We start from the raw sequence: 72089 nt of genomic DNA on the forward strand, positions 1-72089 counted from the left end.
TTAATTCATGTTATTTCGAATACGGTTAATTTTTTATGAGTGGTTTTAAGTTTAAGTCGGTTTTAGATTTAAATAATTTTGAGTTCGGGTCATTTTGAATTTAATTGTTGAATTTTTAAGTTATTTTATTTCGGATTAGATTTATTTATGCTTGATTTAATATAAAGATTATGTTGAGTTGGATAATTTTATATTTAAGATATTTAGATATTTTAAATTTAACTATTAAATCAATAGTTCAATTTCTTAATTTAGTTAAATAAATTATTTAACTAGTTTAAATTTATTATAAAATTAATAATAAACATACATAATTTTTGAAATAAATCGTCATAAATTCAAATTAATTAACCTATATTATAAAGCCTTTTGAATGACTAAATAGATGTTATTTAGGTTTTTATTTTTATTTTACAAAAGATAGTTATTTAGATTATTTTACTTTTCATTAAAAATATTTTATTTTTAATAATATTCTTAATCTAAAATTTCGATATTTTTATTGGGGTTAGTACTTGGTACATTAGTAGTATATTTTTTTATTCCACAAATAATCTTGAAGATTTTGATAAGTCTATTTTTTTAAGTATTTATTTTTTAATATTTTACTGTTCTCCATATGACACTTGTCAATCCCCTAACCCCACTTGTAGAATCTAAAACTCCATTTTCAATATACCAAAAGGAGGTCAATAAAAATCATTTTAGGATTTTGATTCAAAATTTTATAGATTTTGAAGTCAAATAAAAACAAAATCAAAAGTTTTTGAGATTTTAAAATATATTTCTTTTGAGATTTTGCATTCTACTTTACTTATTAAATTTATTTGCGAATAAAGAGATAAGATATATTATTAAGTGTATTCTTGTATTTGCAATTGGTATATCAAGATTTTATAACATAAGATGAAATTGCATATTTTATAACAATGGATAAATGATATTTACAATTTACAAGCTATAAAATAAAACAATTTAATAATTTAGGTTATAAGTATTGTTTTTAGTAAAAAAGTTATACTTAATTTAAGTTTGGGTTATATATTCAAATTATTTAGAATTTAGATCATTTTAGTTCTGGTCAATTTTTGAGTTTGATCAGTTTTGGATTCAAGCTATTAGTTTTTCATGATCAAATCAAGGTGGGTCAAGTTCAGGCCCGATTGGTCGAGTTATGTTTTTGGTTCGTGTCAAAATTGACATGTGTAATTTATGTATTTATCAATTACATCATTACAGCTTTAATTTAATTTATGAAAAATATGATTTTTTTATTACAATATTAGAGGAGGAGATGGGATAATAAAATTTGAATTCGCGTTGTCTAAGTGTAATAGGGAGTTTTAATCACGGCTTGAAATAAGTCTTGAGAAAAAAATATATAGATATTAACAAGTCTACAAATATTTACTTGAAGTTTTTATTTAGGCAGAATTTGGTAGGCAGAATTTGGTATGATAGAAAATGGTTACTTTCCAGGAAATTTAATCAAATGGTAAGCGATTCCAACATTTGGTATGTCAATTTTTATTTACTTCCCTTGAAATCTAATTTTCTTTTGGGAGTTACTTTTCTATGAACATGGCAATGTGTTCTCGTGATTAAAGGTGGGAAAGTTACTTTCCCATGTAGATTAGAAAGTTAAAAAAACATATAAGGACAAAATTAACCTTATTTTATATTAGTTTATAGTATTAATCTATTAATAAAGATAGAATAAGAAGAAGAAGCTATTACCTCCTTCCTCCTATTTCATTTTCTCAACTACTTCAATGGGTTCTTTGAATGTTTTTTTTCCTTTGATTTTAATTTTTTTATCCATATTTAATCATCTATATACTATATCGTTTACGTATTACATTTATTTTCTATCATTTTATTTCTTTACTTTATAATATTTATGAATCTTTACGAGTAAAAGAGAAAAAATTAGGGTTTAGGTTTAGCTTTGAAAGTGATTTGGTTATAACCTTTTGTATAATTTACCTTTGAATTATGGTTTGTTGTATGTAGTTGAGAATTCTAGTAGAATGATTTTTGAGAATGAGCAAATGTTTGTAGCCTATTTAGAAGTGGAATAGATAAGACAAGTGATCAATTAAATTTGAAAGCAATTTTGTATTATATTGAAGTAAATTATGTTTTTTTTCAATATCTAAAGCAAACTATGTTACATTGGGGTTTTGAAAAAATGAAAAAATTATCAATTAAATTTCAACATTAAATATTTAATCCAAATATTTGTTAAGAATAAAGTGTATTATAAAAATTAGGAATAAAATTTGAATTGTGGTTCATATGTATACATGAAGCTTTGATTTTGATTCAATTATACACATTTAAATAAATGAATACATACATTTATTTTCATATCGGATCAATATAATTGTTCGTATATAATATATTAACATAAAATAGTATTAATTCAATAATATTGTTAGTGATTTGTAACAATTAATAAGAAAAAGGTATAAGTTCAATTGTACTTATGCATATTTTTATTTTAATATAATGATTAAAGAGGGTTGTGAGTATTCATGTATCTAAATTCTATATTAATATTGGGTTGGTGTCACGAGTTAACTCTACTCTAACTTGATTATGAAAATGTCAAAAAGAAAATCAATTTAGATAGGTTTAAATCTATCAAAGGAACTTGTACTCTTTAGAAATTTAAAATTTAGTTCTTATACTTTAATTTTGAGACATTGAATCTCTGTATTTTTTCATTTAAAAATATTGGTCCCTCCATCTAATTTTGTCATTAGAGTTAACGATGTGAATGGTAAAATAACTTTTTTAGCCTCAACATTTACAACTTTTTGTCAATTTGGTCATTCTTGTTTAAAAGTACATAAAAATTATTCTTTTTTTCTTCATATTTTAAATAAAAATAAAAATGAATAATAATAACTCATAAAATAAATAAAATAAAAATGATTTTAAAAATATAAAAAATCTAAAATTCAATGTTATCTAAATCGGACCTGACCAGTTGGGGTATAAAAAACCAGTTGGCTCGAAAACAAACATGGACTGGTTGAATCGAGGTAAAAAATCGAGATAAAAAATTGATTGATCTGATTTCAAATTAGTTTGACCAATTGGTTCTTGGAATGAATGATCCAATTGGTTTAAAGCAAACAAATTATTAAAATAATTATAAAAACCGATTCAACTATCAATTCAACTAGTGTTTTAGCCTGGTTTAACCAATCTATACTAATTCGTAAATCAACCAAGTTTTTACCTCTTACTAGACTAAAAATATATATATTTTTAAAATTTTATGTTTTTTAAATATGAAAAAATTATTTTTAAAAATAATTTTATGTACTTTTAAAGGGTATAGACCAAATTGACAAAAAATATAAATATTGAGGGTTAAAAAGTTATTTTATCTTTAGCATCATTAACTCTAATGACAAAATGAGACAGAGAGACCAAGATTTTCAAATAGAAAAGTATAGGGCTCGATATCTCAAAATTAAAATATAGGACTAATTTTTAAATTTAAAAAGAGTATAAGGACCTTTGGTGTATATAAACCAATTGAATATATAAGATAAGATACAACTAAGGATATTTTTGTAATTTACTTAAAACGAACTTCCCATTTTATCTATATCTTCCTTAAAAAAACAAATAAATGTAAATTATAAATTATTTATAATTATCCTCGAATAAATTATCCTCTTTATATATGTATTTTGAGAAATTATTGTATGAAACATGAATATTATTTATTTTAATAGTTTAATGTTAAATCATTAATTTTATTTTGAATTTCAAAATTTTATTTAAATTTAATTTTTTAAAATAAAAATATTGATGTGATATTAAATTATTAAAAAATACAAATGAGGTTACGTAATTATTTATACAATTTTTGTGCGTATTTTATAGTTTTTCATGATGCATCATAAAAAAATTAAAATAAAATTTAGCACTTCTTTTTAATAACGTAAGCGCAATTGATTCACTAATAAAGATAGAAATGATAACTTAATTGTTTGTGGTTAGGTAAGTAAAATAGGAAGGGGCGGTGACTCCCACGCAATCAAAAGGAGAGTTAAGAAAGAGGTCCGCGTGTTCCGAAACGGAAAGCACCAAAAGAAAGTGTGTTTTTTATCAGAATATCAACGTGTCATCTTTCTATTGAGTAGGCGGTTTACAGTGTGGGACCCACCCAGCAGTTTAGAATCCAAACCCCAAAATGCAAAAGCCAAAATGCAAAGCAGCAGCCTTTTTTTTAATTATTTTTTATTTTTCCTTTTCGGATAACGACACGTTGGTCGCAGGATATCGGAGACAAGGACTTGCTTGGAATTCGGAAATTGGTGGGTCCATATCTCATAATTAAACTGTACCCACACTCACTCGATCTAACCCCCTTGCCCTTTGCGGCATTTGGCTTTTTCGTTTCCATTATCCTCTCTTTTTCCTCCTTTTAAAGTCATTCACGTTCAATTACAATTTAATTTGGTATAATCACAAATTTAATCTTCAATATTTATATTTTATCAATTTCATCATTATTTTCTAACTAAATTTAATAATTAATTTTTAAAATGGTTATATTACTTTTTTTAATGAAAATGTTGAATAAAATAATAATTTTTAGCAATATTAGTGTGCCGGACTACATTATAATCCACATATATTTTATACTAATATGATCTTGTTTGTCTTATATGTCACATTAATAAATAATTTAAAAATTAAAAAAATTAAAAAATTAAAAAATCAAAAAATCAAAATTAAAAATAATTATAAGAAGTTCATAATTTTTTTTTAAAAAAAAGCAACATGAACTACACATGAATTGTCATAAGAAGAATATATCTTAGATCCAAGTCGATCTGACAAATAGTGTTGGAGATCGAAGAAAAAGCTGTTTGGGTTTTGGTTCTCAGATTTGTGACATTTAAAGTTGTTTCATAAACAAAGTGAATTGTAAAAGAGAAGGAGAGGAGAACTTTCGATTGATGTAGGTGATGCAAACAAAGAAAACTATAGATCAATGATTTTAACAACACAGTGATTTAAATGAAAATTTTGAATAGTTTAATGACTATTTTGTAACTTTTTGAAATTGAGTGACCAAAATATAAACATACTAATAGTTAAATAACATTAAAGATTAGTTTACCATTAAATGTAAAAAAAATAAAATATTTACAAGACTAGGCCGATTAAATGAAAAATGACGGGAATAGGCCAATTTTGGAAAAACGCTTTCAGCTGAAAGCTTTTTCAGTTGTTATGCAAAAAAGTGCTTCTAGTTGAAAGTTCTTTCCACTAAGTCAGCAAAAGCGCTTCCAACAGGAAGCTCCTTTCCCCTAATTTTTCTAGCACCATTTTTTTTATTTTACACAATAGGACACATGTACAGAGAGTCCCGCACCAAGCTCTTATTTTACATAACTCCGTCCCTTGAGGCTCCAAGCTATTACTCCATGTTAGAGGGATACACATCATTATGGTAGCTCAAGAGGTCATGGCATTTCTCATTTAAAATTTTAATTACGCGATTCAAAATTTTGAAAATTTTCATTACATTTTATTTTTTTTTGAAATTTTTATTATCCTCTTTATTATTCTTTCTAAAATCTCGTAAAAATTAAAAATTTTAATTATACCCTCAAAATTTTCTTTTAAAAAAAAATTCATTAAACTTGTAAAATTTTTGAAAATTTAACTGGCAACCAAAACTTAATTCTAAGATGTGCGACAACTCCATTGTCAATACTCTATTCATATCTTGCCATAGCTCTTTAAATACTCTCAAACAACTTTTAACGACCCTAGCATATCCCACGTATTCTATCAATGAAAATAATTGAGAGGAGCCGGCCCTAACCTGAAAGATTAATCACCCTTAAGCTTAAAAATGGTAATGAAAGATTAAAGGTCATATCAAAATAATTAAAGATTAATCCATTAGTTAGAAGCCATAGCTAGAAAAGAAGAGTGAGAAATGTAATGTATGATGAAACAAGTTGCTTAATGATTAATTAATATTTAATGGCATCCAGCTAAACACAGCAATGCTGTTTTGATTGAACATTTTTTTGAACCCATTGGTGAATGGGGGATGTCTCAGTCTTTCTTTCAAACTACAATTCCAAGAATTTGGATTCAAATGCAAAATTTGTAAGTTTAATTATATTATATGGTGGTTGGATTAGGCAGCCTCCAATTTAGGATGTGAGGATTACTTTTGAAATCTAATTTTATAAAAAGAAAAAGAAAAAAACCCTAAGCGAAATTGAACTTGAATTCTTATAAAATCCAATGAACCCTAACTCATGAATCATACCAAAGTTGTTTGAGAAGAAGATGATATTATGATGGGGATGTGTGTTGGGGGGTCTTATGTCTTAATCACACCTTAACAAACTGGTCCACTCACTGCATATAGGAGCCAGACAGCACCTCTTTACTTTTTGTAAGACTTGCAACAACCATGTTCCATGGATCTCATATACTTCCAAATCCTCTACATCAAGCCTTTGTGACATGGGTCATAGTTTTGCATTTTCAATAACAGAAGGTTAAGGTATATTGGGAACAATTTAATGGAATATCCCAACCTCTTTTAACTTTCAATCCATACCATAAATGACATCCTTTAGGGTTAGCAAAGAGCAACGTGAAACATGGTGGAGAAAATGATTAAAGAAGACAAGAAAGTGGGATTATATGAACAAATCATCAAACACTTGAATGCCCATTTTGCTTTATTAAGAAAATTACAGATGAGGACACATTATTTTATTTTGTTTTAAGATTTCTGGTTATTATAGTTAATTATATTGGAGAAGTTTGGTGAGCATTAGGCGGAATCAAGTGATGGGCTTTTATAGTTTAAACAAAGGTTTGTGGAAGTGGAACTGCTCTCTCTATATGCCATTTTTAGTATTCCAAAAGGATTGCTCAATGGACAAAGAGTTGTTCATTTGAAGTCATAAGTGGTTTATTTTGATGACCGATATGAACACATCAACATGTTCACACGCAATTACTCTTTAATTAATAAAATGGACCATATTTTTTAAATGCACAATTTTGTCTTATGTGAGCCAGAGCCAGGGGGCTTTGCTCTCAAAATATTTGAAATTTTTTAATTAAATCCTTTAAAAGTTTAAAATTTTTAATTAGACCCTTTTTCTCATTAATCCTTCAATTCTTTTTTAAAAAATTAATTACTCCATCCAATTAGCTTAATGAAATGTTCCATTTTATAGATTAATTCCATAAAAAATTATGATGCTTCGTTTTTTTTTTCTTATTTTCTTTTTTTTAAATAAATTGCTAAAACTATCTTCTTAAAGTTGTAATTATATCACTAGTTGCAAGCATTGGAATGAATAATTAACTTAGCTCTAAGTAACTAACTAGAATAAATTAAAGAGAGAACCTAGGGCAATGTTTTTAGAACAAGACCGGTGACTGAACCGTTTAAGTCGTCGGTCCGATTAAAAAATCATTAAAATTAAAAAAAATTTAAAAATAATAAAAATTTGGTTCATCTTATTTGTACCAATTCTCAGTTTAATCGATTCAAAATTTTTCTCTAGACTGATAGCTTAATCGATTCTTGATCTAAACAACAAGTTCAATCCAATTCAAACATCATTGACTTAAAATCTCAAAATTCTAGAATCTCAACTGAAAATCCCGTTAGCAATTACTAATATTTTCATTATTTGTAATTCAACTTGTAGTTGTAATAATTTGAGACATAATTTTGGACTTCAAGTATTAGAAATGATTCAAATAACTTTATGTAAAAATCTAATTAGTTTATACATCACTCTTGACATAGGATAATTAATAATTTTGGAGATTATGTTGTACCATATATGAGTTATTTAATACTCTTAAAATGGCTATATTTGTTAAAAAAGGAATATGGGGTTTAAGGTTAACTTTGCTCAAAAATCTGAATGAATTTGAGTCAAATTTTATTGAGTTCTTAAATCGAGCTTGTTCTCTTACAAAATTACACGTACATGAGATCGTATAAACACGTGCTAGGTCTAAAGTAGGATACGTGTCTATATACATGAAACTTACTTAATATATCATATCAATAAACAATACACATATCATATAAATATGACAAACACCACCATCTTAGGTAAAGAGAAAAACACTCAACAAATTTAAAAAATTAATTTTAATTTTTTTTTACTACAAAATTTAAAAGACAGACAAACATATTTAATTTCTTTAAATTTTCTCTTGTGAAATTGTGGGCATGCATTTGACTTATAGTCTGCTGAGGATAAAGTTTAAGACACCCCCATAAAAAGCAAATTTTCAAAGGTTTACTCATAAATTTCATTAACTTTTTCACCATTTATGAAAATAAAATGAATTATTTTCATTATATCCTTAGCATGTAGTGGAAAACAACTTAGTCTAAATATAGCCTTGGTCCCCTACACCCCTAGAAAAAAAAAATCAAAACACAAAGGTGTTAATTATAAAGTTGTTAATAACAAATGAAAATAGAAAATACCTTTAAAATACTAACTAGCATATATGTATCTTTAGGATGTACATAAAGCAAATCTGGCTACAACCATGTATGTACATATATGGGTAATTATGCTATTAATTCTCGTATTATGCATCATTTATTGATTTAGTATTTATGTTTTAATTTGGTCATTTTTAATTTTTATATTTTTGAATTGTGAAATTTTAGTTCGATTGAATAGCAACCTTTAAGTTCATTAAATTAAGTTATGCTATTTTCCTATATAATAAATATTATCACATGTGTAATGCCTTCTTAGCTTACCATAGATTGAATAATTGTCATTTGCGTTAAGACTGAAATTTCAAAATTTGAAAACTAAAAGGATTAAGAATGATTAAATTGAAGAATATAGACTAAATTTATAACTTTATACATGGTGTACGATTAATAGCGAATTTAAACAAAATGATTTAATTTCTACTATTTGGGTCTGAACTGAAATTTTAAAATTTAGAAAGTATATGAACTAAAATTGTTTAAATTAAAGTATAAAGATTAAATCTACAATTTTATGCATATTGCATGGACAAATTAGTAGGGTTTTATTTAGTTTATGTCATTAGAAAAAGACTAAAATGCTAATTTTTTTGAAAAACCATAATTTTTATTATAACGATATTTATATATTTAAATAATTTTAAAAATTTTTATAATTTAAATAACTTAAATTACAACCTTAAAACAAATATCAAATTTTAGCCTAATAAAATTGAAAGATCTAAAAATTTTTGGTTTGAATTTTTAGTGTTGATATTGAGTTTATATTTTTTTATATAATTTTTCCCTTCACCGAGTGATACATAATCTAATACAGAAAAAATATTTGACATATCGTTGGTGTATATAATGTTTAATTATGTTCAAATAAAGTAATTAATATTTATTTATACGCTCTCCACTATTTTTTGCTTTATTTAATAATGAGATGTCCTATTATTATTCTTTGATGGTATATGAAACTTATGTATTGATAATGCATCAAATGCTCCTGTATATATAATGAGAAATTATTTACTACGATGACAATAGAGTTTTTAAACTTTACAAGTAGAATTAGAGGGTTGACACGTATCTATAAGGACATAAAAAATATTTAAAAAAAAAAAAAGACACATGTCAATTTTTAATGTTGCTTAGGAAATAAAAATTGTTAACTAACAAATACTTACCCATATTTTTTTTTCCTTTTTTAATGAACATATTCTTTTAGACAAAAGTGACCCAAGTTAATTTACAGCCACCAATCTCTTTTTAGTTTATAAATGGCAGATTTTTTGGCTTCATTTGATTGTGGGCGACAAGTATCGAATTTGCCATTTAATTTAGCTGAATTCCAGCCACAGTATCTTCACCATTGTTTAGCCAAAAATAAAACAAACAAAAATGAAGTTTGAAATCTTTAGCCATTGTAATGGGTTGGGTTAACCAGTGCAACTTTGGGACCTTTTCAATGGAGTTTGTGAACGAAAGTAATGCACATATTTTCCCTTTCTTCTGAATGTTTGAGAGTTTTTACATGGACCAACTTTGTAATATCATACATGAAGTTCTTGATCAAGAAGCATACATATGAATGAATTCGAAGAACCCCTTAACGATTCAATCGTTCAAAACCCGGATCCGGATCAAACAGAGACTACATATCTGTCATTACAAACCTGGGATGGGAGAAACAGATCATCAACCACCGGCTGCCACTCACTGGGTGATGCCAGCCAAGTACATCAAACATACTTGGACACAATGCAACTATCTGCCCCAACTCATGATTCTTCCTTTTCCTTCTTTGCCTTCAATCTCAAGCATTTACAGTGTTTATGTTCTGTAATACTTGGGGCAGAAGTAAGCTGTTTAGCCGGTTTCGAAATCGAAATCTTCTCTATCGTGCTTATGAATTTGCGTAGATGCTTAGTGTACTCTGGGAAAGTTTCGAGGTTGCAATGGCCGCCACCTTTCACCCATAATGGATCATATTTTTCCTTTGAAAGTTCCCATAATCTCTTCCCATGAGACCAATCAACAATCTCATCATCTGTTCCCTGCAAAGGGTTTATCAAACAAAATGAATGAACCATTGTTACATTTGGACGTAGATAGGGGACATAAGAGATGAGCATACTTACATGAATAACTAGAACCGGACATTGGACGCGCCGTATTTTGTCAATGTTCTGCAAACATAGTTCGAAAGAGCTTTTCGATTAATACGAAAGGGAATAATTTATTAAAGCTTGAAAACCGAATGGACGAGTTCATAAATGAAGCTTACTTTGAAGATATCGAACCAGAAAGTCATCTTGACGGGATACAAGACCCGAATGCCGGAAAGGATGGCACTGTGAAGAACAACTCCGCCTAGTTTCTTAACACGAGAAGCTAAGTGTAGAGTTGGTCCACTTCCAACAGATTGACCATACACTATCAAATCTTCCTGTTTAACTCCATATTCTTTCTTTAAACAATTGTACACTGCCTCTATGTCATAATATGTGTTGAATTCAGTTGGCTATTGCAATTGGAAGTGCAGAAGATTAGCAAATTTATCATGTTATGGGTCATTTTTAAAATAATTAAAAAAAACCCTTTTTTCATAAAACACATTTTCAAGCAATTTAACAGTGTGGTTGACCCTCAAAATAAAGACAACAATATGAAGGATTCCTTTACCTTGCCTGTAGATGCTCCATACCCTGAATAATCATAACTGCAAAATAAAGAACAAAACGTTAATATAATCACATCACTGAATGATCATGCCGTGGGAAAAAAACCAATTTCACATATCAAGGCAAAAAGGAAAACAAATTGAAAAAATAAAAATAAAGCAGGAGTTCCATATGACAAACACATCATGTTCTCCCTCAAGCTTTCTGACAAATAATACAGACAGAACACAAAAAAACAAAACATTAAACCTTAAAAAAAAAGTGAAGCCTTTCAACATAATAAAAAGGAAGGAGAAGGGATACCTCATAATATTGACACGAAGGTGGGCTCTGAGTTCATTGAAGAGTTCATGCATCTGGCCTAAATCAGCAGCATTGCCATGGGAATACAAGAGAGTTAAACGAGCAACAGGGTGTCTCCAAAAGGTGGCTATGATTTTATTCCCACCTTTGGTATCAAGCATATGAACATCTATGTTCTTGTCGGCTGTCATCCCTTGCAAAACAAGCTTCCCACTTTCATCCTTATGTACATCGTACGTTGGTGGGTCTGGTGGGAAAAATGCAAACCTTGCAGCCACATTCGACGTCACATTCCCCATTTCACAACCCAAAAATTCCCAACTTTTTTTTTCCCCTTTTTCTCTTTTCAGATATGAAACTGCATAATACATGCAATCAACATAAGGCCAAGGAGGAAAAAAAAAAGGGTTTTTTGGGTTTTTGTGGATCCGATCTAAATGTGTGAGCGCTGCAACTGTGTTCCTGAACAAGAACAAAGGCCTAGAAAATATTGATAGCTAATAGCTATAACAATTAACAACAACCCCTTTTTATTTATTTTTTAATTGCTTTCAAGGAGCTTAGAATCAATGGCTGTTTTCATCATCGTCTATCTGCCTTCTATTTTTCTTCTGTTTTGTGATTGACACCACCTAGTTTTGTGTTTGACGAAATGTCCGATTTACCCTTTTTACGCTGAAACTAATTATTTGCTAAATCTCCAAATAAATTCAAGTATACTTTTTTTGTTATCCAAATATATCGGACCGAAATTTTGTTTTACTTGAATCCCGCTTAATTTTCCATTTTTTTTTCTAATTTGATTTTGATTTATTTAACTAAAGATTACCATTTTTAATTTTAAATTTCTTTATTCAGATTACATCTAATCTATGTTCCAAATTTATATTTTATATTATTTTAAATATTATATTTTTAGGAAATTATTTTAAACTTTATTTTTAATTTTAGTGAAAGAAAAGAAAAGATACACGCAACCCTTCTTCCCTGTTAAAGGTTGTTTTAGTTATTCAATCTGTTTTTATGTTTCCTGTTCCAGTTATCGCACCTAATTACCGTTGATTTTGAGGGTGTTGATTCTGAAATTTGGATAGCTTCAATAGCTTCTAAGCTGTCTATTTGTATCAACATTTCGTTTCCTTATTTTTTCTGCACCAATAATAAATCATACAAGATACCCCATAATTCAGTATCAAGTATTGAGCATTTCCCTATCTATCGACAAACACCGATGATCCAATCTCCGTATATAAACTTCATATTCTTTATTGTATTAGTAGTGAAAATTTTTAATCTCATAAACCACCTTAAATAATTACCACGTGTTTCATTTATTTATTTTTATTTATTTAAATATCAAACTAGATCACACTTTCTTAATTTTACTTGTAAAGTTTTTAAAAATAAAATATCATCTGTATCGATAATTCATATTTCAGTAAATTTGTGATAAATACTATCATTGTTTACGTGAAAATAAAAATTCATGATTCCAACAATAATATGTGTTTCTTTAATTTAAGTTTTATTTATTTATTTTAAATATACCTTAAAAGACATGTATTTTATTCTAAAATAATATATCTGATAAGAATACTTTTTGTAAATTACATATTAATTATTTTAAAATTATATTAATTACTCTGATTAATATATAGTAATATAGAATTTTAAAAAAATAAATCATTTTAATCCTACATTATGGAGTTCTGGGTATTAATTTTTGTTATAAAAATAGATATTTGATTATAATAGAAAAAAATTGAAATAACGAAGAAAATTGGAGCATAATAATTTATTTGACCTCTAACTTTACAGAAAAATTATTTTAACCATTTATTAAATTTCGCCTCTTTTAACCCTTGAACTTGTATTGTTTTTCAAATCACCTAAAAGTGAATGAAAAAGTTAACTTTGCTGACATAACAGTTCACGTATATGTCCGCTAGTAATTTATCAAGTTTTTGAAATAAAAAATACTTTTAACAAATATTTTTATATTTTTTGAATTTTAAATTTAAAAATTAATTAATTGTTGATGTGGCATTAATGTGACAATCTCTATGTATACCACGTTAACAAAGTTAATATGTATTAATTTTTCATCTATTTTAAAAATAATTTGACAAATAACATAAATTTAAAAATAAAAATAAAAAAAGTAAATCAAAGGCTAAAGCATGTAATTTGTAGGGTTTGGATACAACTTTATAGAAGCTCAAAATGAAGGGTGCTTTTGACATTTAAATCTCTAGGCTGAATGTTCCCTTCTTCCAAAACAATGGGTCGTTCCTAAAATCTAGTGCCTTTAAAATATATAATTTTACCTCTACAAAGTACTAAAATTAAATTTGATAATTTCGAAAAATAATTATTTAAACATGATTAATAATATTTAATAAATAGTAAATTAAAGAGAAAAAAAGGAAGTTGTATAGAGATGGAGGGTTGAGATTTGGTCAAAGGTCTGGTTGTAGAAGAGGAAGGATGAGAGAAGATATCAGAAATATTGTCAGAAACAGATATTCCCCTGTTTCCATTGGTTAGATAGACTTCAGGTTTCAACCCATGTTTTTGTAACATGTGTCTATGCCTTTCTAACTCCTTGCAACTTAAACCATTTTAGCATAATTTTGTGTGTAAATTATTAAAATAGTCACTTTTATTTTACTTACGTTACATTTTAGTCTCTAATATTATCGTGTTATAACATCCTAGTCATTGAACTATTAATTGTTGTTAACGGTGTAACGGTAAGTTGACGTGGCACGTTAAATCATCATTTCAAATGAAAATTTTAGGTTAAATTATACTATTGGTCCTTATATTTTTTAGTTTTGAGCAATTTAATTCTTTTCTTTTATGTTCTTTTAACTTCTTTTTTTTCCCATTCTCTTCTACTTCTCCCTCTGTTTTCCTCCCTTCTCCATTTCATTTAACATAATTTTTCTATGTTTTCCATTTGTTAAAACATCCGTTCCAAGGTTTTTGTTGCTGATGGTGAAAAGGTTGAGTATGTTGTCAAGCCTTCTGAAGGACGCCCCAAAGCTGTTGAGGTTATTGGCCCCAACGAAAACCCTGTTTGTGGCTCCTATAGATCCAGGCGCAATGACCTTGGTGGCAGTGGAGGTTATGGCGGTGGTTATGGTGGAAGGGGAAAGAGAGGCGATTATGGTGGTGGTGGTAGTGGATGTTATAAGTGTGGTGAGGTGGGCCATTTAGCACGGGACTGTGGACAAGGTGGCAATGGTGGTGGAGGAAGATATGGTGGCAGTGGCGGCAGCAGTGCTTGTTACAAATGTGGAGGCTCTATGCATTTCGTTAGGGAGTGTCCCGACAATGGTCGCAAAGTTTGATGAGGGGTTTAATTGAGTCATTCACATTTCTCCGATCCATCCTTTTTTCCTTTTCCACTATTGTTTTTGTTAGTTTCGTTATTATCGTATGGTTTGCTTTTTATGTTTTCTTTTTCTGGTTTATGTAGAATGATTTCTCTTAGTCAGTTTGTTTTTATTTTGAAGTTGGCAAAAGGCTATTATAGGTGCTTTCGTAGTAGTCTTACAGTGAGTGTGTATATTAGTATTGATGGAAAAACAACAATGAAGAAGAAAATAATGTTAAAACTCACTGTCACCAAGTGTTTATATAGATATCATATAAATAAAAAGAAAAAGTTATATTGTTCAAAACATAAAAGTATAGGGACTAGTTTTAACAAATGAAAAACATAGAAAACTACGTTAAAAGAAATAGAGAAGGGAGTAAAACAGAAAGAGAAGTAGAAGAGAACGAAAAAAAAAAAAGAAAGTTAAAAAAACATAAAAGGAAAAAATTAAATTGCTCAAAACAAAAAAAATATAAGGATCAATTAAATAATTTAACCTAAAATTTTCGTTTAAAATGATGATTTAACGTTTCACATTAGCTTACTATTACATCGTTAATGACAATTAACAGCTTAGTGGCTAAAATGTTACAACACGATAACATAAATGACTAAAATGTAATATTTCAAACATAAGTGACCAAAATGTAATCTAAGACAAACAAAAGTGACTATTTTAATAGTTTACCCTAATTTTTTTAGGTTTAAATTTGCTACAGCAGAGGTTATACTTTAAAATTTAATATTTTCATTATTTTTATTTAAAAGTTTTTGGTCTTTTCCTAATTTTACCATTAATTTTATTTAAGTGATAATTAGAAAATAGATAGAATAATTTTTAATTACTTTTTAAAGTACACAAAAATTATTGAAAATTTATACAAGATTATTAAATTAATTGTAAAAATTATAAATTAAAAATAGTAAAAATATAAAAGTATTAAAACAATATTAAAAATTATGACTCATAACCTGCGAAAGTTTTTTTTTTTGGGAGGAGGTTATTTTTTATACGAAGGGATCAATTCAGCGTGATGCTTAGGTTTTGTAATGGATGTATCGAAAGAAGGTGAAAAAGGAGGATTAGAGTAGATCTAGTCATATCAACGTAGGTATTGTAAACAAGTGAACGAAATCCACCAAGGTAGAGAGTAAAACTAGAGTAGATTCAGTGACATTGAGTGCAATGGTAGATGGTGATTGGTAAGGTGGAAAAAGGAAAATGTGACTGACGATAAGGCTAAATAGAGAAAACAAGTTGAGAGAATTTTATTGATAGCTTTGAGAATTAAAATGTCATAGTGTCAAAAGCCACTTCACTAATTGTGGAGCTCTCCTATTTATAGTGTTTCAAGAATGGAGTTACAAAGTTGATAATTAATAGGAGTGAAAAATTAATTTTTAGTTACAATAACACTAAGTTAGAAAGGAATGGTGATAGTAAATAGTTAAGAAGAACTTACTATATTTCTAAAGGATGGGAGAAACACTTATAGTCTAGAAAAATGTTAAGAAAAAACCTCTTAACTAATTACTAGTACATAGAGAGAGAGGGGAAAGAGAGATGAATGAACATCATTCTTGCAAATTTTTCTTCCTAAACTGTAGCTAGAAGAAGAGAAAGAAGCTTGGATTTCCACGTTTGCTATTAATCAAGATACACTAGTTTTACACTTGAAATTTTTATGAATTTCTAGTCTAGAAAACATGATTTAGTTAACCCAACGTATTAGTTTTTTAATTTTGAAAGTTAAACTAAATTGTTATTAAAAGAATCGTAAGTTTTATTTTTTGAGTTTATATTTTTTTTTAAATTTTCTCATTTTTCGAATAATTCAACTCATAAATAGGTCTAACTAAAAAGCAAGTGAAGGAAATTAATTTTTAATGATTGAAGCTCATGTAATGTGTACCAACTTAAGCTTTCTACTTAATTTTTAGGAATCATAAATTTGGATATTTATAGATATTTTATTTTAATTAAATATGGATATTTGACCTATTCTTTGTAAATTTAAATATTATCGGTTCAATATTGATTGAGCGTTAACTTAGTTAGAATTGCTGTTATTAAAACAATTAGAATAATCGTGTTTGAGCCCATTTAAGTGTGTTTTTCATTTAATTTAAAGATTTAAAGTATGAGTAGTGAGAAAAATTGTATAAAACTGATATCATAGATTCGAATAATATTAGATTTGAATGTTCTATATACTATTTGTAATGGATATGGATATTAACCCTTGGATTTTCATTATTCTAATTCACTCTACTTTTGGAAATATTAAGATAATGAATATCTAGATTTGTTATCAACTTTATTTTTAAATTTTTTATTTGAAAAACTATTTTATAATATCTCAACGCGAAATTCAAGAGATAATTTAATTAATTCATATTCAATTTTGATAATAATACTCGCAAATAATAAATAAATTCATATTTTAAAACAAATTTATAAATTGGAAATAAGTACTACAAATATTTTGACTCCTTATATCAACCTTATTCGTACTAAATTGGACAATTGAAATTATGTATGCAATATAAAGAGAAGTTTTCTTTACATTTAAACAAGGTTTTCTTTACATTCCTATATAATATTGGAAATAAAAGGTGTGGAGAGATCTATCTAATAAACGAACAAAAGTTGAATCTGATCAAACATTCAATGCAAGAAAACAATTTGGGTTCCCATTTCCATATTTTAACACTGCAAAACCTTGAAGAAAAAAGGGAGTTGAGTGCTAATTAGGCCAAGCTTTGATTACCCACCCAATACCCACAAACCACTAGCATTCAATGTTTCTCAATGATTTTAAAGGCCCTGAAATCATTCACCAGAGCCACAAACCAATATTTTTATTCTTTAACTAAAAACAGTTGTAATCTTTAATGAGTTTTATTTATTATTTTCACAATTAACCAAAGAAAAAGAAACACATCAACAACACATATGGCCAAATCTAGCTGATTTGCTTCAGTCCAAAGGAAGAGAGCGAGTCAAAATGGCCCATAGAATGCTTGGGATTTGGTGCACTAAAGTCGCAAAGATTAGTTCTAAAAAAACGTTACGATCTGCAACTAAAGAAGGCAACTGATTAAAAGGTGTCTAGTAAAGCACAAAAGAGTCCCACATATTTATGTATTATTAAGATTAAGAATTGTTGATGTGGTATTCATAAGGGAGGAGACATGAACGAGAATATGTGGTATTATGGAAAGTCGGTTCATATTGTAAGGTGGAGAGCTGAAGGTGATAAGTAAACAAGGAGGTTGAGGATGTAAAGGAACAGACTAGAATTCTGGAGGGTCAATCCTTTCTTCATCAAGCTGTGAAGTATTTATAAGAGAGGTCCCGTGTTTAGTAGTGGTAATGTGATGATCTTTGTTATCAAACAATCATCGTGGGATGCACGAGAAGGATGTCTGTAATGGACACATTCTATCATTTCTTTTTGAGTTGTGGTACAAAATTAATAGCTTAAAGAATCATATTCTCAATAGAAGGGTGAACGTCGTGAAGGACAAGTGGACGAGAACCTTTCGGCAAGAATGGGTGGCTAGCTTGCGAGAATGATGGGAGGTTGTTTGGAATCAGACCTTTTGGGTTATTGCTCCTTTGGTGACTAGCCGGAAGGAGCTATATTGGGTAGCTTGCTGTGCTATCACGTCTCCCAAGCTGATGAGGTGGAATAAATCTAAACTTTAGTTTAATGTACATTTAACAACAGAAATCAACTTTCTTCCCTATAAGCCCACGTTCTATTATAAAATTAAACAACAAAAATATCATCCTTTTGATCATCAACACCAGCATTCTATTTAAGAATTTTTATAAAGCTCTTCAGTCATACCAACTTCAACAGGCCCAGGCTGAGAGGGGAAATTATACCTATCTTTAGATGCACTTACAATGGTAGGAATATTTGTTGTAGGGATTTCGACTGAACTAGGAGGACAACTGATATTTAAGGATGCTGGATTCTTAGACTTTTCCACTGAACTTCCTTCAGGATTTGAGTTACAACTGCGTCGTCTGTAACGCCTGGAATGCGATGATATTAGAGATACAGATTCATTATCCTTCTCAACATAAGGAGTGTTATTTTGATTACCAATTAATACAACCTAGAAAGGCGTGTTATGTTACAGAATCTCTGCAATCTTAAGGGAAGGAACCAAGACATGGATCTTTCCATGCTAAAACACCAGCCAAACCCTTCTACATATTATATTTTGCACAAGGACATTTATATATTAGTTCGATCACCCTTCTACATATGCTCACCATTTTCAGTCTACTACCAGTTTTTAGGCATTGGAAGGAGCCAAACCCTGAGAAGTTACCTCGATCACCATCGCTGAACACCCAATCATTTCCACAAATGTTATTCAACTCAAGGCCAAGACCTGCATAGACAAAAATGTTCATCATTAGAGAGAAAGAGTCCTTGCAGCCAGATCTTCTTTTTTTACTCAACTTTAGATAATGGACCACCATTTTTCCCAACAATTACATTGAGATCTACACAACAACCTGTTTAATCGAAGCATTCCTCAACTTTTCATGCTAAACATCTACCATGAAGAAAAGAGATAATATAAAAAAATTACTAAAGCACGCATTGAAGTCAGCGAAACTTACCATTTTCTAGCTGAAGTTGAACTCGGTCCTTTCTCCAAAGATAAGGTGGACTAGAAATTATTATCTAGGTGATATAAACATGCACAAAAACCGAAACATCCATATCTAAAAACATCTTTGACATTTCATTGTTGCCAATTAAATATTTTACAACCATTTTATTATTGTTATCTAAAAATTTAATATCTAAATTTACATTGTTTGCAACTGAAGTTGTTGAAAATAATTTTTTGTAACTGAAGTTGTTGAGTTATAAATTTCATAACCAATTTTATTATAACTAAAACATTTTCACACAAAAAAGTTAAATCATTGTTAAAAATGCATACTTCAAACAACGAATGTAAATGTAACTATCTCGTAACAACTTTTTATTGTTACAATAAAATTTTAACAACAACAATACATCATTTAATAAAATATTATTTTTCTTGTAGTGAAACTATCAAGTATTATTAGAAACTATCAATTTTATTTTACTTTTTTTATAGATCGTGATACTTATTTGTTATTGAATCCGAAAAGAAGGGAAAAGATAAAATTTGTGTAAGATACACCAAACTCCCACAACTGAGTCGATGTTACCATTAGTGAATATCATTAAATCATTCTGGTATTGTATTTCTAACTAGTGGATTCAATTGAGACTAAAATTGTGGTGAATTTTGATAATATATATTGAAAATATCAAGTTCAATTGTATAATGTATATTTAGGATCGAGTTTACAGCTGAATAAAAACTTATTAAATTTTAGATCTGAGTCGAGTTTGAGTCTTGTTTCCATTACATTGCTATCTCTAAATGGGCCTGACAAAGCCCTATTAAAAGTCAACTGATGAAATTTACTTGGAAAAGTCAATGATCAAGTTAATTAGGAAGCCTTTTAGACGTCTCATTCACGTTATTAGTTACTTATTTTAAAGGAATTCATTTGGGTGAATTGCCAAAATAGTCACTTTTGTTTCCTTCAAAGTTATATTTTAGTCACTTATGTTATTGTGTTATAACATTTTAGCCACTAAGTGTTAATTGTTGTTAGTAGTGTAACGGTAAGCTGACATGATACTTTAAATTATCATTTCAAACTAAAATTTTAGGTTAAATTATACAATTAGTCCCTATACTTTTTTTCGTTTTGAACAATTTAATTTTTTCCTTTTACGTTAAAAGAGATGAAGAATGAAGGAAAATAAAAGGAGAAGTAGAAGATAACGGAAAAAAAAAAAGAGATAAAGTTAAAAGAACATAAAATAAAAAATTTGCTCTAAACGAAAAATATGACGACAAATTATATAAACTAACTTAAAATTTTTATTTGAAATGATGATTTAACGTGCCACTTCAACTTACTGTTACGCCACTTACAACAATTTACAGCTTAATGACTAAAACATAATATTTCAAACAAAAGTGATTATTTTGGTAGTTTACCCAATTCATTTGGCTAGTTGAAAATATTAATTGGTTAACAATTACTTGTATACTTGAGTAATTTCTTGAAATATTATTATTTAATTAAAATCCAAATAGGATTATAGATATCAGATAATGGTCTAAAGTTCTGCTTCAATACATATACTTAGTAAATTCATAAAATAGTATTTACTTCTAATTTTAAAGGGATTTGACTTTTGGGATTATAGATATGGATTATTGTCTAGGGTTTGATTTTTCTTTTATTCCTAAAAGTGGCACATTGATATGGATTTGTTTAACAACAATACAGTCCTTCAAAAAAGAAATCCAATACAGATTTCATTGATTCTTGTGCCATACTAAACATGTAACCATACTTTGACCAATTAACTCAATAGTTGTAATTTTCTAAGGTTAATATTATGCCAAAGTCAACATTTGATGTATATTGATTTGGATAATTTAATTTAATTTAATTTAAAAATATCAAATTTTTAAATGATGGTATTAGGTATATATTGTTTTAGGTTAAATTATGGATATGGTCTTTTTACTATATTTATATTTAGGATTTAATATCTGTAGTTTGATTCTTGTGTATAATATTATTAGTTAGTCGATCGTAATAATCGACACCTTTTAATTATTCGGTTAAAATGTTGAGATAGTTTTTTCTTAAAAAGAAATACTTATTTTAACTTATCATATCAACATGATATGTACATATTGTATTAGAAAAGTGTTTTTAAGATAAATTTATGTTAACTATTTTAATTGAAATAATTAAAGATATTAACTATTTAGATTAATAATATTATTATAAAAGTAAATCACAGAATTATAGTAAAATTAAAATATAAAATTGAGAGATGAAAATTGAAATTTCACCATTATTTAGATAGGACATGTGTTATTAAGAGACATTTTTTAGGTAGTTAACAACATTTCTTTTATATATATAGTATAGATTTTAATTTTTTAATAAATTAAATTATGAAATATAATTTAAAATTAAGTTAAATAAATATAATTTAAATATTTTATCTAATTATAAATTGTATTCTTTTATTTTATAAAAATTGAGAAGTTAGTTCCATATTTTTTTTATCAAAAGGAAAGAGCACAATATAACATAAAACTATCAACTAGCTTCAAGCAATGAGCTAGAAAACTAGCCATCACAATGTCATGCAGCGTCTAGCAAAGTTCCTCAAGAACCCTTCATACAACAGCCATTCTCATAGCCAAATTTGCCATACCATCCGCTATTTGATTCTTCTGCCTCAAGACATGATTCACTCAAAAGTTCTTCATCGGCTGCAAATATTCCTTCACTCTTTTCCCTAACAAACTTTGATCTAGAGTTTAACCATATTCAAGAAACTGTCTCTATGCAATCCATTTGAAGGATAACATTTCTAACACTTTTCTCCCATGCTAGCTTAAGACCCTCGTAGGCCCCATAAAAATTGAGAAATTAGTCCAATAACTAATTAATAAATATATTTGAATTACAAAATTTTACTAATATATTGCATAAATTTATTGAATTGCTGAATTTTAACATTATTACCTAAATTATTTTTTCAATTTTTAATGAATACATGAATTAAATTTTGATAAATTAAAGTAGAATAACTATTTTTTCAATTAAACTTAAATATTTTGAATCAGACGTCATTATAGATTTACTTGGAATATAAAATATAAATTCCTCTGAATTAGTGTTTTTACACCCAAAATATCCAATTAAGTAGACGGTAACAGATATAGCCACATAAACCATTGATCTTCACAAGTTATCGCAATAAGACGCAACCACGTAACTCTAGGCATTGAAGTAATCCAAGAAGATTTCCAGGTTTGGCATTTGTTTAATCATAATAAATTCATTCAACCATCATCCTCTATGGCTCTATCTATATATATGTGGCGCTCCAAGCTATTTATTATACCATTCAAAGCTCCATTTGGAACTCAACAATGGCTGCAAAACTCCTTAGCTTCTTGTTTTTCAGTTTCCATTTTCTTGTTTTTCAGCTTCACTTCTCCGCCGGTCAGGATGTTGTTAGGGCTGCTTATTGGTCGGCAGGCAGTGAATTTCCCGTTTCCGATATAGACTCCACGCTTTTCACTCACCTTTTCTGCGCATTTGCTGATCTTGATTCTCAAACAAACCAAGTCACGGTTTCCTCGGCAAACCAGGCCCGATTCTCCACCTTCACTGAGACTGTCCAACTGAAAAATCCTTCCATTAAAACACTCCTTTCAATCGGTGGGGGAAGTTCATCGGCGTCAGATTTCGCTTCCATGGCTAGCCAAGCTAATACCAGGAAATCATTCATCGATTCCTCCATAAATATAGCTAGATCTTACGGCTTCCATGGCCTTGACCTTGATTGGGAGTACCCATCAACACCTACTGAAATGAACAACTTGGGTTTACTTCTAAACGAATGGAGAGTTGCTTTGGTTAATGAAGCCGCCAATACTGGCAACTCAAGATTACTTTTGTCGGCAGCATTTTTCCGCAACTCGGATTATTATACTCTGGATTATCCAATCCAGGCAATACAGAATAGCCTGGACTGGATCAACGTAATGGCTTATGATTTTTACGGCCCTGGATGGTCAACTGTAACCGGACCTCCTGCAGCGTTATACAATCCCGGAACTCAAGTTAGTGGTGATTATGGAATCACTTCATGGATACAATCAGGTATTCCATCGAATAAATTAGTTCTCGGCTTCCCTTTTTACGGCTATGCATGGCAGCTTGTGGATGCAAATAACCATGGGTTTTTTGCACCGACTAGTGGACCGGCTATAACGCCAAATGGAGACTTGGGTTACGGTCAGATCAAGGATTTTATTTCGGCTAACAGCGCCACGGAGGTATACAATGCAACTGTGGTTTCGAATTATTGCTACGCTGGGACGACCTGGATTGGTTTTGATGATACAGAAAGCATTACAGCCAAGGTTTCTTATTGTAAACAAAAAGGGTTGCTTGGTTACTTCGCATGGCATGTTGGCGCTGATGATGGTTGGACTCTTTCTCGAGCAGGTCAGTGAATGGTTTAATACCCATATATTCTCAATCTGAATGGTCTAAACCATTCTTTTTAGCCATAGCATTTGTTTGATTAACTTATAACATTTTAATGGGTTTCTTTTTCATTTTCATATTGCAGCATCGGAAACTTGGGGATCGTAGATGCCAATTGCGAGAAAATAAGATATTTATACAGTTATACTATTACAAGTCACGAAAAAATATGATCCTTGTCATTTAATTTTGAAGGTGGTCAATAAGAATGATGGTGAACTATTTAATAAATATAGTTGACAAGCTTAATCTCCTTTTATGATGATTTTCATTTTCCTTCTCTGTTTGTAATTTGTACCAAAAAAAATAAATGTGATATTATTTATTTTAATATTCAATTCATAAAAAATAGAAAAGTCTAAACCAGGAAACTACAACTAGTGAACACCTCAACTCAACCCACAAAGGCCAAACTCCCCTAAGAGACTAGTTCCCAACTCTTTCATAGGGATCAACCCTCATCAAACTTGGATCTTCTTTTGAAAAGAGTTTCCATCAAATTTGACAAATCATTCCGTAATTCGTGGGTATATTCAAAGGTTTCCGATCAATTATCTAGAAATTCTTCAATATTTTTTCAACTCTTCAAGATAAGATAGTTGGTATTGTATCGGTGAATATACCGTTTTTCTATTAGTACTAATATATGTTAGTATTGACCTGTTTTTATATACTGACAAGAATAGAATAATCCATTTTAATTTTATTGATAAACTTTAAGAGTATACATAATATTTATACAAAAATAGTCACAAAGGAATATGAGATATATATAATATACAATATATTTACAAATATCAAATAATGGGATTAACTAAATCTCTATGTAAAATACTCCTTAAAAATAAAACTTTTGCTGAAGTGGTAAAGAAAAAAATATTGGTGGCATGATTTCAAATATCACCATAGAAAATAAAAATAAAGTATTCATCAATTATATAAATTATTCTTGAATAAGTTTCACTAATACAATTTATCATTAAGTAAACTCAAAATAAATAAACAAAATAAACCTTATGAATTTTTTTAAAAATTGTTGAAAATTTAAATATTTTTATGAAAAAAGAAGAATTTCTAGGTATTCCACTAAAATCAAATCAAGACAAATAATATGTGAATTATAATTCAAATATATATATTATATAACAAAGAATAAATGGGATATCAATATCCTCATTTCATATAAAGAAAATAAATTTTCATGGAGTAGAAGAATGAAATTTGATGAGTGCTATATATAGTATACTTTGACCAATTAATAATGTATGATTAATTTCTAGTGTTGGATATTTAATTTTTACCGGCTACGCAAGTTGGTCAGTGCCATGTATTGGGCGCTTCTTCAACCAGTGTTGGTCATTGCTATATTTATTATACCATTCAAAGCTGCATTTGGAACTCAACAATGGCTGCAAAGCTTCTTAGCTTCTTGCTTTTCTGTTCGCACTTTCTGCTTCAGCTTCACTTCTCCGCCGGTCAGAGTGTTGTTAGAGCTGCCTATTGGTGCGCAGACAGTGGATTTCCAGTTCCCGACATATATTCCACACTTTTCACTCATCTTTTTTGTGCATTTGCTGATCTTGATTCTCAAACCAACCAAGTCACCATTTCCTCGGCAAACCAGGCCCGATTCTCCACCTTCACTGAGACTGTCCAACTGAAAAATCCTTCCATTAAAACACTCCTTTCAATCGGTGGGGGGAGTTCATCGGCGTCAGATTTCGCTTCCATGGCTAGCCAAGCAAATACCCGGAAATCATTCATTGATTCCTCCATAAAGCTAGCTAGATCTAATAGCTTTCATGGCCTTGACCTTGATTGAGAAAACTTATCAACGCTTCCTCAAAAGACCAACTTGGGTTTACTTCTCCAAGAATGGCGAGCAGCTGTGGATAAAGAATCCGCCACTACTGGCAACTCAAAATTACTTCTCTCAGCAGCACTACCTTTTCGCAACTTGGATTATCCAATCCAGGCTATACAAAATAGCCTGGACTGGATCAATGTGATGGCTTATGATTTTAACAGCCCTGGAAGGTCAACTGTAACCTGACCTCCTGCAGCATTATACAATCCTGGAACTCAATTGAGTGGGGATTATGGGATCAGATCATGGACACAATCAGGGTCAGGGATTCCGTCCAATAAATTAGTTCTTGGGCTTCCCTTTTACGGGTATGCCTGGCGGCTTGTGGCTGCAAATAATCATGGGTTTTCTGCACCGGCTAGTGGACCGGCTGTATCGCCAAAGGGAGAATTGGGTTACGGTCAGATCAAGAATTTTATTTCCGCTAACAGAGCCACGAAAGTTTACGACGCGGCGGTGGGTTCGAATTATTGTTACGCTGGGACGACATGGATTGGTTATGATGATACGGAAAGCATTAGAGCCAAGGTTTCTTATGTTAAACAAAATGGGTTGCTTGGTTACTTCGCATGGCACGTTGGCGCAGACGATGATGGTCGGACTCTCTCGAGAGCAGGTCAGTCAATGATTTCATACCTATACTTTCTCAATCCCCATACTCTAAATAATTCTTTCTCTAATAGTGCGTTCTCTTCGTTTTGTATTGCGATTACACCCAATATTTTATGTTCATGTGGTGTAGGTTTTAACCGAAATCGTCACATTTCTCAATTATTCATTTTAATTAATAGTTATGTATTATCATATGATTATTTTTTTAATTTGCTTCCTATATATATTTTTTATTTAAATTTATTAAAATTATGTTCGAAACAAACTTAGATAAATGATTATCTAAATACAAAAGAATAATAGTAATAAATTATCTATTTTGTTATATTATTAATTAATCATATTAGTAAAAAATAACGGTCAAATTTGGTCAACGTTAATCAAGAGCTTAATTGATTAATTTTTCAATTATAAAAGTTGAATTGAGTACAAATTTTTCATTAGCACTTAATTGATTTTTTTATCTTTTGCAATGGGTATTTTTACCATAAATTTTGATTTTTTATAAATTTCATATAATTTTTATAATATTTTATATATTTCCATAGGTTTTTCTTTTAATTTTGTAACTTTTTAAGATTTTCAAATACTTTTAAACAGTCTTTTTTAATGACACGGCACTCTGTCATAACTTCCTAATAGTGTAAAAAAGATAAAGTAAAATTTAGTCTTTGAATTTGATAGTTTTTATCAATTTAGTCCTTAAAATTTTTCATTCATATTAATATTAGAACTTGGCAATTTTTTCAATTTGGTCTCTAAAGTTGGATTTCATTAGGATGTGATGATGTGGCACACTATGATTATGTCATATCATCACTTGAAAAATTTTAAAATTATATAAAATCTAAAAAATTAAAAATATAAATAAGATATTAATTTTTTAACAAAAAAATCTTAAGTGAATATGTGGCACAATCACAAAGTGCCACATCATCATATTTTAACAGAATCCAAGTTCAATGACCAAATTAAGAAAAGTTGTCAAATTACAAGACTAATAAGAACAAAAAAAATTTCAAGGACTCAGGACTAAATATTGCTTTAAAGGATTAAACCGTTTAATGGAACCCAAGTTTGAGGACTAATATGAACAAAAAAAAGTTCAAGACCAATTAAAAATTTTTTTACCAAATTTAAAGACTAAATATTGTTTTATTCCTAAAATTAAGAAATTTTACTACCAATATATCAAATAACTAACTTTTATTTTATTTATATTTGTTTCAGCAGCATCGGAATTTTGAGGATCGTAAATGACAATTGCCTGAAATAACGAAGACACTGAATAAGAATGACTGCCAATTTTTTTAAAAAAATTTAGCTTGAAACTTGTTACTGACCGGATATACGTATAATAATACTAGTTTATGTTACACATACTTCTTGAATGGTATATATGCAATATTATTTACTTTAAATATACAAATGGTGACTAAATTAAAATTATGTTCTTTTTCATCTATCAAAGATTACATTACTATCACCAACTTTACTATTTTAGTTTCATGATTAAGTTATGTTGAACAATTGTAGAAGAAGGAAGGAAGGATAAGAGCAAACTGAGAAAAATGTCTACTTGCTTCATTAATCAAGATTTAAAATCTAAAAGAAAGAATGAACTATTTTTTAAACAAGCGGTGTAAGCTAGAAATTTCATCTAATTCTTTCACTTCACACCCACACCCACACCCACACCCACACCCACACCCACACCCACACCCACACCCACACCCACACCCACACATAAGCAACCAAAGCACAAATAGGATTCATTCTTTCTTTTTGCTCTTCATTGTTTTCACTTTTCTTAACAACGGAAGGTGATCAACATTTTCACCAAGTGTCATAAGTGGATCATACTAGCTAAAAAGCAAAATGAATTATAAAACTCATATCTTCTACTCGGGTTGTCACTTGATCAAAAAATTCTTAAATCCCTCGTATTTCTACAATGATTTAATAGTCAATTGTGGCCCTAAAATGATAAAACAAACAAAACCCAAATAATTAAATAAAAAGTCCAAATTTCAAGTCCATTTACAACATGTGTAGCCCAAAATTAATACCAGACCCATTACACATCAAATAACCCAATTACTAAACCCTAGCCCAAATAATAGCCCACTTGCTTAAGATTTTCAGCAGCAAATCCTTCCCCAAGATGCAGTCGCCGCAGGCTTTCAGCCACCGCCACTCGGGGCACCAACCACCGGCCTTCCAAACGTCACGTCACCTGCAAAGAGAGATCCACACGCAAAGCAATTGGAAACAACAAAGAAAACGACAAGAAATGACAGAAAACAAAACAAATATGGACAAAAACGGATCTTATATCCGGTTAAAAAGCTTCGAACTTTAGCCTTGTATTTTTTTTTACGCGCATTAAGCAATCAAAACAGCAAAAGAACCAAAGAGGTTGATTTTTTTTATCTCCATTTTCGTTTTAAATTCTGAGTTCATTTACTCTGTTTTCTTTTTTTTTTTTAAATTATTTTTATACGAAAATAGACAAAAGTAAAAAAAGGAAGAAAGGGAACTTACCAATCTACTCCGTGGTCGCGCCAACGGAGCCTCCTTCTCTTTCGCCGGACTCGAGTCCAAAAAGGGGGGAGAGGAGTCTTCTTTTCTCAACATTTTCGGGGCTAAAAGGGGGGGCCTTTAGGCGTGTTTAAACAGGGGCTAAAGAGCCCATTATCGCACCTCCGACCACCGCTTATGGCGGCCGGTGCGGAGGTGAATCGCACCTTCGGTGACCAAAGGAAAAGGGAAAGGGAGAGAGTAAAAAGAACTCTCTGTTTTTTTTTAAAAAGGGATTGCAAAAATAAAAAAAAATTTGGCCTTAATAAAAAACATGAAACGGCAGCATTGTTTTCAAGGCTAAAGTGGGTCATTTGCACTATGTGTCCTTCAGTTTTGCTACCCGTTTTCAATATCCCCCTTTGGTTCTTAATTTTGCGCTTTAATTTGGCCCCATAGATTTTACGCTAGTCGCATTTTGGTCTTGCATGATAAATAGCGCATAAGGGCTGGGATATTCTCCTAATAAGTCCCTCTTTCTCTGTATACGTTCCATTAGGACCCTCTTTCTTTTAAAATTCATCACTTTAGTTGTATTTTATTTTTAATTTAATCCTAACCTACAAATATCAAACTATTTTGTATATTTTACTTATTTATTTTTTAGAAGAACATGTATTCTGTTAAACAATTATATATTTTATTTATTTTGTTTATATATATATTAGTTCTTAAAAAGGTACATTCTATGTATCATTTATTTAAAATTGAGTTATGGTATTCTTTTCAAATTGTTTTATTGTACATTATTCTAGGTTATGAATATACATTTCTTAATTAGACACTTTAAACGGTCTTATTACATATAATTTTTAATTATCTTGTATATTATTTATTTTATGTTTTTATGTATATACCATGTATTTTAAAGTTTTTACATATTTAAAATTTTTATATATCATGTAGTTAAAATTATTTTATATGTTATTTATTCAAAGTTTTATATATAGTTTATTTCAAATTGTTTTACTATTATTTACTTTAAGTTTATCTATATTATTTATTTGAGATTTCTTTTTATTTATTCGTTTTGAATTATTCTTATACATTGTTTGAAACTATTATTTACTTGAAATTGCTCTATGTTATTTTATTTTATTTCATCTTTTGATTGTTAAGATTAGAATTTAAGTGACATATGTTATATGATTATTACCATTGTGTGTATTAGATTTAGTTTATTCGTATTTTCTTTATTGTCATTTGCTTGTATAATATGATATTCATGTTGTATTATTCCATGCTCTAGACTATATTTTGTTTCATCTAGTCTAAGTCATATCATAAATTAAACCCCAATACATTTATCCAACAAATCGTTTTATTTTAACCTAAATAAATAATACACGTCTTTTAAATATTGTATTCACTACCATTCAAAAACAAAAATTTCCAAATAAGGCAATGTTTTGCATTTTGAAATATCGAGGAATTGTGCCCTAACTTACGGGGTTTCGATTTTCTCGTTGTTTCTAAATAGTTAAATATCCTTTTCAAGTTTTAAAATACACGAGATTTCAATTTAAATTAAAGACGACCTTGCACTCGGGAATTCATGGTATTGTGTCCTAACTTACGAGATGTGGTACTCTGATATCTCGGGATAAGGAAATCTTTAAGCAATCGTTTTGAGCTAATTCAAGAATTTTAAAATCGATGTTATTAAAAAAGATTGTATTTCAAATCCATTCCCGATTTTTAATTTTCGACATTAAGACACTAACTAATCAATTCGGTACCAATTTTTGGGCGTGTCGAGGGTGCTAATCCTTCCTCACACGTAACCGACTCTCGAACTTGTTCTCTTGAATTTCGTGGACCAAAATGCCGTTTTAGTAAATAAAATTGTTTTATTAAAATAAAGGTGGTCCGATCACACCAAATAAAGATCGGTGGCGACTCCCGTTTTAATTTTCGTTTTCAAAATCAAGTCGATCCCCGTTTTTTCCAAAAAATGGTTTCGACAAATTATATTAGGTAACTCCATTTTCGTTTTTTTTTTCTTCTTTTCTTTCTTCCTTGTTTTAAAGCTTCTATATCTAGATGTAATAGGCCAATTTCGGTCTGACCTAATTTACAAAATAAAATAAAAAATAAACATAATAAATAAGCCTAATATCCCAGACCATTTACAACAAATTTAAACCAAAGTTGCCAAGCCCAACAAGCTCAAAATTCTAGAAACCCTAAAGCCCAACTAGCCCACAACCTTAACTAATTTTCAGCCAAAAAAGAAAAAGGGAAAACCCTAGCCTCCTTCAGCTTAACCAGCACCGCACGCCACCCTCGCCTCTGCCACTGTCACTCGGCTTGCCTCCACGTGCCTCTGACACCTGCAAAACAAAGCAAACACGCAAGTAAAAGAAAATAATGGACAAGAAGACAAAAAAATTAGCAAACAACATCAAAACGACAACAAAAATGAAGAAAACAAGACAAGCTTGTATTCGGCTATATAGCCAAAGAGCAAAATTTGTAATCGGGGGGGATTTTGAAAAAAAAAACTCATTTTATTCGAAATACAAAAAAATCCCATAGAAATCGAAATAAAAAAATAGCAAAAAGGTTGTTCCTTTTTCTTGATTACTTTGCTTTCATGCTTGTTTTTGTTAGAAGAAAAAAATAAAAGAAAAAGAGAGTTGAAACATTACCGTTGCTCTCGCGTTTCATCATCGTAGGTGGTCGAGGACCGCCCTCTCTGATGAAAGAGGGCATTTTTCGGGCTAGGGGGTCGAAAAGCAAAAAAAAATGATGACTTTTTATTTTCCCGGCCACCGTGGACAGCGGCGCCGTCGCCAGCGACCAGCGATCGTCACAGTGGGGCCGATCGGCTAGACCCTGGCCGGACCTTGGAAGTTTTGAGAAAAGAGAGGGGGGCCTTTTTGTTTTTTTTTTGGGAAAAGGATAAAAATGAAGGTTTTTTTGAAAATTTTTGGCTTTTATAGCTAGTGAAATGGCGCCGTTTCATTCCCTCCCTTCAGATGCCAAAACGTTGTCGTTTTGGGGAGGGGCGGTTTGACCCAAGCCGATTGGGAAGGATCTATGCGTTTTTAAAGCCAAATGGGCTATTTGCGCTTCGGGTCCGTCTGTTTTGCCTCTTGTTTTCAATTTGGCCCTTTTGTTCTTTCTTTTGCGTTTCTTAATTTGACCCCATGTTCTTTGCACTCGTCTCATTTTGGTCCCGTTTGAAATGGTGCGCATAAGGGCTGGGAATAGTTTCCCAATTAGTCCCCACTATTTAGGCGCGTCTCATTTCGGTCCTTGATGGCCATTTTTTCGTTATTTACAATTTGCACCTTAACTTTTAATTCAATTTCAGCCTAGTCTTAATCTATTTAATTTGTTTATTTATTTATTTATTATTTCAACTTTTTAAGAACTGTTTTGTTTTAAGTTTCTTTATCTTACATTATTTATGCTAAACCATTTTATTATTAGTTATTGTAATCCTTTTACGTTTTATGTATTGTGAATTGTTATAGGTTTTAAATATTTTACATATATTATTTTTATTAAGCTTATTTATTTTTAATATCTCATATATTATTTTTATTAAACTTGTTTATTTTATTACTTTAGGTCTTTTCATATGTTATTTATTTTTAAACTTATTTATTTCTTTTATTATAAATCTTTCATAGTATTTATTTGGAACAGTTTATTATTACCCTTTTTAAAGTCCATTTTCATATAGTGTTTGTTTTAAATTATTTTATCATATTATTTATTTTGATCTGTTTTAAACTATTATTTTCAAATTATTTTATATTATTTAAATTTCTTTATAAATTATTTACTTCAAATTGTTATATATTTTATTTATGTTGGAATTTATATATATATTTATTGTTTATTCTGAATCATTTCATTTATTATTTATTTTAAAATTTTCATATATTATTTATTTTAAACTTTTTATATATTTTTTACTTTAATTGGTTTCATTTATCATTTATTTTAAACCTTGTTATATTATTTATTTTTATATTATTTTAATTCATTTGTCTTCGATTATTTATGTTGATATTTAAATGATGTATGTCATATGTGTTTTTGTTTTCATATTATTTCATATATTATTATTTCATATTGTTCGTTAGTCTTTTGTGTTGCTATCCAATTTTATGTTTGATAATTTGTTGTAGTTTTATTCGATTTGTTTCTTTTAAGTAGCTATATTTTTAGTTTTCATATTTTTATTATTATTGTTTGGATGTGAACTTATTACTATTGTGTGTATGTTAATTTGTTTTTTTATCCTATTTCCATTCATTAATAGATTTCGTTATCCACGTATATTTTTCCATGTTTATTCGCCTTTCATTCGCAATTTTCGCATTGTAGTTTTCAACTTATTAATCCAAAATTAATGATTCCATTTTATTTCAAGTCAAATTAATGAATTTTGAACCGACCTTAAAACGAAGGCAATGTTTGATGTTTGGTAATTCGGAGAATTGTGCCCTATCATGCTGGGTTTAGATTTCCCGTGTGTTCAAAATAATCAAATATTCGTTTAGAATTTCACTTGTGTTTTCTAAATTCCAAGACAAGGCAATGTTCAATGTTTAGAAATTCGAGGAATCGTGCCCTACTGTGCTGGGCTGCGGGTTTTTTTATTGGACTAAATAATTGGGCATCCTTTTGTAATTTTTAACATATAAACTTGCAGAAGTCAAAAAATTATCGTGTTTTCAAAGGTATAAAGGATCGCGTCCTATCGTGCTGGATGTGATGCTGTATTCCTTTGAAACAAGAGAATTTTGACGACCAACTTTAGTTATTCAATTGTTTTTAAAAGGAATCACATTTCAAAAATAGTATTAAATCTTAGACATAAGGACAGTATTTAATCAATTTGGTACAAATTTTGGACGTAATGAGGGTGCTAATCCTTCCTCATACGTAATCGGCTCCCGAACCCGTTTTCTCAAATTTACGTAGACCAAAATTGATTTAAATGGTATAAAATGTTTTATTAGGTGATCCAATCATACCTAAACAAAAAGATTGGTGGCGACTCCACACTTTGTTTTAAAAGTCGATCCCCACCTTTTTTTTAAATCAAAAAATGGTTTCGACACTAGAAATAAAAAAATAAAAAAAAGGGTTGAAATTGAAAGTGTTAGGTTAGGATTTTTACTTTACATTAAAAGACCTAAAAGGAATAAAAATAAAGTTAATGTTTGTAGAAAATTAGGTAAAAAAGGGTAATATAGGTAGCAAATAAATCTTAACTTGCCACATCGGCATGTCGTTATCCCTTTAATGGCAATAAATGGACTGGTGATCAAAATATATACTCGAGAACATAGGTAATCATACTGTTACTTTTGATAGTTAAGTGACAAAAATATAAATTTAACATTAATTTGGTGACCATTTGTATAGTTTACCATTTATTTTAATATATAATTCATTATTAAATATTCTTTTATTTCTAGTGAGTTTATATTTTACATAATCATTTTGATATAAAATCACAATTTAATTATCAAAATTAGTTGAAATGCTAATGTTACTAAAATTAGATTAAAGAAGAGTAAACAAAATAAAATTAAAAGTGTCGTAACCATTTTTTTGAAAACGGGAATCGACTTAGATTTTGAAAATGAAAACGAAAAAATGGGAGTCGCTACCGATCCTTTTTGATGAGGTGTGATCGGGTCACCTCGTAAAAGTGGTTGTTTTTAATAAATAGTTTGATTTATTTAAACAGCGATTTTAGTCCACGCAAATCAAGAAAACAGGTTCGGGAGTCGGTTATGCACGAGGAAGGATTAGCACCCTCGATACGCCCAAAATTGGTACCTAGTTGATTAATTAGTGTCTTAGTGTCGAAGATTTGAAAACTTGAAAGAATTTAAAACACAATCCCTCTTTGTATGAATGCTAATTTAAAAATGATCGAATAAGTTAAAACGGATGTTAAGGACTCCCTCATCTCGAAGTAATAAAACGTCACGCCCAGTAAGTTAGGACACAACATTTCGAACTTTGAGAATGAGCTTTTATTTGAAAACAAATTTTTATTTCGAAGTGACAAAATGTCATACCCGGTAAGTTAGGGCACAACACCTCGTACCTCCGAGAATAGGCATTTTTCAAAACTTATATTGCGGTTTAAGAGGATTATGTCGTTATTTAGATTAAACGAGAAAAATCGAAACCCAGTAAGTTAGGGCACAATTTTCTCGAATTGTCTAAATACGGAGCTCGTTTTATTTTAGAAAACACAATTGTATGCATCGAGTAAAAGACTAATGTAATCATAATCGCATGGTGAAATGAGAAAACAAATCGCAGCATTACTATGCATAATAAGATAATAATAACAAATGTGATGATATAAACACAATAATAATGACGAATAACATAAACTTGCAGATATATAGATACATATATGAATAAACGAATAAATATAATGAAATAATGATAATGAGAACAAAACGAAATAAATATGAAATAAATATGATGATAAATGAAATAACAAAGCAAATTGTAGTGTAAAGTTGATTTTAAATCGGGATAAGCAAATAAACATATGAGTAAGTAAACAAACTTATAATAATAATAAAATGATAAAATAATAATAATGCTATAAATATAAATAAGTATTATATGAAACAAAATAATGATACAAAATAAAAAATTTTCAAAGTTCAAATTACATAAAAGTATAAACGAATAAATAATAAAATCAATGTATTATATAAAAAACGTAAGTGTATAAAAGAGAAACCATAATAATAATAGTAGTAGTCATAATGAAAGTAAAATAATACTAAATATAACAATAGTGATATCAGTAATAAAAAATAATAGCTATAAAAAATAAAAATATGAACCATGACAATAAAGAATAATAGTAATAATAATAATGATGAAAATAAGAGTAATATTAATAGTACATTAAAATACAATTGTAAAATAATGACAATAGTAGTAATACATAATAGAAAGAATACAAAAATATAGTAATAATAAAAAATATAGTAATAATAATAAATAATAACGATATGTATGAACAATAATGGTAGTACAAAAAGGAGTAATAATAATAATATAATGATAATAAACAATAATAAAAGGAACAAAAATAATAGTAATAATAAAAATATTTAGTAATAGTAATAATAACAATAATATAAATAATAATATATACATAAAAATAATAATAGTTAGAAATAAAAAATAATGGAAGTAGTAGTAATAATGGTATTAGAATAAAATAAATATAAATACAAGTATAATAAAAATAATGGTAATAATAAACGTAATAAATATTTTAAAGTTTGGAACGATATATACAAATGTATATATATATATATATATATATATGTACATGTAAATAAATAACATATAATGTAAGTGAGAAATAAAAATAAATGAGTGTATTTAAAGAATAATAGGTAAAAATAATATAATAATGATAATATGTTAGTATAATAATAATAATAATAATAATAATAATAATATATTTAATTAATTAATTTAATTAAAATATTGAAAATAATAAGAAAAATGACTAAATTAAACCTAAAGTAAACGTTCGGGGCCAATTCGAAATAAAAATACAAAGGAAATGACCAATTTGGGCGCGCGGATAACAAGGGAGGACCGAAATGGGCAATATCCCATCCTCCCAAAATGCACAGCACCAAGGGGGGTCGAATTGAAAGCCAAAATAACTTACAGGGCAAAATTAGGAATAATTAAAAGTTTAATTTCAAAATAATAAAAAGTGGAAGGGCTAAATGAGCTATTAGCCCTTCCATAACAAAGAGCGCGGATCCTCAACTGGAGCGGATCGGGTCGCGGGTCGGCCCCCCAAAACGACGCTGTTTTGGGCGTTTGGGGGGCCTAGCAAAACGGCATCGTTTATCAGCCCCTATTTAAACCCCAAAATTTTTAATTCCTTCGTTTTAACCCCCCCTTTCAAAAAAAAAAAAGATTTGCTCTCAACTCTCTCTCCCCCTTTGAATCCGGCCTAGCTCCGGTCAGTACCCAGGCGCCGGACCGACGCCATCCGCTGTCTTCGTCGCTGTCGCACGGTGGCTGGAATTTGAAAAGGTATTATTTTTTTTATATTTTTATATCTAAATATATATACTATTTTGAAAGAAAAGAAGAGAAAATATGTTTATATGTATAGAAAAAAATGAAAATAAAAAGGAAAAATAAATAAAAACCTTAAAGCGTTTGAATCTTTTCTTCTTCAATACTCCCTGTTTTTTTTATTCAGATTTGTTTAAAAACCTTTTGCTTTTACATTCTTCTCTTTTTTTTGTATCCAAAGAAAACCCCCTTTCAAAAATACAATCGTTTCCTCCCCCTTTCATTACATTGAGATTGTGGCTTCATATATCATTTTACAAATTATTTTTTTTTAATTTATTTGTCTTTTCCGTTGCAGGCAAGTGGGGCAAGTGGAGGTGCTGCCATGGCAGCTGGTGTCAGAGGTTAAGGGCGGCACTAGGGTCATGGGGCTAGTTTTTTTTTTGTGTAGATTTTTTTAATGTATTGGGCTAGGCTTTTTTTGGTTTTGGGTCTAATTGAATTTTGGGGTTATTTGGGTAGGTAGTTTTTTGGTTTAAGTTGGGCTAAAATTGGGCCTCAACAAAAAGTTTTTAAAATAATATAAAAAATATTCTCAAAATTATTGACTTTTGCAATAACTTCAATTTTGGTTTTACTAAAGCAAGTATTACAAATTATCCAATTATTTATAGAACGGGAAGAGTTTACATAAATAAAGTTCAAATTCTAAAACTAATGGGACTTGAAACTCACTAAGTCTTGCCACTAAGATAATAACTTGTTGGAAAATGTTTATAATTAACTTGTCAACAGTACTGATTGATTCAATCGAAAATTAATAAATCTAGTAGTTCAATTTTATATATTAAATTAAAATATTGACGAATTGAAAAGAACAAAAAAGAACTAGAAAAGAATTGTGAAACGAATTAAAAAAAAAAAGAGTCACTCATTATTTTTTCCAAAATTTCAATTTATTGAACTAGTTTTTTTTTTACCTAAAGATTGAGTGATCTAAGTAAGGATTTTTGAAAGGAAAAAAAGAGATAGATTGTGATCTTAATTCTTATTTGAAGATTTAGAGATAGGACTGTGCTAATACAAGGAGGAAATTGTGATGATTCATGACAGTTCATCTAAAGGGCAGAGAGCTGCAAGGATATTTGGATGGTTGAAATAAGAGTTATCAATAAGGATTAAAGAGAGGATCAAAAGAATTTCAAAAGACTGTATTCGTTTTCTTTTTTCAAAATAATATAAAAATTAATTAAGAAATTGATATAAATGGTAGATTATTTACAAAAGTAAAGTGATTTCTATAATATTTTTGGATGTGGTTAATGTGTCAAGCAATATTATTTTAAAATTTTTCTAAATCATTAGTTAATTATTTCGTTAAAAATAATAATTTTATTTAGTACCGTCAATGTATCCACAACACTCCTTAATTAAAAAAAACAATTTTAGCCTTAAAATAAGATTCCTCTCTTCTCCCTTATTTCACTCTTTCTGCCGGCTCCCACTCCATTCATGTTCTTCAAAAAAAGTTTTTAATACAAAAGCAATATTCGTCTTGTCTTAGTAAAAACACAAAACATCTCTCTTCTCTTTCATTACTTTAATCAAAACTAGCTTCTTCTTTTTTTATTTAATCAAAAAATATCATTTTGGTTGAATAAAATTTAGGGTGGTATTATCTGACACATTAATGATACTTAAAATACAAGAAAAAAAATTATATTTTCGTAAATTTTCATAATTAAATTGTTTTTATATTATTTTGATAAAAAAAATCCTCAATTTTCGTAATTAAATTTCTTCTTGACTTGTTGCCATCCTCTCCACGCGACTTTCATCCCGTACTGTTCAAGATGGAGTTTTATGAATTAATGGTGGGGGTCCATTGGTAGTACTAGATATTTTCTCATACGAAAAGTCTTTCGTATATTTGAACCACTCTTTACTTAATTCAACTCAGCTGGAATCCACAAACACCATAAATTCATAAAAATCCTGTCTTACGCTCTTTTTCCTCGTAATTTCATCACGTTTAATACTAAAAATATTCCTCCCTGCCAATAGTTTAATATTGCTGGAAGCACACTTTTTGTAGAGCTCAGGAATTTTGTGTTAAAAATCTAGGTAGAACTATAAATTTTAGAATTTAAAATTTAGCGTAAAAAAGAATATACTTATTAATTTTTAAAAGACAAAAATACAATTTAGATAAACCCTTATCTTTTAGGTTTTAAATGTTAAAAATTAAAAATATAGGGATTAATTATATAATTTAATTTAAAATTTTGTTTGAAATGATATTTAATGTGTTACGTCACTAATCGTTACATTATTAATGGCAATTAATGACTTAGTAATTAAAATATTACAACACGATAACGTAAGTGATTATAATATAATATTTTAAATATAAGTGACTATAACTCTTTTTCTTTTAGGTTGAGTTTGAGGTTTAAAGAGATTATTTGAGTTTATATATAATATATTTAAATTTAGATTTAAAATAAATATTTTAAATATATATAAATTTTGTAGGATAACACATTTAAACTAATTTCTAACCAGTTCAAAATCAAATTAACGGAAACAATTTAATCGAATTATATTAGTTGGATTATGTTGGTTTTAATAATTATTTCTCGGTTTAAGGTTTATAAATTAAAAATATTTTTTATATTGAAAATTTAAAAATAAAAAAATTCAAATGTAAATATATTATCTTTTCGACATTGATTCTTTAGGAGAAAATCTAAAAGATTAAGAAATAGAATCATCTTATTTGACTCGTTCTCAATAGTAATGAGATGATGATCTTAGGGTGATCCTTTTGTTGACGGATGCTCCTATTACACTCGTAATCTTTGAAAAATAACAACAATCTATATAGCATCTACATTGAGAATTCAAGTATTATATACGTAATTAGTCCAACCCTTTGTAGGAACTACCCGTAATAATAAACTTGAAAAATGCATCTATTTATCATAAAAAGAATTGTTATTCCTGACCCTGCTTCAACTTAATTATTATTTGAGCAAATCAAAGTCAAAAAGTTATGTCTTGTATGAGTGGGGACAGCATTACATTTGTCTGTTTTATTTTATGTATTCATTGCCAACCATTCTACATCTAATTATCAACTCTCGAAGAAATCATCACCCTGAAATTTTCCTCCATGGTTATGGTACCCAAGTTTATCATACTTCTCTATATTTTTCTCTCTTTAGGACTCAATCCATCACGAGCACAAACCTGGATTCAAGCTGGTTAATGGTATTCCGGCTCTGAATTCCCCATTGCCGATATAAATTCAGCTCTTTTCACACACCTTATTTGCGCTTTTGCTAACATCAATGCCTCATCCTATCAGCTCTCCGTTTCTTCTTCCGATGACCAACACTTCTCTACTTTCACAAACACAGTCAAACAAAAAAACCCATCAGTCACCACGCTTTTATCGATTGGAGGAGGAAGTGCAAACCATTCAGTCATAGTTTCAATGGCAATTCGTCCCATAGGAAATCTTTCATTGATTCCTCAATAAAAACAGCTAGGCTTTATGGCTTCCAAGGCCTAGACTTTAGCTGGGGTTCAGCCAACACAAGCTCCGATATGAGCAATATGGCTGCTCTCTTCCAAGAATGGCGAGCTGCAATAGATTCAGAGACGGGTCAGTCTAAGTTGATACTAACGGCTGCAGTTCCATACTCTCAATATTCAGAGTCGTCTACTTATCCAATAGACTCATTGAGGACGAACTTGAACTGGTTACACGTTAATGCCTTCGATTTGTACATGCCAAAATGGCAAAACTTCACGAGAGCTCATGCAGCACTATATGACCCAACCAGAAATCGCAATACAGATTTCGGTATAGAATCATGGATTAATGGAGGACTACCAGCGAATAAGTTGGTTTTGGGTTTGCCTTTGTATGGCTACGCGTGGACACTAGTCAACCCCAGGGATAACACGATTGGCGCACCAGCATCGGGGCCGGCTATATCAAAATCTGGGCAATCTCATACAAGGATATAAGGAATTATATTCAAAGTTATGGAGCCAATTTAGTGTATAATGCTACTTTTGTAGTGAATTACTGCACCGTAGGAACCACCTGGATTGGTTTCGATGATGTTGAGGTTGTCAAAGTCAAAGTTTCCTTTGCCAAGGAAAGGAAGCTGCTGGGCTACTTTGTGTGGCAAGTTCCCTATGATGACAACTGGTTGCTTTCGCAAACTGCAGGTATGCTTCACTTTTATCAACCAATTCAATTTCTTTCATCATAACTACTATATTTGAAAACTGGACAAGTACAAGAGTTTTCATGATACTTTTATCAAAATACAATGAAGGAGAAGCTCACCAAGCCCGCTTGAGAAGGACAAAAAAAAAAAAGAAAAGAAAGGGAATTAGTTAACTAAGAAAAACTATAAGCTAAAGAGGCCATAGAAATAAACATCAGATGGACGGGAGATAGCAGTAAAGAAACTTTCGAAAACATCTACACAAGGATTTGAGGAGTTTAAGAATGAGGTCATGCTAACAGCAAAACTGCAGCATGTAAACCTTGTTAGAGTTTTGGGATTCTGCATTGAGAGAGAAGAACGTATGCTGGTCTATGAGTTTATGCCAAATAAGAGTTTGGATTACTACCTTTATGGTAATTTATAGTTAATCGATAAGCAATTGAATTACTGGTTGAACAATAACTGGTTAAATCTTATCTTAATTTCATTTATGATGAATGTTTCATTGTCTACAGATCCAATAAAACGGTACATGTTGGATTGGGAAAAACGTGTTGAAATTATTGAAGGAGTTACTCAAGGGCTTCTATATCTTCAAGAATACTCAAGATTGAAAATTATTCATAGAGATTTAAAAGCTAGCAACATTTTACTAGATGAAGCAATGAAGCCCAAGATATCAGATTTCGGAATGGCTAGAATTTTCTTTAAAGATGAAGTTGAAGCCAACACAAACCGCCTTGTCGGCACATAGTAAGTTAATTCTGAGAATACGAAAACTGAGTGTGGACATTGACAATTTGTTTTGCTTTTGCAGTGGTTATGTTCCTCCTGAATATGTTAAAAAGGGTTTATACTCCATCAAATCAGATGTATATAGTTTCGGGGTCCTACTTCTTCAGATCATAAGTGGACAAAAGACTGCATGTTTATATGGATTACATGAAAATTTAAGTCTTCTTGAATTCGTAAGTCTCAACATGATCTCTATACCCTTTTTCAATCATTAAGTTGTGAAGATAATTGAATATAATGTTTGAATAAAACTCAGGCATATGAACTATGGATACAAGAGAAAGGCATGGAATTCATGGATCCCACACTGGATGACACAAATTCATCATGCACGTTATTGAGATGCATGCAAATAGCTTTGTTATGTGTGCAGGAAAATGCCAATGACAGGCCTACCATGTTGCAAGTGTCGTCGATGCTTAGAAATGAAACCACACCGATGGCCAACCCGAAAAGACCTGCTTTCTCAAAAAGAACCAATGAAAATGATGAACTAAAGAGATCGAATGTGAAACTTGAAATATGTTCAATCGATGATTCGACCATATCAGAAGTGGTTGGTCGATGACTTTGGTGGCTAAGAAAATTTGTTCTCATCAAATACGATTTCAACTTTACTATACTTTGAATATATGTCTATTAATTATGTCTATTTTATATATGTGTTTATTAAAAAAAAACACCTATAGAAAGTAATGTCTTTATATATGAGAATTCTTATAAATAGCAATAGGATTTCATTTGAAAAATATATCAAAAAAATTTAAAAGTTTTTTCTATTTGTCCTCAATCTTCTACTATTCTTAGATTGTTCTATAAAGAATTAAATTATTTATAAAAACTATTTTTTCGTTTTATGCTCTACTTAGTGCTTAGTGAATTATTTTCGTCAGTGTAAAATAGAAAAAATCATCGGGTTTCATTATATCCCTGAGATCCATTTACTTGAAACTCATTTGCACGCCAAATATAGGTGGGGGAGAATAAAACCTTAAAAATAATGGCTTTATACACGCCTTGAAGCTTTGTCCTATTGCTTCATTTTTCTATTCGAGTTGTTGTTCGTGTTTCATTCGTAAGTTTGAGATTTTTCTCTCCTAACTTCCACATTAACAAAAAATAGAGTTTTAATTGTTCACTTTCGTTGAAAATTTGTGTTATGGAAGTTGCCAAATTGCAATTTGCCATGAAAAATGTTTTATGGAATTATACGAATTGGGAAAATCATTGGATGGTTGTTTTTATACTATTTTAGAAATGTTTTATGGATTTTACTTACCTTACTCGAAAATAAATTTTAATATTAGTAAAGTTAGAATTTAGAGATCACCATTAAGCCATGAAAAGCTTAGTATTAGGGTTTTTAATTTCGTGTGCAGATTATAAATGATTCATAAGTTCATGATCAAACAGCATTATCAAATAATCTCTGCAAACCCTTATTTTTGAAATGATAGATTTGGTTCCATTTACTCATTGGCTATTTGATTGAGACGCGTTGAATAATTTTATTTTTATTTTTACTTTTATAAGTATATTTAAAAATTATATTTTAATGGTATAATAATTGATAACTAATCGACTAAATTACTTCGATAACTATTGTAACACTCTGAAATTCAATCGACTAAATTACATTTTCCTCCCTTAGACATCGCCTATGCACAGACACCTTCCCTAACGCATCAGTCAACTTAGGACAATCGTTAGTCATAACTTGACCATTAACTGTCACTTTATTCATTGACTTTAATTGTTCTTATTTGATTTGATTCGTTCTCTTAAGTCAATTCGATTCATGGGCGAAGTTAGAAATTTTTAGGGTCCAAAATTAAATTATAATTTTTACGATAGTAAAAATATAATTTCACTATTTTAATAGTCTATATCTTTATAACTTTTAAAGGATTAAATCGAAATATTATAATTTTTAAGAGAATAAAGTACAATTTTACTTTTACTAATTTAAAATTTTAAAAAAACTAAATAAAAATTTTTATTTTTAAAAGTGTCAAACCCTAACTACATCCTGATTCGATCCTCTTTAACTCATGTAATGACCAAACTTTTCTACCAGCAATACTAAACTAATCCAATCAAAAGAAAATTAATAGTGAGTCATAGTGAGTCCACGAATTATCACACTTCATTTGTTTTACAATAGTTTCCTTCTATTATCATATCTGGAAACAGTTATAAGCTTTACTAATAAACCATTAAATTTAATGAAAATTTTCAACATTTAATATTTTAAATTTGTAATATTAAATATATTTGATAGTTATTTTAATATTTTATTTAATATATAAATTTTCAACAAAAAGTATTGAATGAGGTAGATAGCTATTTATCACATAAATTATCATTTAAAAATGAGATATTAATCTAAAATATTATATTAATAAGATTAAAATTAAAATTAAATAATATTTTAAAATTAATATTTACTCTTATGAAACAACGTAATTATATCCAATACTCATATTTACTAATTTACCAAGCAATTTTCTAATATAAATGCAACACTTCAAAAATTAAGGATTAAATTAATATAAAGTCAAAAAATTAAAATAAAGTCAAAACATATAAAAATATTTTCAATAAGCCAAATGAAAATATTAGTTATATGTTTCATAAAATATTATCTATTTTTAAATTTTAAAGAATTAGCATTTAGTGCATTGTTAATGTATTTTTTATTCTCTTTAAAAAGTAGCTATATGCAGGGTGAGTCCTCATTATATTATGGCTTCGGAGGGTCTTGCCTTCTCAAAATTTTTGAAACTTTTAGTTATACTTTTAAAATTTTTGAAAATTTTAATTACATCCCAAAAGTTTTAAAATTAATATTAAACTTTTGAAAATTTTAAAATTTTAATTAGATTCTACAATTTTTTATTACAAATTTTCATAAAATATCTAATGTCACATGTGTTACATGTCATTTTACATATTTAATAATTAATATTTTTAAATATTATATTTTTATTTGGAGTAATAAACGTAAAATTATATTTCTTTGAATAAATGATTTTCACGAGGTTGAAAAATCAAATGGGTAAGCCGTACAATATATATTAAAAAGTTGAAAAATTATATGTTAACTGCATTGAAGAAGAGATATTGAATTTATGCACATTAAATAAGAGATTTTGATGAGAGGCAAGTTGTTGGTATGTGGCCGCCTTCTTTGGTTATGCTTTACCTAAATAAGAGTGCGATACCCACTTGTCTTTTCATTCATGTCCAGCCCACCACAAAACTCCATTATGTAAACCTCCAAACACACCATTATTGCTCATGTATATTTGTGTGTTGTTTTGAATGTCACCTAATACACTGTTTTTATTTATTTATATATTTACTTTGATGAATTTAATAATTAATTTTTATATTTTTATAAATCTATTAATAGGGTAGATGTTGATAATAAATTTTAAAATTTCTTCATATTTAAAATAAAAATCGGATCATCAATCACTAATTAAGGCAAAAAAAAAAAACTTTTACCATCACCTTACTTAATACTCAATGATTAATTTATTATCTTTTAACCTTCCTTAAAGCATACCCAATTTCTTTTCTAAAACAAAATTGTTCTTCTAGAGAGTTGACTTTCACCCAACCCACCATTTATAGAATGGTCCTAGTCAACCTCTTTGTATATCAAAATTTTGAATATTATAAAAAATATTATTATATTAACGATAGTATTTAAGATATTTATAAAAATATTTAAATTTAAATTATATTTTAATTTTTAGTTTAAAAAATTATAATATATTAAATATATTATTATTAATAAGAGAGATTTAGATTATATCATTAATAAAATTTAAAATGAAGTTATTCCATTTATTAAAAATCTTTTCGTTTAAAAATATAATTAATATATTTTTATATAAAATTTAAATATTTTATTAAAATAATATTTTTATTAAGATTTTTTTAATTCGCTTAGGAATATAATGAAATTTACTAAAATTTGAAATATGAAACTTTTATAGAACATTAATTTAGTAAAATATATACTTCATATTTTATGTACGTTACTATTATAGATGAAAATTATCATAAAGAGTGAAAAGTAAAACATAAAAAATCAATTCTATAACAAATTTTAGTGTTATATCCAAAGATTATTAGAAATGGTTTATGTTTCAACTTCTCTATATTATTGGCTAAAATTAAATTATTTTTCATTTTATATTATAATTATAATTATAAATTATTTTTATTATGTTTATTTCGAATTTTTAAATTCTACAAATATATTTGTTTTAATTCATTTTTTAATATTATTTAAGAATTTCTGTCAAAACACAGAAACAAAAAACTTAATCAAATTATCTTCTGACAGACTATTGGCTACCCACTGATTGCAATATATATGTGATTGGAGAATCTTGATAACAATCATATGACACCTTCCTCTTGCAATGATGGCAGGAGGCTCTATCACATATTTTCAGCACCTTGCCGTTCTCACTCTTTCCTTAACCATACCTATATCTACAAGAGTAGTAATGGCGTCGCCACCGGCTGTCAAAGCAGCTTATTGGCCTTCATGGACGACGTTCCCGCCATCAGCCATAGATACAACCTTGTTTACTCATATTTACTACGCTTTTCTCATGCCAACTGACACCTACAAATTCGAAATCTCAACTTCAACAGCTCTAGAGCTTTCGAATTTTACCACCACCCTCCGCCGCAAGAATCCACCGGTAAAAACCCTTTACTCCATCGGCGGCGGAGGTACTGATTCTCATCTCTTTGCTCGCATGGCTTCAAATGAAAAGTCACGTCAAACCTTTATAAATTCAGCTATAGAGACTGCCCGAAGACTTGATTTCGATGGGATGGATTTGGATTGGGAATTCCCTGAAAACCCAACAGATATGCAAAACTTGGGCGTTTTGTTTATGGACTGGCGACGAGCTATCAACTACGAGGCTAGAAAAACCCACCGTGCTCCGCTACTTCTCACGGCGGCGGTTTACTTCTCGGTAGACTTTTTCTTGGATGAAGTGTATAGAAAATTCCCAGTACGGTCGATTAATCAAAACTTGGATTGGATAAACGCAATGTGTTACGATTATCATGGAAGCTGGGACACATCAGCGACAGGGGCTCATGCAGCACTTTATGACCCAAACAGCAACATAAGCACTAGTTATGGGCTTAGGTCATGGGTCAAAGCTGGTCTGTTTAGGAGCAGGCTGGTGATGGGTTTGCCACTTTATGGGAAGACATGGGTGCTAAAGGATCCGAATTCGCATGAGATCGGGTCGGCTGCGGTTAGTGTGGGTCCAGGAGATGTTGGGGTGCTTACGAATGTGGAGATTGAGGAGTTCAACAAGAAGAATGGAGCCAAAATAGAACATGACATGGAAACTGTTTCCACATATTCATATGCGGGTTCAGTGTGGATTGGGTACGATGATTCTGTATCAGCAACCTTGAAGGTTGGGTTCGCCCAGGCACTTAGGATTCGTGGCTATTTCTTTTGGGCTATTGGCTACGATAGCGAGTGGAAAATCTCTAGATACGGTAACACTCACATTTTATTCTTTCTCTACTTAATTTGTCTGTAAGAATTAGATAGTGTGATTAAGTGCTTTAATTATACTTAATTTAATAGGATTGAAACCGTACTTATCTAAATATTAAGCACCTATATAATTACAAATAATTATAATCAAATTTAATTATTATTTAACTTTTTAAATTTATTTTTAATGTTTTTCACTTCACGCCTTGTGGTTCATAAGGGCCTTTGGATTCACTTATGAATCTATTAACAATTCATTTCGCTTAAACCTACGACATGATTTAATTAAGATTCAGTCTATGCTTTGATGTTTTTGCAGCTTCAAGAGCGTGGGCTGTTGGTGAATGAGCAATATGGGGCAAGTAGTAGTAGTGCTAAGTAGACCGCAGGCAGAGAGATCTATAAATGGCGATTGGAAGATTGATTTTAAGTTAATGCTGATTCAATGTGAAACCTGATCTCTTTTTATTTGTATCTTTCAAAATGGAAATAATAAAACACTAGCCAACAAGCTTGCAATCTTCGCATTTCTTGTATAAAACATCTTCGTATTTCTTGTACGAAACATCATAGCTCAGTATGATTTTCACATATGTTAAAATTAGTTAAAATGTTTTCAAATGAGACTTTATTGGACTTTGTATAGATCGACTCATCACACGTTAACTACATAAAAAATATCGAATCTTGTTAAAGTTAAGTAGATTATATTGTTGCATCTTCCAAATCCTTTCCTTTATGAACTGTCCTTTTTAGTATGTGGCTCCATTAGCATTGAAATTGGCTTGAACTTAAACATTCCAAGCTTCTTCAATAGATCTTTGAAATATTTTTGCTGATAGAGAAGATTCCTTTTTAAATACAATCAACCTCTAGATCAAAAAAAATACTTGTCTAAGTTGATTCATCTAAAAGTGAATTAATAATTTCTCATTTGGATATTTTTTTTTTCACAATCTCTTGTTGATTAAATCATCCATGTATACTAGAACAATAGCAAGATACCCTTCATTAGTTTTGTCAATGTCAAGCAAACTAAAATTTGCAAGTGTCACCGAATAATCACTATAAGTAAGACATTTAGCAATCTTAACATACCAAGCTCTCATTTTTTACTTTAACATATAAAGCGCCTCCCATAACTCGCATACTCATTCAGAGTGATCTTAGTTTAAAAGCCCATGGGTTGATTCATGTGGGTTTCTTGATCTAATTGTCGATGTGAAAGTGCATTATTCACGTCCATCTACCATAAGTTCCAATCTTTTCTACTTGTAGGTGCTATAAGACTCTCATTGTCATAAGCTTTACCATTAGACTAAACATTTCATCGTAGTTTAGTTCATATTGTTGAAAGAATTCTCAAGCTACCAAACAAACTTTACACCTCTTAAACGGTCCATCTATGCAACACTTTTATCTTTGTATATCCATTTGTAAGAAATAGGCTCACATCTCTTGGATTTGGCACAAGTTCTTTTGATTTTGTTCAAGTATAGTAATTTTTTTAAGTGGAGTCAACACTTCTGCTTCACAATGTTCACCTTTTTCGCTTTGTTACTGATACACGTCAATTTGCCATAGACTTTGAGCTATACCACATCTCCACTATCATTTGTGATCTCAACTTCATCTAAGCTTAATTAGATTTAAGAAGACTGTAATTAATCTATGCAAGCATACGAATCTGATAATACCTATTAGTTTAAGGACCACCATGAAGACATTTTACCAAATACCACATTTCGAGCTTCACCTAAACACCTCTTTTGATTCCACTATTTATAAATTTTTAAAAATAATTTATGCTATATTTAGTTTAATTTTAATTTATGGTTTTTAAGAAAACGTATATTTTTTTGGGTGAAATTATATTATAATATTATATATATTATTATAAAATCTAATTTTTATGTGACTTAATATATAAAAATAAAATAATATATTACCAATATTGATATTTTAAGATTTAAGATTCAAGTCCGTCCTCCTTAAATTATAATGTAAACTTTAATTATACACAAAATATATATTATAATATTAAAAATAAGCCGAGCTTAATCCCAACTTATATTATTAACTCATATTTTTTTGAATTTAAAATTTTTGTCTAAACTTTTTGATCAAACTTGCAATTTGAAGTGCTTCAAGTGGAGAAGACCTAAAGAATGAATATAAGTGGCCCATATATATGGCAAAAGTAGCTTAAATTGGGCCGGAATTCATTAATAAATGTCCACAAAAGGCTAAACCCTGAAATTCCCAGAGCTGTGTCTCCGAAACGCTCGTAACTCTGCAACATCAAGACCTAGCGCCGCATCCCCAACCTTTCAAACATGGTAAATCTCCTTCCTCTTTTTGTTTTCCCTTCTTTATAATCTTCATTTATTTGAAGCTTGAATTTCTTTATTTCTTTTTCATCTGGAAAAATGGTCGGTTTTTATCTCTTTTTATATGCAAAGAATGTTAAAGAGTTCTGAAAGATAGGTATCTGAAATTTTTGTTTTTGAATGGTTTATTTTGATATGACAGCCTTCACACAAAACCTTCATGATCAAGAAGAAGCTGGCCAAGAAGATGAGGCAAAACAGGCCCATCCCTTATTGGATTCGTATGCGCACAGATAACACCATCAGGTCAATATATTTTTCTTCATTTTCTTGGATATGTTTACAAATCCGTTGTTTTTCTTTCGTTTTATTGGTATTTTTGGAGCATTTATTAATGGGTTGTTTCGATTTTTGGTTTTGGTGTGCAGGTACAACGCCAAGCGACGGCACTGGCGCCGTACCAAGCTAGGGTTCTAAGCTCGATGGGGTTCTTTAGATTAAAGAGTTTAATTTTGTTTTTCCCAAGTAATTTTGCTGAATTTTATTTATGTGGGATTAATATTATTAGGAAGAGATATTGATGAAATTATTGGCAGTATTTGAATTCATGATTTTGGTTTAGCTAATGTTTGCTTTTTGAGTTATCTTGATTTGAGTGCTTTTCTGGTTGCTATGTTAAGCTATTGCATTCTCTGTTGGATGATCTGTATGTGATTGAGATTTGAGAGTATTGACAATTTTTGCAGTATTATCCATGAATGAATGAAGTAAATTTGAAATGATTAGAGCTTAGTTTCTCAAGTGATGTATGCATTAAATTTGTGTAGTGTCATTGGAGAACTAAAATATCAATTTATTTTTATTAATTAGATCAAATAGAAAAGTCAATTTTCTTATTAAAAATAAAATTGATTTGGTCTGACAAATACATATAAATATTAAATTTTAGTAGTTGAAATCAATGAAAATTTTAATGAAAATATTAATTTTTTTAATTTATGTAAAAGGATTAGTTTATCATATTTTGTATAAAAAAATAAAATACAATTTAATTATTGATATAAAATTTTTACGATATTTTTACCGATTAGAATCGGTAATGGGTTAGTAATAAAGGAGCGGCTGCTCTCCTCTGCTGTCTAATTAATTTGTATCTGATGAAATGAAAAAGTCAAGCACGTTTGCCAAGTGAACATCTCTTCTTTCTTAACAATCATCTATATCTTTTGCATGGACAATGCATGTCTACTTTTAGTATGTTAAAATTTAATAAATTTAGTATTATGAATCTTTATGATAAAAATATTAGATTAATTTATATGCATGAAAATTGAATTGATTATCAAAATAGATTAATTTATAAAAATATCTTTATGATAAAAATATTAGATTAATTTATATTCATAAAAATTGAATTGATTATTAAAAATAGTAGTTGAATTGAATCAAATTGGTTAAAAATATTTTTATATGTTTTCTAATTATTTTTATAGATATGTTTTTTTACTAATTTATATATAAATTGTTTTTATATTATAAAAATTGTAGAAAACAATAAACTAATTATAAATTTTGGATGATGTTGGAATAGAGACAAGTAATAATCAAACCGAAACTAAATTGAATGCTACAGTTCAGTGTTATGGCAAATACAAATTGACTGCTACAATTCAGTGCTAACAGTAAATACAAATTTAACGGAAAGTAAATTCTATTAATAATTTTAAATTTTTGTTTAACTTTATTTTTTAATCACCCAATTTTCTAAATTTACTTAATAGTCACTAATATTTTCAATTTGTTTCATTTTGGTCAGTCTTTTATTAACATGTCATGTCATTTCTTAACATAAATTAAGATTAGTGACTATTAGGTAACTATTTAAAGTCAAGCAATTGAAACATAATTTTAAACAAAGTTTAGAGGCTGTTGATTTAGTTATACCCAAATATTAATCTATCTATAATATATATATATATATATATATTACAACTCGATGAGAAAAAGGATAACTCTTGTCGTTCCAAAAAAAAAAAAAAAGGAAAGGGTAATAAGGCAGGAGAAAGCATGAGAGTTAGTAACTAAAGAACCTAAACAATGAAATTAAATGGAAAGATGCAGAGAAAACTCGACAAATTCTTTATGGAAAAAAGGAATTCATTAAAACAGACTATCCATCAAAACAAGTCCCAAGAGACGGATCGAATATGACCCAAATTCTGTGGTAAAAATTTAAGTACAAAGTACACCATTTGTTTCTTCCATCTATAAGATGATCAGGTACCAAGTATATAAAGAGGCCATTTGGTTCTTCAACCTATATGATCTTGTACCAAGCATATAAAGAGGCAATTATATTCAGCACAAGATCAACCCCCAATTCGAAGATCAACTATGAACCCAACGCTAGTCTTCTCAAATCGTAAACTGAAACAATTGAAAAACTGGGTGCAAATCCAACCTAACTCATCCATCATTTAATACCATTATCAAATAAAACTTTTAAACTTGGAGCCTACTCATATTCATACCAACCAGTACAAGATGGTTAAGGACCGGCTTAGCCACAGTGGTTAACTTCAAGCGTTCAGTGGTACAGCAGATTCAGGCTTCACTCGGTTCAGTCGGACAGTGCCCAATATGTACTCTGGCAATTCTGCCTCTTCCTTTGCCTGCAGAAGGAGCAAGTGTCAATACATGTGCTTCAGACGTGTAACTTTAAACCTAAAATCTAGGAACAATTTGATCTTACACAGCACTTTAGAAACACTTTCATCATTGTGAATAAAACATGGTACAGTTTCAAAATGCCAACAGAGGATATTGCTTAAAGAATAAGTGGTTGACAGAAGGAAAATGTCGAAATTTTGTCAATAGTGAGAATAGGGATTTCCAAAACCCATTCATATTTCTAATTAGCAGCCAAAACTTTGAGAGTTTGCTTCTAACTAAAACAATATGTACTAAAATTGTTTATTTCATGCATGTTGCAGCTGCAAAAAGAGACCAACGGGGAAAAATAGTTTGGGCATTTTAAAACTTGTAGCAAAGAAAAGCAACAGATATGCTGCAATACAAAAAACCAGACAACCCAGAGAAAATATGCTTAACTCCGACAATCTTGAGTTAGACAAGCAAAAAGTACAAAAGGAAAAGTGCTGCTAGAGTTGCTGTTTGTTTTCTGATTTTGTTCTCAAAACAAATTGCAAAAGTTTCCCTTTGATAACTGTCAGATTTCAGTTTCCTAATTAAGGAATATTTGAGTGTATCGAATAGGATTCTGTAAATATTTTATCCCTAACTTTAAGGCTGTTTTTAGGTACAGCATCCCTAGAATTAGTATGTTTCCTAGTGTAAAGTTTCCTAAGTTAGGCTCACTATGTCTATAAATATTTATGTAATTTCTTGTAAAAAATATAATTGAAATAGCCTGTTTTTAACATGGTATCAGAGCTTTTTTAGCCCGATTTCTGGGATTTTTTTCTCTGTCTGGCGATTTTTTTCCTGATTCCAACCAGCCCTCAAGCCTGTAAAATTTGTTCAAACGAAACATGACTGAAACTGTCAAGATCAGTAACACTGGGGATGTCTCAGAAGTTTCTGTAAACAACTCAAACCCAACAAGTGAGTTTCAGAACATCCAAGTAGCCTACAGGCTGAATGGGAAAAATTACCTGAAATGGTCTCAACTGGTTCGTACGTTCTTAAAGGGAAGAGGAAAACTGAGTCACTTACTCGGAACTGGACCTAAAGAAGGAGATCCTAAGTTTGATGCTTGGGATGAACAAGACTTTATGGTAATGTCTTGGTTATGGAACTCTATGATGCCAGAAATCAGTGATACATGCATGTTTCTTAACACATCCAAAGAAATATGGGAAGTTGTGAAACAGACTTATTCTAAAGTTCGAGATGCTGCTCAAATCTATGAAATCAAGACCAAGATTTCATCTACCAAGCAAGGAAGTTGATCAATCACGGAGTATTCCAATCTGTTGCAAAGTTTATGGCAAGAGATGGATCATTACCAGTGCATTCAGATGAAGTGCAGTGAAGATGCAGCACTCCTGAAAAGGTTCGTTGAAAAGAATCGAATTTATGATTTTCTTGCTGGACTAAATGTTGAGTTTGATGCGGAAAGAGTTCAAGTACTTGGAAAAGAGGAACTACCATCACTAAATGAGACAATTGCAATTGTTCGTGCTGAGGAAGGAAAAAGAGGAGTTATGGTTGAGAACAGTCAAGTGGATAGTTCAGCCTTGGTTACAAAAGCTGTAAGTGAGAGGAGATTTGGCCTGGAGCAGCCAAATAGTGAAGATAATAGACAGACAGAACGTACAAAGCCTATTAACAGGGATTCCGTATGGTGCACCTACTGTAAAAAGGCCCGTCACACTAAAGAAAGATGCTGGAAACTCCATGGGAAGCCACAAACAACAAATAAGTATTTTTCAAAAAAAGGTGGACAACCAAGCATATACAGCAAGACAGCTGGATGGAAAAAATAATTCACAGGAATCACCTGTTGAATTCAATAAAGAAGAAATTGAGAAGTTAAAAATTTGTTGGGATCATTGGAAAAACTTCTTCAACAGTACTTGTAGTCCGGCTTTTTCGGTATATCCTCTTCTCAAGATTCTAAAGTCTCGAGATCTGATCACAAAAGTTCTTGGGTCATTGACTCAGAGCTACGGACCACATGACCCACTCCTCACAAAAATTTGTTTCATATACACCTTGCCCTAGTAGTAGAAAAATAACAAGAACCGATGGTTCTGTGATCAAAGTGGCTGGTCGGGTGATATTGTTATAAACAAAACCCTTACTCTTAAAAATGTCCTTCATGTTCCAAAACTATTTACCAATCTTTTATCCATTCAAAGAATTACCAAAGACTCTAACTGTACAAAGGTTTTCTATCACAATCGATGTCTTTTTCAGAATGAATACGAGGAGGATGATTGGACATGCTAAGGAAGTAAATGGCCTATACTATCTTGAAGAATCCAATGGAGAAGTTAGTGCTCTGAATTCCTCACCTTCATCTTTCATATCCGAATCTATTAAAACCAATAAAGACCAAATTTAGCTCTATCACCTTTGCCTTGGTCATCTATCGTTTAGAGTCCTTAAAATTATGTTTCCATCATTGTTCAAAGGATTGGCTGTTGAAAAATTTCATTGTGATATCTGTGAACTTGCAAAACATAAACGTACCTCTTTTCCAGTAAGCAATAAAAGAACCTTCACTCCTTTTACTCTTATTCATAGTGATGTTTGGGGGCCATCCACTATTTCAAATATTTCTGGGGCTCGGTGGTTTGTATCCTTTATTGATGATTGTACTCGTGTGTCTTGGATATTTCTTTTAAAACAAAAATCTGATGTAAGGTCTGTCTTTCCAACCTTTTACAACATGATCAAAACACAATTTGGAGCTGAAATAAAAAGGTTTAGGTCAGACAATGCCAAGGATTATTTCAATCAATTTCTCTCAACATATTTCCAGGAAAGAGGCATTATACATGAGCCATCTTGTGTTAGTACACCCCAACAAAATGGTGTTGCCGAAAGAAAGAATGGTCATATTTTAGCTATTACAAGAGCCCTTTTGTTCCAAAAAAATGTCCCTAAACAATATTGGGGGAGGCTATTTTAACTGCTACTCATTTGATAAATAGATTGCCTACAAAAGTCCTTGAATCTCAAAGTCCTATGCAAGTTCTAGCAAAATTCTTTCCTGATTTCAATACTTCAAGTAACCTTACTCCAAAATATTTGGTCATGTTGCTTTTGTACATGTTCATTCTCAAAATAGAGGAAAATTTGATCCACGAGCTATCAAGTGTGTCTTTCTTGGTTATTCTTCCACTCAAAAGGGGTACAAATGCTATCATCCAGCCACAAAATTTTTTTTTGTAACAGCAGATGTTACTTTTACAAAACAAGAGAATTTCTTTACTCGTCCTTATCTTCAGGGGGAGATCTTATTCACAGAAGATAAGGACAAAGAATTCTTTCTTCTTGACATTCTAGCTCCTGTCCAGCAACCAAACACTCCCACTCAATCCTTGCCTACTAACCAACCTGCCCGACTTGAAACAATGGCCTCTATACAACCTGAAACAGAGCCTAATACACCCAAATCACCAAGAGGAATTCAGGACACTACTCGTCCTTTACTGGTTTACTCAAGGAAGAAGGCACCGGTGCAAGTTCAATCATCTTCTTCTCCTATACGACCTGAGGTAATTGCTGAACCTACTTTGAATTCTAATCTGTAAATTTAGATGATTTTCCCATTGCTATTAGAAAGGGACTAGAACACTGTACAAAACATCCCTTGTACCTATTCATGTCTTACAAAAACTTGTCCCATAACCACAAAACCTTTCTTACCACCTAAATTCTATCTCCATTCCCAAAAGCGTATCCGAGGCATTAGAAGATGAGAATTGGAAAAATGCCATGAAAGTTGAAATGGAAGCTCTTGAAAAAATAAGACATGGGACTTAGTGCAATTCTTGAGAGGAAAGAAACCAGTGGGATGTCATTGGGTGTACACATGAAATATAAGTCGATGGTTCTTTGGAGAGGTACAAAGCAAGATTGGTTGCTAAAGGGTACACTCAAATGTATGGAATAGACTACCTTGAGACATTTGCCCCTGTAGCAAAGATGAACACTGTAAGAGTGTTGTTGTCACTAGCTGCCAACTGAGGCTGGAAATTACAGCAATTTGACATTAAAAATGCCTTTTTACACGGTGATCTTGAGGAGGAAGTCTATATGGATGTTCCTCCAGGATTCGGTCCAAATACAGGAAAGGTAGTTTGCAGACTAAAAAAGGCTTTGTACGGACTAAAACAGTCCCCGAGGGCTTGGTTTGGAAGATTTACCAAAGTAATGCTCAAGTTGGGGTATAAACAGAGTCAAGGAGATCACACTCCATTTGTAAAACACTCATCTTCAGGGGGAGTGACTGCTTTATTAGTCTATGTTGATGACATTATAGTGACTGGTGATGATCTAGAAGGAATGGAGAATTTAAAGAAATGCCTAGTAAAAGAATTTGAAATCAAAAAGCTCGGTAAGTTAAAATATTTCCTTGGTATTGAAGTGGCACACTCTCGGGAAGGAATATTCATATCTCAGCAAAAATACATAGTTGATTTGTTGACAGAGACGGGCAAGTTGGGCTGTAAACTAGCAGAGACACCCATAGAGGTGAACCACAGACTTGGAAATGCACTAGAAGATGCAGCAGTTGATAAAAGGTCATATCAAAGACTTGTGGGGAAGCTCATTTACTTGTCTCATACCAGACCAGATATTGCCTATGCAGTAGGTGTTGTAAGTCAGTTTATGCACAATCCCAAAGAATCACATCTTAGAGCCGTATATCAGATTCTACAGTACTTAAAGGGCACACCACACAAAGGAATCCTATTTAAAAAGGGGCAGAATTTAACCCTTGAAGCCTATACTGATGCAAATTATGCAGGATCTATGTTGATAGAAGATCAACCTCAGGCTATTGTACTTTCCTAGGAGGCAACCTTGTGACTTGGAGGAGTAAAAAACAAAATGTTGTGGCTAGATCTAGTGCAGAAGCTGAATTTAGGGCGATGGCTCTTGGAGTTTGTGAGTTGTTATGGCTAAAAATTATTTTGGAAGATTTGAAGATCGAGTGGGAAGGTCCAATGAAGTTGTATTGCAATAATAAGTCTGCTATCAATATTGCACATAATCCAGTTCAACATGATCGAACGAAGCACGTTGAGGTTGACAGACATTTTATAAAGGAAAAACTGGACAGTGGCTTAATTTGCACTCCATTTGTGTCCACTGATGGTCAACTAGCAGACATACTTACCAAAGGATTGTCTGGGAAGTTGTTTCAGAAATTAGTAAGCAAGCTGAGAATGGATGATATCCACTTCCCAGCTTGAGGGGGAGTGTCAGATTTCAGTTTCCTAATTAAGGAATATTTGAGCGTATCAAATAGGATTCTGTAAATATTTTATCCCTAACTTTAAGGCTGTTTTTTAGGTACAGCATCCCTAGAATTAGTATGTTTCCTAGTGTAAAGTTTCCTAAGTTAGGCTCACTATGTCTATAAATATTTATGTAATTTCTTGTGAAAAATATAATTGAAATAGCCTGTTTTTAACAATAACAGAATTTTTCAGTACATAGTTCTAAAGCATGCCCCAAAGTTTCAAAGATGATTCAAACAGCAAATGCACAACATTCACTTGACATTGCATGAGAATTAACCATAAAACATCCCAACCATTAATAAAGCTCCAGTCTAGGCCAAAAAAAAAAAAAAAAAAAAAGGCTGCGTCAGAAGACAATAGCTCGAAAATCAACAGCAGAAAAACACAGACCTCTATTAATATTGCAAGATCTACTACTAAGCTTGTGACGTATCCAAGGACAAGGCCAATAACACTTCTTGCTACAGATGATGACCCAATATCCACGTCAATCTGCATAAGAATAGATTCAGCAACAGTATCATCAAGATCAGAACATCCTCATCTAACGACTTTGATACCAGGTAGGCATTAATTCTCAATATAGAAATAGAGATAATCGCAGTATATATCTCTGCAGTAGAACTTCTTAGATTTATAGACAAATCGAAATAATTTTGGCTCCCGATACAACCTACACTTTAAGATTATAAGAACATCTGCAGATTTCGTCTACCAGTATAAGGCAGAAGATATGAGATTCCAAAGTTTCCACTTGATATCATGCAGTTAGTTAATTCATGTTATGAACACAATATATGTTTTTCATATTATCTGTAGTTTCAGGATGAAGTACATCAACTTCATACCTAAAACAAAATGTAGATTCCAAAGTTCCCGCTTGATCCCATGCAATTGATTCATGTTTTTCATGTTATTTGTAGTTTTTAGATGAAGTGCATTAACTTCATACCTAAAAATAAAATTAGATGCATATATCACTAGCATGCCTATTGAGGCAAGCAAATTAGCAAAACTGGGGTTGCATTACCTCAAGAAAGTTGTCTTGTCTGAAATACTTGCAGGTAACAGCTTTCCCAAGTAGGCAAGCTTTTGTTCCAACCGCACGCTTGACCATCCAATAGCCCTGTGCATATGAGAGCAAATAAATAAGCCTTTCAATAGCATTACAATAAAATAAATAAGTGCACTAGAGATGTCTACAATATAGCATTTCATACCTCAACAATGCTTGGTATCAGTTTAAATCTGGCATCACGAAACATATCTGTTCCATCCACAAATCTTCCCAATAAAGAATTTTTATTCACAGGCCTTTCAGCAGCATAGTAAAGGACCAAACTATAGTTTGGTTTTGCAGGGACCTGAAAGAGAGACAGCAAAGCATATAATATCCTCTTTGAAAGACCAAAATCAAACTAGTGGCAACCGAAAAAAGAATTCAATTAAAATTCTTCGCATGCTACAATTCTTCCCATTTTCATCCTCCAGAGTCCACATTCCTTGGAGAAAATGGAAATTAGAAGTGAATATAAAAATTGTTCAAAATTTTCTACTTTAGCCTTCATATCATTCACTATGTACAAACATGCCTATTTATGGATCAGCATTTCTCTAAATGAACTCATCATATTCTTTTCTGAAACTATGGCCTAAGCATTATCACCAATAATGATCCTACAATAGGGCAGAGACTTAAAGGTCAGAATGCCAAAATTATATGTCCCAAGCATTTAACGATTAGTTTTCTGCAGTAGTAGTCTTTTAACATGGAATGCCACCGAAGGAAAGAGTTCAATAAAAAATCCCAGTATATGACAGGTAGTTCGTTCAAGAGCATGCACCAGTAAAAGAGGTTGGAATGCATACCTCGAGATTAATCACAAGGATAAATGGAAGCTTTTTTCCAGCATCTGACTGAAAATGAAAAAGAGCAGTAAGGTTAACATCAAAAAGCTGTCTTTCAATCATACAAAACCACATATGATAGCTCAAATATTTGCAAAATTAGCTTGTTATATCAGGAAAGGAAATTTTTCTGTCCCGTGTGATAGATAGTATTACAAAGGTGTTATTTATCTGTAAAACAGAGATGCTCCAATACACTAGAATACAAAGATGCAAGAATAGGTAGTTTGACAGTTCCAAAACAAATTTATAGTCTCTAACTGCTTGGAGTAGCAAACTATTTGCTGATGGATATAATGCAAGTATAAACAGTCAGTTCAATAATTCTCAAAATAGAAAATCTCCAAACTGAAGCAAAAATCTTAAACAACTGCAAATCGACCTGGCATTTTGATAGTTACTTACCTAAGTCTCATAATACATAAAAATGAGTCCAGCTAGGATGAGGATGCTACAAAGGCAGACTGGGTGTACAAGAAAAGATATGACAATAAATATATGATCTGGAAAAGATTGGGTTAGTGAAACCATTGAAGTGGGAAAGGCCTTCGCTTATTATTGTTAGACAAAATTATTAACAGAAGAAACTAAGAATGGTTTCATTTCATCCGATCTACTTTCTCAAGCTCCCACATATCCATGCCTAGCCCAAAAAGAGTCAAAGACACAACATCAGCCAACCTCCTTAATCTTTATTCCTTAACTTCAGTCAGCAAACTTCATCTAAAAGTAAGGTTTTAAATATTTCTCTGGTATTTTTATTTTCATTCAGTCATTTTTAATTCCACCCTTTTTTTTTAAAGGAATCCAGAAAAAAAATGTTATTATCTATTATTTTTGTTACTTTTTATGATAAGGGACGGGTATGCTTGTGGTTGGAATTCTTAGAAATTAAATGATGAGAATACTTGTCAGGTCCCTCTATTATAAGTACTGGTTTAAATCAATCCCTCTTCTATTAAATTATCAATTTAATCCTTGTACTAGTAAAAAAATCAAATAAAGTTAAAAATTTTAAACAGTAAATATTGACTCTGTTAAAATCTGAACTGATTTGGTTCCCTTTACTAGTATAGGGACTAAATTGGGACTAGTTTAAACCAATCCCAATAATAAAAAGACCTGCCAATTACATTCACTGAAATTAAACTATCATCTATATTATTCTTTGTAATGCTTTTCAAATGGAATGCTTTTTATCTAGTTCCTTTTTCTTTTCTTTTCTTTTTTTTTTTTTCAAAAATTGTATGATCTTAGATTTAATTATAATGTTCTTTCAAGGCAAAAGGTTAATTCAAGCTTGAGTATGGAAATTTAGTAAACAAGCCTAACCAAGTCAGGCTCAAATAGTTCAAATTTATCTCGAGCTGAGCTCGAGCTTAGCAAATGATACTTGATAAAACCGAGTATCGAGCCACAAGTTCCAAATCAAGCTCAAGCTTACCACTATTCATGCTCAGTTTAACTATATCACAGCCCCACTTAGAACTGTCAAACTAAACGTAATAAATAGTAACAAGCATACTAAATACGACTTTCTGCTAGATGAATGCTGGTCCATTTATTTAATTATCTACAGAAGTAAGGCTAAATGTATCCTATAAGAAAAACCTACAAAATATATACAATTTTGCTCAGAATAAAAAGTATTCCTTTAGCATAGGAATAGCTAACCCATAGCAGTAAAAATTATGAATACAGAAAGCTACTGTTTACTTTATACATTTTACCATTAAATTTTGAGAATGTAAAATGAAAGATCTAGAAGGATAACACTGAATTGTAGTAGTAAGGCTTTTGTGCACAATGAGTCAAAGTAAATGAAAAAATAAAAACCAAAAATCACAAATGCAGCAAAATTGCTAAAAGCGAATCAATTTCACACAATGTTAAAACACAGTTGCAAAGAAAGGGAAGCAAAATACAAACCCTAATATAATACCTGAACTAGAGACCTTGGATGCAATGCAATTTTATCTGTGGCTGTATCAACTTTGAACCAGTCAACAGCTAGTAGTTTGAGAAGGGGATCTGAACCCATTATCTGTGAAAAAGGTTTACACCATTAATTGATTCTCAACAGAATAACCAGTATCTCAGCAGGAACAAGGAATGATAGGCCAATATCACATATATACTAAAACCAAAGCAGAAAGACTGTCCCTCTGTCAGATGTGAGACAAAAAGATTTTTTTTTTCCATCATAAGAAAAGCCATAATTTCTTATTTGCATTTAAAGTTGCACATTATTTCACAAAGAATTCATTACGCCAAGATAACAACAGTTTCAAAGCAATCAAAGAACTCATACAATAAGAAAGCTAAAATTAAGAAACGAATCAAAATGTGATAATAGTTCAAACAAAGCATGTGAAACGACTGAACTAAATCAGAGGGTCTCAAATTTTACACCAAACAAAGACTACAACAGTGAGACAGCAAATACCACTAGCACATACACATGTAAAGCCAATTTCAGTTCAAAATTTAAAGGAAACTAAATCCCACTGGTGACCCATCATAAACAGAATTAATGACAACTGGCAAACAAAGCAAACTTATCAACTCAGGAGAACAGACAGAATGTGTAGCACTTCAGTCAAGCAGACACTGACTGTCATTCCAATGTCCATCTCATTTGCCATAATCATATACTAGAAAATTAAGCTTCAATCTTTTGCCAACAAGCATATGGTTTGTTCGTAGATTGTTGGACTCTTAGTTCCAATGACCAAGGATCAAACTCTAGCAATCCATATATATTCATACTTTGATTATATAAAATAAATAGATGAATGCACCCAAAACAAGTAAAACAAGGCAAATGGATGTAAAATGATTTAGAAGAAAAGAAACACTCACTTTGGCATTATCTTTTAAGTAAGTCTTTCCTCTTATCATAAATCCTGTACCACTAGGACAAGTCCAACAATTTGAGTCAGTCTCATCCCTTCCTTTATGGAGGGAACCACTGAATTGGCTTGCATCAACATGGACAGGAGGTACAGTAGGATCCAATTCCTTATTTACATCAGGAGCTGCATACGCAGTGATCTTATACTTAGCATAAGGTAATAACTCACAAATGTATTAAGGATAAGACATTGTTTAAGCTATAAGCTATAATTATTTGTTACCGACAACCAAAAATGAAAACAGAGTGCAAGTCAATAGTGACAGATTTCCTCCATAAAATTTTCCGTTTCAAATAAGAATGAAAGGTAAAAGCAAATTGATCTTTTGCAATACAAATTTTAAGAAAAGAAAGAACCTGAAGCTCGCTTCAAAGCTAAGCTTGAGATGGCCCATGATACATTCTTCAGCTTAATTTTCTGCTCATGATAAAGTTGAGAGCAATCTATCAATGACAGAGGTTTTTAAGAAAACAATTAAGATATCTGTTAGACCAAATAGTACAACAAATTTTAACTCTTCTTTGGGAGAAAGGTGAGGCACTTGTGATTTTCATTGAGGCAAAATGGAATTACCTTGTTCTCTGTATCATCCTCACTCTCTTCATCTTCTGAAGATGAAGTAGAATCACCAGCAATTGCATCATAGAATTCATCCTGCACTTCTAAATCCTCAAACTCACTGCTGGAAGTTGAAACATCAGAAAGTTTTGACTGGACAACCGTGGCGGAAGATTCAAAACTCAGTGATGGATTTGCTCCAATATATTCCTTTAACCCTGAAACATATTTAGAAGGAAATATAACTGCAATACAGTGGCAGAGGCATAAATGATATCTGTGGCAAAATCCTGCAGGTTTTGACCCAGCATTTAGATGCATTTTTACAGTAACTCTTAAAAATTGTCACTTATGTTCTCGGTGTAGCCAGCAATCAACATCTGCGTGCAGTGTTAGGAAAGAAAGGTATTCCTTTATGGCCACACTGTTAGAAAGTCTAGCAATATATACTCATCATAAACCTATAAAATGGTTCAGTCAAACATCAATCCTGTTCAATAGATTTTACCACTGAAGATAGTCCATCATGGCCAGATCATGAAAGCCCTAGGGATAGGAAAAAATAGTTGGGTATTTGAAGATCAGTGTAGTTAGGTTGTCTTAGCTGATCACGTCTCTAAAATGCATAAGAAATCTGAAGCCCGGCAGTCTAATAGAGAGAGAAGATATGAATTCCTGAGACAACATAACTAGATGTCTCTGAGTCATTACTTGTTAATATCAGATCATAAGTCAGATGATAAGAACTTGATCAGATAACTAAACCTGCCACTTGTGATAATAAAGCATATGGGATGGTCTGTTCAAACTTCGAGCTGCTATTTTTCTTCCATCGAAGCCATCCAGAAGAACGAATCTCCAACATATGTGTTACAAGACATTTTGTGGTGTTTGAACCCATGGGCGAATTTAAACTTCTAACCTCCCACGTAGATGCTGCCATCAACAAACATAGAGATATATATTGTGAACAGAGATAAAGCAACATGAGGTCTGCTTACTAATGAAACCTATAAAAGGCTTATCTCATAGTGCTCCAATGCCCCCTAGCACTACCTTATGAACAGTTGAATTGCCACATAAAGGAAATAGACCTCTAAAACTAGCATTTGCAGCTACCAATAGAACATACAAAAATAATCACATTTACATGGATCAATCAATCCCTTCAAAATTTTAAGTATCTAGAGGAAGTAGAGATGCAAATAAGAAAGATAGCATTTCCTCTTATTTTAGATGCACTGTGCATTCAAGCAATAGAGATCAATACACACTTCAGATAGAAAACAATTTTCCAACTAAGAACACAGATTCTTACGGCTAATTGATGTACGACGGTATCCAGATCTTGAAGGCCGCTTCTTATGTGCAGCTGGAAGTTGCAAAATTGCTGCCAAAACAAACATATATCATATGTGAGCAAAAAGGAGGCAAGTTAATAAACTAAAATATTATCAGCATATTATCTCTTACTGTATGCTCCATCTTGCCCTCGAAACCACTGCCTAGTGAAGACAAAATCTCTCTTGGATTGCCATCTAGAAAACATGCAATATGACAAATAAATGCAAGCCAATGACAGAAGAGACAAGATTCATGCGAATTTGATTAGTTGATGATTAAATGAGGAAGTTAATATTGTTCAACCTCTAATTACCACTGACTGTTATAAAAAGAAAACTAAATATCATTTAAATCTTAATTATCACTATCTGTTTTAGAGGAAAAGAAAAAAATTGAGGATACATCAAATCAATCATATGTACAAACTCTGGATTTGCTTGATAAAGTACAGTTGATATGGTTACTACATGTGCACTACACATTGTGGGAAAATGGTGCTTCAGAAAGTAGTAGTCCCTTCTGCAAAACTTACCGAGTAAGATATTTTGGATCATATGTTCCATAGACAACATCATAGTGTCCATCATAAGAATCTATCAGCTCCAAGTCAGCAGTCAACATATCCCACCTGTGAAGATCATTAGTTGAGAAACCAAACTTGCATACTGGGAATATAAAATCAAGGAACATAGAAGGAACAACTTACTCATATCTCTTACGGCGTTCCAAATTTAAGATTACATCAAAAGCTGTATCTGCGCTTGCATCTACAAGACCAACAGCCTTTACAAGGGCACCTTTTCCACGCTATAAATATTCAAAGATAATTTAAAGAAAAGAATGACTCGTTCATCTGATGAAGAGTAATTGTAAACTTTTGATATTGTTTAGGAATATAAGAACAAGCGACCAATGATTATTTGAACACAAAAGAAAGCTGCAGCAACAATCATAAGCACTGAAAAATTTTAATTCTACAACTTCAATTAGCAATATCTGTAAACTGCATGTTTGGCACTGAGTTAAGTTTTAACTGCTAAGTTAATAATTAAAGTTGCTTTATCATCAATGTTCCTGTACATATTTTCTCAACATGAATGGAGTAAGGTTAAAGTTCCAAACTTCCAAAAAGTATGTGGGAAAGCCTATCACGACACTTGTCCTAAATAAAAAAGGAAATAATAAGTATGATCCCATAAGTACCTTAGAATCAGCCACATCCTCGAAGATTCTAATACCTGAAACCAAGCAGAAACCAAGCAGAAACCAAACTATTAAATGGTTATACAAAAATTGTTTCTCTATTAGGACACCACCATTTTCTCAGCATATTGAGCGACCCAAAGTAAATTACAGAGTCAAAATTTTCATCCTCCACATCTTAAGGAGCAGAAAATTTTAATTGCAGTAAAACATTAACAGTGACAGTATAAGAAATACGTCATTACAGGTTTTCCAGTTCAGTATGGATTATTGTCTACAGTGCTTTTATATAGATCATTGCTCCAATCCAAAAGTTTGATCCTATTGGTACTATTTACACTTCAATATCTTGACATTTTTTTTTTTTTGGATTAATGCATTTTGTTTTAACCAAAAGAAAAATGTGTAAGCATACCATTGACTGTACGAACACATTTCCATTCATGTGCTTCAATTGCATCTCCAAACTCCCCTTCAAAGTATCTATTTGACGTACCACTACCACCCAAGTTTGAGGTTTGCCTCAAAAGCATTTCTGGACCTATGACAGCCAAAATAAAAGAAAACTACAAATTTAACTCGGCGCTATAAAATAATTATATTAAGTAGAAAAATCATTAAAACATACATATTGGAAACATAAAAAGCTAGTATTAAAATTTTAAAATAAATAAAAAGAAGCCCTTCATATCAACTAATTCCTAAATTAAACTTCTCACTTCCTCACACAGGTTTTTGCATGGATATGACGCAGTAATTCTTTTTCAATCTCTCCAAATCACAAATATTCTACAGAACATTTATTCAAGGATTTCTGTGCTTCACATGACAAAAATGCACACCTAAAAGGCTGAAATTTCTAACACCAACATGTTTTCAATTTTAAGAATCCATTATCTTGATTGTCAATATCCCAAAGTCAACTATTTTGGAACTGTCTGACTGAACTAACATGCATACTTAACTTTTATCACCTTAATTTAAGATTGGAAAAATCCAGCAAGAAAGTAACCAAATAATGCTTTGTAGAATGCAGAATATGAGATGCAGCATTTTCTTTAACTGAAGTTTGAAGCATAAAGCATTAGTTTACCATGATCCGACTGTAATTTTATTGGTAATATCTAAAAGCTGCACATAAAACTGCACTTGAAATAGTTTTCCATAATAATTTACATGAGGAAGCATACTGACTATGATACACTAAGAGGTCATTTTATACAACAAAGTGGACATAGCAGAATCCTTTTTTAATGCAAAAGATGCAATGGCCCAAAACCATAATGATGAACACTACCAACTCACCTTTTCCAATTCTTATAAGATTTTTTAATCCATGTGCATACCGCCTTACTCGTGGTCGATGCCCATCCAAATCAATACTTCAAAAGAAAACAGGCAGAGTAATTTATGTTTCTTCCAAAATAGAATATAGGCAAAACAAAGTATAATATGTAGAACAGTTGAAGAAAGTAGAAAACAATTTGACTTTGTTACAGGTGCCTACTAGCTATTATACCTTATAGTTCAGCTACATGGTCAAAATAAACATATATATTGAAATTAAATCACCAGTCAAAATACCAAAACCAAAATTTTAGCCTCAGCTTAAGATAACACCAAAGAACTATGTAGTTATACAGCATTTTATTCTATTATTAGTCTCTTCTGAACCTATAATTGGAATCTATTAATGGAAATTCCCCCCCCCCCCCAACCCCAAATCTTCACCATACAGTCAGGATCCATAAATTTTGTCTAAAATCAGTCTTTAATTATTAGCAAACTCAAGTAAGGCTACTACAGTAAGATGGTCAAGGAAAAATGGCTTACTCAGCCTCCATGTTTAATTTGTTTCTGGTACTACCTCCTCTTGAAAGCTCATATTCAGCCTGTCAAAATAGGTGGCAAGTTAAGTGAATGCATAAGAAAAATCATGAGGAAAATAAATTCTTCTCTTCTAAGAAAGCAACCACATATATGAATCAAATCATTTTAACCGACTTCCTTGTACCTGTTGCTTGGCATGATCAAATGCTTCCATCCATTTTCGAGCTTCTCCAGCTGTTGGACAAGCAATCTTGAAGCAGAAAAATGCTAAGTTAGTCATTAGACACTTCAGCACACAAGACTATCTAACCATTAATAAGAAAAGTAACTTAAAGAGCTAATTTTCTGTAGAGAAAAAGTAAAAGTTGCCATTCCCCTATCCTATGCCAAGAAGTTACATCACCAGAGGAACCAACAAAATGTAATATGGACTCACCATAAGACATGAAGGACTTGCAGACAAAATTCTAAAGGGAAAAAAATATGGTTATGATTACTGAAACGATCACATTTATGGGAGCAATATAATCAAAACTCAAGAGAAAATTATATTCTCAGAGAGGTACAAGAGGTTTTCCTTCTAGTTGCTGTAGGAGAATGGGGATCCATTATCTCTTTCCAAACAGCTTGGTTCAAAGATGGATTATTGTCGCACTCAATGGCAGTTTGAAGTTGAACAAGAACAAAGTGGTTCAGCTAGTCAGCTTTAACCAGGAATGACAAGCTGTCCTAGTGATTCAGTTGCACTTATAAAAAGAACTAAAAATAAAGCCAGCCAAAAAGCTAAATGACAAGTCAATAAGGTTAATATATTGCCAGGATGCCCATAGAAACAGTAGTCCTCATAAGCCAACCAGGTATATTCTAGTCAATAATTGCATCTTCCCTTTTATATTACATGCTAGGCAAGAGGAAATACTTATAAAGCTTCTCAATCAGTTACTGATCCCAACCACAGGATTTAATATCTTTTGACATCTTTCAAAATTAATTGAAGGGAGAGGTTAAAAATATGAGCCAAGGCAAGCATGCTATCACCCAAACCATTTGTATAATAACTTGTAAACTTACAATTTCCAACAACTCGACAAACTCAAAGATTATACATACCAACAGAATGCCATATGTCAAGCACAATAAAAGCCAAAATCTAGCAACCATTATCAGTTCAATTGTTTGAAACAAACTTACTTCTCCTTTCTTCGACTCATCCAATCGATTGTAGAACTGTATAACATATAGATCCTACAAATAGTTAACAAAAGAAAACTGTCAAGTCCGACATGAAGATTGATTGACCATAAAAACATTAAAATAGCCAATCGAAAAGCAAATCACGAAGCAATGAAAAAAAGATTAGACAACCAACCACCCAAAAGAGCAAGTGGGAAAAATAAAACTGGAAAAAGAAGAATGAGAATCACAATATCCTATCTAAGAGCCAAGTTTTGAAAGAAAAATGATAGTGAATAATATCAATGAACTAAGCAAACAATGATTACTACACACTTACCCCGTCATTGACTTTTCGCCGTCCTAACTCCTCCACCATCAATGTAGGTCCTATGACACCCTTTCTAATAGGTTTCTGGACAAGATAACATATCAGAAACCAATAATTCATAAACAATTAAATTGGAAGAATGGTCTGACCCACGTAAATTAAGTAATTGCTTCTTCAAGCACATTGGCAAGAGATAATAAAAAACAAGCAAGAGAGTTGAAAACAATTTCCTCATATAATATTGTATTTGAAGGTTTTTCATGCATACCATCATGATAAGTAAATAAATAAAGGTCTCCTTTCAAATGTAAATAAATAAAGGTCTCCTTTCAAATGTGATTACAAAGAAGACAACCTTGAATTTGAACTTTGTAATTGGATGCCTACATGAGTTGTCACTTTCTCGTAACAGAAGACAGTTCTACTATCAAAGCCCCAAGTTGAGTAAGAGTCATTTAGAACCATTTTTCATAACAATGTAAAGGCAAGTTAAATTCTATAAAGAACTGAAATTGATACTTCTAAAAATAAAATAGTGAAGCCATGTTATTTAGATCATGTAACCCTTAAAAGGCCACATATCAACGAACTTTAATCAGCTCTCCACAAACTCCAAAGAGTCTAGCCTTCTAAAAATAGCACTCTCTTCTTAATGGTGACCTCCTAGAAGCAAATAAATTAGTTCCAGATAAAATGTTGCAAATGCTTTCTCATTCAACTTATATATTAAAATTTTAACCAGGTTTTCTTATCTGAGAAAACAAATACTAACTTCTTAAAGGATGAGCACGATTCATAAAGATTATATACTTCCTCAACAGCAATGCATTTAACCTTCTTTTTCCTTACCGCGCTTATGCTAAATTAGCTTAAGGCAGCCTTCTTTTCCCTCACCCTACTAATTCAACAAAGTTTGGAGATGTACCAAATAATTAGACCCCAAACTCAACAATCTCAATGTCAATCCATTCACTGGAACACCCTAACTAGAAGGAAGACTACCTAAATAAGTTCTTTAATTGTCAATAATCAATATCCTTCAACAGCTCAAGAATCCAAACAATGAACAAATCAGTATAACTTAAAAATTACATGGCAGGCATATACATAATGGCAAGCTCCAATAAATCCAAAAAAAAAAAGAAGAGGAAAAGTGACGAGACGTACAATACCGGGGTTCTCGTGAGGATCTCTTTTGTACATCATTACGTATTTGCCCTTTATAAAGAGGAAGCGAAGATGACAATACTCGTGGCCGATCGAATTGACTCCAATATGATACACCCATCCGAAAATTTCATAAATCCCCTTCTCATCCCCACCATAGCTAGCTGTAGGGGTATGCCTATGTTTAGGAGCCCCGTTAGTGTTGGCGTCGCCGCTGCTACTGCTTCCGTTGCTGCCATCCAACAACACTTCTTTCTCCTGTCCTCCCTCGCCTCCCTCCTCCTTCAACGCCTTTGTAGTTTCCATATTCTAAAAACTCAGTTCCAATGAGAAAACAAATTTTCAATTGGTTTTTGATTTAACCTGTAGCTTTCTTCCCAATTTTTAAAAAAATTTAAGTTGGTTTTAATTTATCAAAAGCGGATCTGTGGGAGAGAGACTGTAGATTGCAGCTAAGGGAAGAGATGAAATGGAAGAATATATTTTATTTTCGCCATTTTTGTTCTTTTTTACTTTTTATTTGTAGATGTGTTGGCAAATGGGTCAAGTTTACAAAATTAAAATTTTAATCCTCCCAAATTTAATTTATCAAAATTGTCTTACAAAATTAAGAAATTTATTCAATAAAATAAAAGTATTGAATTTTATCGTAAAACAGTTCAGTAATTTATAAACAGCAAATTAGCAATTCAAAATTTAGATGTTTATTAAAATTAGATTAAATTATCACTTTTAACTAAGATATTATATTTTGATAATTTAAAGCTTAATTTTAAAAATTAAAGGGATGAAATTCATAAATAAATTTTTGTTTTTATTTTGAGTAAAATTAAATTTGTAAATATATATATTCAAAGTGGTCAACCCTACCGAGAAATGATAAGAAAAGAAAAAGGAACGTTGGAGTTGCCAGTTGCCACATATGAACAGTTGGTATTCGGTTAAGAAACTGCCATTGCAGGTGAAGGCAGGAATCAATGAAGTAGGCAATTTTGTTTTTTCCTTGACGTGGCGAAATCTTACTGAATTCAGCATTGGAGTAGGTCCCACACGTCCATGACACGGAAACCATTATTTCCAAGTTTTCAACGCCCGGCTTCTTCCCTATGTTCCGTTGTAGTTTATTTTGTAAATATCAAAATAAAAGGTAAAACTATCCTCTTGGTTTTTGACTAATGTCAGCCGGAATCGCATCACTTATAAAAACCCTTCGAACCTGTTCACAAATATTCAGGTTCGTAATATCACATTGCGACTGATAAAATTTTGCAAGCAAACCATTAACACTGGGAGCCTTCAACGGTGGATACTAAACAAGACACTACCGACCTCCTCAAATATTATCGCCTTTGTTAGCTTCACTGTATCCCAACTCGAAATTGTATCAAAACAACCCCCCAAAGGAGGCACACCCGAATACTTAGTATTATGATCTCCATGGCACAACTAGCCACACCGCACCTTCTGTTTTTTGATGAACAAATTTGCCATTGTTTTTTGTTTTTGCTCTGGTTTGGTTTTGATAGAT

At 30.8% G+C, this 72089-nt stretch overlaps 6 protein-coding genes, 2 long non-coding RNA genes and 2 pseudogenes across 8 annotated transcripts; 6 read left to right on the forward strand and 4 right to left on the reverse strand.

The window, feature by feature from the left end:
• Window positions 1-10035: 10035 nt before the first annotated feature.
• LOC108481737 (uncharacterized) lies at window positions 10036-12235 on the reverse strand. Its single transcript, XM_017784828.2, has 5 exons — window positions 11524-12235; window positions 11222-11258; window positions 10824-11060; window positions 10678-10725; window positions 10036-10593 (listed from the first exon to the last, which is right to left on the reverse strand). Exons 1-5 carry the CDS (start codon window positions 11892-11894, stop codon window positions 10318-10320), a joined length of 969 nt encoding a protein of 322 aa, XP_017640317.1. The 5' UTR covers window positions 11895-12235; the 3' UTR covers window positions 10036-10317.
• A 989-nt stretch (window positions 12236-13224) lies between these two features.
• LOC108475057 (cold shock domain-containing protein 4-like) lies at window positions 13225-14879 on the forward strand. Its single transcript, XM_017777067.1, has 2 exons — window positions 13225-13236; window positions 14508-14879. The coding sequence occupies exons 1-2, from the start codon at window positions 13225-13227 to the stop codon at window positions 14877-14879; spliced, it is 384 nt and encodes a 127-aa protein (XP_017632556.1).
• A 4110-nt stretch (window positions 14880-18989) lies between these two features.
• LOC128295187 (uncharacterized) lies at window positions 18990-19683 on the reverse strand. Its single transcript, XR_008285523.1, has 2 exons — window positions 19557-19683; window positions 18990-19321 (listed from the first exon to the last, which is right to left on the reverse strand). It is a non-coding gene; the product is annotated as an uncharacterized LOC128295187 (long non-coding RNA).
• Window positions 19684-22928: 3245 nt separating this feature from the next.
• LOC108486070 (class V chitinase-like) lies at window positions 22929-24414 on the forward strand. Its single transcript, XM_017789887.2, has 2 exons — window positions 22929-24041; window positions 24169-24414. Exons 1-2 carry the CDS (start codon window positions 22958-22960, stop codon window positions 24189-24191), a joined length of 1107 nt encoding a protein of 368 aa, XP_017645376.1. The 5' UTR covers window positions 22929-22957; the 3' UTR covers window positions 24192-24414.
• Window positions 24415-25388: 974 nt separating this feature from the next.
• On the forward strand, window positions 25389-27991 carry LOC108475067 (class V chitinase-like; annotated as a pseudogene).
• A 481-nt stretch (window positions 27992-28472) lies between these two features.
• Window positions 28473-29545, reverse strand: LOC108481081 (uncharacterized). The gene is made up of 2 exons (XR_001870742.2): window positions 29107-29545; window positions 28473-28798 (listed from the first exon to the last, which is right to left on the reverse strand). It is a non-coding gene; the product is annotated as an uncharacterized LOC108481081 (long non-coding RNA).
• A 10675-nt stretch (window positions 29546-40220) lies between these two features.
• Window positions 40221-42953, forward strand: LOC108484386 (class V chitinase-like; annotated as a pseudogene).
• Window positions 42954-46588: 3635 nt separating this feature from the next.
• On the forward strand, window positions 46589-48340 carry LOC108466664 (class V chitinase CHIT5b-like). The gene is made up of 2 exons (XM_017767046.2): window positions 46589-47798; window positions 48119-48340. Exons 1-2 carry the CDS (start codon window positions 46685-46687, stop codon window positions 48145-48147), a joined length of 1143 nt encoding a protein of 380 aa, XP_017622535.2. The 5' UTR covers window positions 46589-46684; the 3' UTR covers window positions 48148-48340.
• Window positions 48341-49986: 1646 nt separating this feature from the next.
• Window positions 49987-50755, forward strand: LOC108466675 (60S ribosomal protein L39-3-like). The gene is made up of 3 exons (XM_017767055.2): window positions 49987-50138; window positions 50332-50435; window positions 50558-50755. The coding sequence occupies exons 1-3, from the start codon at window positions 50136-50138 to the stop codon at window positions 50604-50606; spliced, it is 156 nt and encodes a 51-aa protein (XP_017622544.1). The 5' UTR covers window positions 49987-50135; the 3' UTR covers window positions 50607-50755.
• Window positions 50756-52265: 1510 nt separating this feature from the next.
• LOC108450571 (protein ENHANCED DISEASE RESISTANCE 2) lies at window positions 52266-71424 on the reverse strand. The gene is made up of 22 exons (XM_017748255.2): window positions 70562-71424; window positions 69404-69478; window positions 69082-69135; window positions 68075-68140; window positions 67894-67952; window positions 67366-67442; window positions 66476-66601; window positions 66061-66095; window positions 65564-65664; window positions 65390-65485; window positions 64987-65051; window positions 64832-64903; window positions 64279-64449; window positions 63529-63731; window positions 63312-63372; window positions 62903-63078; window positions 61983-62084; window positions 60002-60049; window positions 59353-59496; window positions 59163-59258; window positions 58523-58624; window positions 52266-52801 (listed from the first exon to the last, which is right to left on the reverse strand). Exons 1-22 carry the CDS (start codon window positions 70865-70867, stop codon window positions 52709-52711), a joined length of 2328 nt encoding a protein of 775 aa, XP_017603744.1. The 5' UTR covers window positions 70868-71424; the 3' UTR covers window positions 52266-52708.
• Between the last annotated feature and the right edge of the window lie 665 nt (window positions 71425-72089).

Source organism: Gossypium arboreum, chromosome 7 (assembly GCF_025698485.1).
Source record: "Gossypium arboreum isolate Shixiya-1 chromosome 7, ASM2569848v2, whole genome shotgun sequence".
Classification (NCBI taxonomy): Eukaryota; Viridiplantae; Streptophyta; class Magnoliopsida; order Malvales; family Malvaceae; genus Gossypium; species Gossypium arboreum.

What these genes read in the sequence shown, in the direction of transcription:
- LOC108466675 (XM_017767055.2), top strand. An exon ending in CGCACAGATAACACCATCAG is followed by an intron (nt 50,436 to 50,557) that starts GTCAATATATTT and finishes TTTGGTGTGCAG; the next exon opens with GTACAACGCCAAGCGACGGC.
- LOC108486070 (XM_017789887.2), top strand. Translation starts at nt 22,958, where the DNA reads ATGGCTGCAAAACTCCTTAGCTTCTTGTTTTTCAGTTTCCATTTTCTT. An exon ending in TTGGACTCTTTCTCGAGCAG is followed by an intron (nt 24,042 to 24,168) that starts GTCAGTGAATGG and finishes TTCATATTGCAG; the next exon opens with CATCGGAAACTTGGGGATCG.
- LOC108481737 (XM_017784828.2), bottom strand. Translation starts at nt 11,894, where the DNA reads ATGTATTATGCAGTTTCATATCTGAAAAGAGAAAAAGGGGAAAAAAAA. An exon ending in CTTCGTGTCAATATTATGAG is followed by an intron (nt 11,259 to 11,523) that starts GTATCCCTTCTC and finishes TTTATTTTGCAG; the next exon opens with TTATGATTATTCAGGGTATG. An exon ending in ATGGAGCATCTACAGGCAAG is followed by an intron (nt 11,061 to 11,221) that starts GTAAAGGAATCC and finishes CAATTGCAATAG; the next exon opens with CCAACTGAATTCAACACATA.
- LOC108466664 (XM_017767046.2), top strand. Translation starts at nt 46,685, where the DNA reads ATGATGGCAGGAGGCTCTATCACATATTTTCAGCACCTTGCCGTTCTC. An exon ending in GTGGAAAATCTCTAGATACG is followed by an intron (nt 47,799 to 48,118) that starts GTAACACTCACA and finishes ATGTTTTTGCAG; the next exon opens with CTTCAAGAGCGTGGGCTGTT.
- LOC108450571 (XM_017748255.2), bottom strand. Translation starts at nt 70,867, where the DNA reads ATGGAAACTACAAAGGCGTTGAAGGAGGAGGGAGGCGAGGGAGGACAG. An exon ending in CTCACGAGAACCCCGGTATT is followed by an intron (nt 69,479 to 70,561) that starts GTACGTCTCGTC and finishes TATCTTGTCCAG; the next exon opens with AAACCTATTAGAAAGGGTGT. An exon ending in AGGATGTGGCTGATTCTAAG is followed by an intron (nt 65,665 to 66,060) that starts GTACTTATGGGA and finishes GAATATTTATAG; the next exon opens with CGTGGAAAAGGTGCCCTTGT.